This window comes from Ambystoma mexicanum, chromosome 5q, assembly GCF_040938575.1.
Source record: "Ambystoma mexicanum isolate Mex_15411 chromosome 5q, UKY_AmexF1_1, whole genome shotgun sequence".
In the NCBI taxonomy this organism is placed as follows: domain Eukaryota; kingdom Metazoa; phylum Chordata; class Amphibia; order Caudata; family Ambystomatidae; genus Ambystoma; species Ambystoma mexicanum.
In genome coordinates, this window is record NC_090933.1 from 538908907 (window position 1) to 538980995 (window position 72089).

Genomic DNA, 72089 nt, shown 5'->3' on the forward strand with positions numbered 1-72089 from the left:
GTTCATCCTTGATCTTATCTTTTAGTTAAGGCGTTGCCGGAAAGGTGGGATATGATGAAACCCACCTTAGCCCGAGGAGTCGAGAAATAATAGGGCTTAAAGGTAAAGTGGACCAGGCATGAATCCAGGAATCCGCAAAGTGTTTTTGCCGAACCATCATACTTGTCAACAATACCGGCCAACAGGGCACCCTCCTTTGTAGCAGAATCCCGGGATAAGACCAATTGTTTGAGCACAGCGTTTTCCACCTTAAGATTTTGAACCTCGGTTGATAATTCTTGCATGCTTCGCATTAAGTCCTGCACAGCGGCTTCCATCTTGTTTTTAGGTTCGATCGGGTGGCGTCTCAAACTGTCAAGGAGTTCCCGACTTCTCACCTTGATCCGGTTTTTGCCGGTGTCTTCGATCGCTGCCTTTTTGCGAACGCTCCTGGTCTTGAACAGCGCTGCTCGAGTCTCGTCTGGTTCCAGGTTGCATTTAGTTCTGGGAGCGCAGAGTCCAGGAATCCGGGAGTCTGGGAAAGGCTAGTAATGCTCGGAATCAGGAAGAGGGAAAGGGTCAGGAGCGGGTAATAGCACTGGGACAAAGGAAACAATACCGCGAGCTACGAACACACGTCTGAGGCTACTCTGCAATAGCATTGAGACACGCGGAGCCGCGGAAGGCGTGGTCTATAAATAGATCACGCCGCGTTCAGCGCATGGAGCGAGCAAGGGCTTCAGCTCTGGACGGCCATGTTGGAAGTAGTACGGAATGTAAGCCCGTTAAGACAAGGACCAGGAGGACCAAAAGGGGCGTGATCTGAAGTTCATGACATTGTCTTCTAATGACAAGAACACGTTTATCTCATGGTCCAGATTCAAGCCAGATGTTACAGTTTTGAACCTGCAGATCATTCTCCCTTCAGATTGTCTCAAGGTTCTGTCACTAGCACCCCCTCTTGGACTGCTCTTTATTATCTTTAATCCAATCAAGCAAAGATCATTCTTATTGTCCATCTGGTGATGGGCCAACCAGTGTACTGCAACTTGTGATTGCAAATCTTGGCTTCCAATGCCACTGAGGTTTCCCTAATTAAAACTCTTAATTTGGGGATAGTACTGCCAATATATTTGAAACCGCACCCACATTGGATAAAATAGATTACAAATTTGGACAAGCAATTTATGAACTCTTCGATTTCAAAGATTGCATTTGACAATTTGTGAGTTTTTGTTACATGGGCAAATTGACAGTGGACACATGTCCCACATTTGTTGAAACCAACCAGTTTGTTGTGAAGACAGGTTTGCTGTTGTGTACTCGCTGGTGTAAGGATAGTGTAGTGTGCAAAGTTGGGGCTCTTGTGAATACCAAACTGGGGTTCTCATGTAAGTTAATCGGGATCCAACCGCAAGGTTGTCCAATGTGTCTTGAATACCTTCTAGAGTAATTGTCCTTCCATGAGTATTTTGTAATCATTCTAACCTCCTTTGGATATGGTGTGTTCTCCTGAAATCTTGGTACAAGCAAATGCTGTCTCGTTTTCTGTTTGCACAAGAGCCTTGCTTTAATAACTACAGTTTTATCAAAACCTCCTTTGAGAAATCTGTGAGACATTCAGCTTCTACCACAAATGTTGCCATGTTACTGCAATTCCTTCTTCCTCTGGTGAATTCACCCAGGGGTATGTTCCTGATTACTGAACTTCGGTGACAACTGGATGCCAAAAGTACCAAGTTTGCCTTTTGTGGATTTCCTAAAGGTCTGGGAATGTATCTTGCTCTCTGTCACATAGAAACGGATGACCAGAAAATCAAACTCATTAGGGCGGCTGTTGTATGTGAAGATATACTTAGTTGGTTGTTGTTGAGGTAAGTATATCAAAAGTCCATCAAATCCTCATCTCTGCCTGACCAGATCATAAACACATCATCAATGAACCTGTGCCACTTGTTCACCATTGATCTGTAGTGTTGTGTCTGTGTTAATGAATTTGTCTTCAAAACAATCCATGAAGAGGTTAGCTAGGACAGGGTCATAATTAGTACCTATAGCAACCCATGTCAGCTGTCTATATAGTTCTCCATTGAATAGAAATATATTCCTGCTTAGAGTGAATTCCAACAGTTTGTTCAGTAAGGTCACATGCAATAAGTATGGAGCATATCCATGCTTGAATATGTGGTTGATAGTTGTCAGAGCTATGTCATGTGCGATTGACGTAAAAAGGGCTTTTACATCAAGTGACACAAACCGAACGTTGGCCTGCCACTCAAAGTTTTACAGAATGTGGAGTAAGTGCATAGAATCACATAGGTAATCAGGTAGTTTAAGCACTTCACAATTGATGATAGAGACAATATATCTAGACCTCTTTTCTGTGGTCCTGCCTCTCCCAATGACTATGGAATAGCCTTCTCGTAGTTACATGTAAGACTTGTGTATCTTTGGTAGGAAATACATTACTGGCATTTTTGGATGTTCTACTAGCAAGTAGAATTTTTCATCCTCTCAGAGGAGACCTAATCTGTATCATGTCCTTATTAAAGCAGTTGATTCACTGATCAACTCTATGTATGGATTGGCAGTCAGTTTTTCATTGCACCCTTGGGTGTTTAAATGTTCCATTGCCATGTTGATATAATCACTTCCATTACCACTATTTTGCCACCTTTGTCGGCTTGTTTGATCACAATGTTACCATCGCTCTTACGTTCTTTGAGTGCCTTCAACTCTTGTGTTGTTAGATTGCACTTGTGCAAGGGAGGTTTTCTGTGTGTTACTTTATGTAACTCTGAAGTCACTACACATTGGAATGTGTCAAAGACATTGTCTCCAACAATAAATGGTCTAAATTGTGTTTTATTTTAAATTATATACTGATCAAACTTTTTTGCAAAATTCCCAAATCTCTTAAAACGTCAACTGGTGGGTCCTGGTCTTGTAAGGAAAGCACAAGCTGGATTTCAGTAGGATCTTTGATGGTGAAATCATGGTCTGGCCCTGGTTCCTCTTCTTGTACTTTGAACAAAAGCCTTAGATGAAAAATAATTCTATGTTTTAATTTCCTGGTGAATTTGAAGAGGTCAATCTCTGTTTGGGTCCAGTCTATATTTATGAAGGGTGAAAAGGATAAACCTTTGTTTAGAACCATCACTTCAGTGTGAGTCAATTGTGTTGTTGAACGAGTAAGCAGTAAGTCTAATGTCACTGGGGTTTCTGTTGACTCTGGGTCCATGATCTGGTGACTCCTTTTCTTGTTTCACTTCCTTTTCTTCTCGTGTTTTCATGCTCTTGTGCCTCTTCTGCTTCCATATCAGTTGATGTACCACTTGTAAGGGGGTCTTGGAATCTCACTTGTTATTCCATCTGTCTGAAGGTGCCTTTTCTGTATCTTCTTATTTTTTCTAAAACAAATTTATTTGTGATTTCCATGCCATCTTCAGTTGATGAACTGATGGCTACATTGCTGCATTCGATCTCCGGTTCACTCTCTAGTTCAGAGCTGCCTGGGGAGGTGTTGGGAGTGCTGTCTCTAGATCTTGATGGTTCATCAAATTTCAGTTGGAAAGTGCACACTCGGTCCTCATTGTAGTCGCTTTTATCCCAAAAGAATTTGCAGGATTTCCTTCCTTTCACCTCATCCTGATATTGTTTCCCAATCTCATACATTGTGGCATAATTCTTTTCATTGACAGCTACCAGTGAATTCATTCATCCCTAGCTTAACAGCCTCTATCTGAGTGATCAGACTTGTATGCTACCTGGAAACATGAGAAGGTCAATCATTGGGCCTGAACTGTTGTTCAAATTGTCCTCCCATTTGCTAGCTAAAATCTGATAAGGCAGAACAAGGTGCATTAGTGACTCTCAACTTGCACCATAGGTATAACTAGACACAGGATCACATATGTTGGTTAGTGTTATAGTTTATTGCAAAGTATCAGCCAGCATGTGTTTCAACCCACTGGGGTCTTCATCGGGACTGATGCATGTTCATATTATATCAAAAGGTGACCATGCACAAGCACATAGATTCATGGGAAAACATAAATTGAAATATGTGGATTAATGCATCCAAATCCAAATACAAAACTAACCTATTTAATATATATCTCTGACAACCATGGCAGATAAGATATGTATAACAAGCAGCATATAAGGTTACTTAGTTGTTGTTTTTTGGTACAAACATGTAGATTATTATGCAAATTTGAAGAGCTAGAAAAAGTAAATAATGTGTGCTATTTCCAACAAACATACATCCATTAAATACAGTTGAGGCCTAAAAAGTAGGGTACATTTTGTGTCTATGTTTAACTGTGGTGCACAACATTTAGTAGGTAAGTAGTACTTTGACTGCATTCCATATGCAAATGATATAGTTGCTGTTCTTATTACCCAGCATTTACATTTCTTACTCGGGTAGAAGTTGGCTACTATACCCCCACACGAGATCCCACAAAGTGATGTTTCTTCATTTTCGCAAGTTCATTTGATAGAACAGGGGTGGTGGGTTTGGGAACCCCATGCCTATCAGCAGACTTCGTTGGTGCCTCATTGCTTCTCTCCCCCCAAAATGTAAACTTACATAACATAATACACTAGATGCACAGCACACTCTTTCTGTATACTTCAAAGCTGTCATACAATAACATATGAGTTTTTTGCAAATGTGATTCATGGTAATGTGATAGGCTTGCTGTAGGGTCTGATTTCTGACAGCAAAGACACGCATTCTCTTTACTTACAAAGTACAATGCATTAGTATTTATTTGCTTTAATTTCGAGTAATTTCATTTAATTTTTTCAGAATAGACTTTTGGAAACAGAAAGTGTTTTTGTGAGGGTGGTGTTTTTGGTTATAGTGCCTTGGTACCTCCTTTGGACATTCTCTCCATTTCCCAGAATGCACCACTCGGTATTATGGTGGCTCTCTCTCGCAATGCATTTTGTATGCTTTGCTACTGTCACTGTTTCTCAGAATGCAGCATTATGTCCTTTCTCTGTCATACAAGGTCTTATGGATGCGTTGGTACTCTTTCTTAAGTTTCCCAGAATGCAGTATCCGGACTCTTTCTCAAACAATCTCCTTTATAGACTTTCTTACTTAGACTACATGTTCCAGGATGCCGTGTCAGTCCCAAGTCATGCACTCATCAGTTAGTTCATCATGTGATCTGTGTACCTTAAAAAGCATAGTTTTAATTGTGTTCTTTAAAGTTGAACTTTGAACTAATTGCACCACTTGCTGCAAGAGCAAGGCAGTAATGTGTATTTTTACTTAATTAAAAGTAACTAAAATGAAAATGTGAAGGGGAGTTTTTTTAGACTCCAATTTAATTAGCATTACTAGCTTACTTGCATTCGGGTTAAGAACAATTCCCAAGGCATTTTGATGTTTCCAGCTTAAGAACGAGACTCCATTGTCTGCTACATACAACCTTCCTTGAGCATTCCTGCCTTTTTAATTACATTTTTACCACTTTTGAGCCCAGAATTCGCATTGGTGCACCACCATATCCCTTTGGATCTATGTCAGGAGCTTGCAGCTATGTTAATTTAAAGCCTACATTTTCAAACGTATCATCGATGACCACACTATACTTTGACCCTGAATCAGCCATCATGCGCAAACCATGGCCTTTAATTCCTTCAACACACCATGGCCTGTCACATCAAGTTCATCTACAGTAGCAATTAAGAAATCATTTTGCAAAAATTGACTGTATCTTCATCCACACACCTCACATCATTATTGAACTTGACTCCCCTGCACAGTTTTTGCTACATGACCACGTCTCTTACATTTGCTACATGTTACATTCCTAAGAGGACAATGATCGCTTGTAGAGACATGGCCATTGTCACCACATGTATAGCACACAATTCTGTTCCACTTAGGTTTGTTTGGATGTGGTTGCCTCTGAGGTACCCATTGCCTTCTGGCATTCTTGGGGAAATCCTCTTCTTCCTTGCCAACTTTAGAATTCCTCACATGTTGTGGACACCTCGCTCTTTGGACAGGGTAGCAGAGTAGGCAGCTTGCTGATTGTTCAGCTAGCTTCACTATGCTTATGGTTTGCTTATGTTCTCTGTTCATTAAAAGCCTCACCTGCAATCTTGCGTCCGTGGTGCAACATACTGTTTGATCTCTAATGAGGCTGTCTGTAAGGCTATAAAATTCACAATATGTTGTTAATCCTCTTAGAGCTGCCATATATGAGCTCCCTTTTTCATTAGGTTCTTGCAACAAATAAATACTGGTGACGCTCCATGACCACATTAAGGCAGGGGCCCAACTGCTTCACTAAGGCTTGTTGTGCCGCTTGATAAATATCCAGTGCGTCCCCATTGTTAGGCAGAATTATATGCAGTACCCTTTGGGAACACCACACACAATTAAGACTACAAGTGACAGTACAAAGTCACATTTGGTAAAAGCCACTACTACACAGTAAAGTGGTAGCGATGGCTGAGCAGCCAGACTTATCTCAAGAACAAGTGAGCAGTATCAATAGTTACACAAAGGACAGCAATTACTATGATTCAAACAAACCCTGACTCAAGGTTTCTGAGTAAAATAATATACATTTTTTTTACACAACAGTTGTATAACATTTCACTAAATTAAAGCAGTTGAAAAATCACACTTTTAATACACCACACTGCTCCCAATAGATTCTGGACAAGTTAAACTCAAAATGAAGTGTGAGCAAAATGGCACTCCAATAATTCAAAAGGGAGGGAAAGACAAAGTTAGACAAAAATTGAGCAGCACCAACAGGTAAGTAAGCAGGGCAATCTAGAAAGAGGAACTACAGTGATGGAATCAAATCAAAAAGGCTTAGGGCCAAAGTCAATAGGACAAAAGTCTTTTGCTCAAGATCACACAGTTAAGGGTAGTTCGCGGTTAAGTCTTTGACAAGAGTTCTGGATGAAGTTGGTCGGTAGAAAAGTTAGTTTAAAGAGTAGAGAAGGACGAGCCCTCGGATTGGCGATAGGTTTCACACACCTTCACCGCGGCTGGACGAAACGAACAACCGGATTTGCACAGTACCTTTAAATGGAGAAGAAGCTGTAGCTGAGGCAGACGTTCCTGGCAGGTCCTGCAGGCTCACAGTTCCTGAAGCGACTGTCAGACTGACATGAAGTAGGAAGACTGGAGGGTCCTGCACTGCTCAGAGAAGAAACCAGCAGCAGAGCAAAGCAACAAATAAAAGATGCACTCCTTATAACCAAAGCAGGGTCCGAGCTTCCTGGCTATCCGGTTCACTGTAGCTCTGTACAGCAAATTCAACCAGAGGAGGGAGTCCTGGCTTGCAGTTTGGGCAAACTGGTTGCTCCCACCAGCTCTGGGGAAGAAGATTCCTGGTAGATCTTCTCTGTCGTTGGAGTCTGAAGATTCGGACCTGCAGCAATTTTTCACCGGGTAGTTCAGTCATTGTAGGGGTCCTCGTCTGTCAGCTCCTCCTCGGTTCTTTTGTTCCAGTGCCGACCCTGCCATTCCAGCCCCAGAGATCTGCTTTTTATGCAGTTGTTCCCCATTCATACAGCCTGGCTGTCAATCACACAGCAGGGTGGCTGTCCTGGCGGGACAGTAACCTAGTCAATCAAACAGGAGTGTGACTTTGGTTACCAAGGGAACCCATGGCAGGGGTCCTAAAACCCCTCCCTCACATCCTGCCTACCCAGACTTTCAGGTGCCTAAGGAGGGCTTCTATGTAGAAGCCCGCGAAAGGACGGCAGACAAAGGAACCAAACCTGGTTTGGTGCACACAGTAAAACATGAGAAAGATATTTCCAAAAAGAAATGGTGAATAAACCCAGCCGGAACCGTTTAAAAAAGTATATAGTCTAGTGGGTTGAAGTTTGAGGCTACCAAGATAGCCTAAAACAATACCATGGTTATTTAAGATAACCACGGTAGGAATAATAGGGTATTTTTCACTTCCACCAGCCAAGTCTTGATGAAAAGGGAGCAAAACAGTGCTCCAAGAGAAACAGGCAAAAAGGGATGAGTACTAAACCTTTCCAGTACTCTATGTAAGATAGTTTGTACTGGGTCTGTGGATTTAAAGAGACTAATAAAGTCAATGGCAACTTTACATGTTCTGGGAGACAGTAGTCAGTCCCAGAAAATGGAGTCTGAGTTGGGAAGTCTAGAGAACAACCCTGTGTAACTGCACTGAAGGTGCTGTGTAACACACAGTAAAAAGATGATGCCTGTGGAGTAGGTGAGGCCCCACAGTCTATGAACACAAACAATGTTACACACACACACAGCAAAACACATGTAATAGTGGGGAAAAAAAGCTCACACTCTTACCACATTAAAAAAAAATCCTGCAAAGCTGCTGAGGGACTAGGTAAGGAAAATTAGCCATTCTGGAGAATTCTCCCCAACACCCATCACCATCTCCTCCAGAAACTGGGGGAGACATTTCAAAAATCCTTCTCCCATCCACAGGCTCTTCAGTAAAATAGCCTGTTTTCTTTCAGGATCAAAAGCTTTCCCTCCTATGGTTATTAATTACATATCAAATATAGTTTTGCACTGCCCCCACACAATTCTGGGTTACTCTATGGTGGGCTGGAAGGGTGGTGGAGCTTGAATGGTGGCCTGCACGGCAGTAGGGTCTGCACTTCAGGCCTTATTGGGGAGGCGCGGCTCGGCTCACTTAATATCAGCCCAGTCACTATGCATACATTCACTTCACTGGCTGTCTTGCCAGAGGATATAACTTGCTGAAAGTGCTGCAAAGCAGAGCATTCTTGCATCAATACAGCCTTCACTAATGATGATGTTGCCAATTCACCATCAGCAACAAAAAAAACTGGTAATCCAATACTAAAACCTAATTTTTCCACCAACTCTTCCCCTCCAGAAACTCAGATGACCACATCTCTGCACAGCAAACCTCACGCACTTCACCACACTGCAACAACATAAAAACTACACATAACCATGCACAACAGCACATGGGAATCGCTCAGACGCGGAAATCGCACCTAAGCCCAGTGAACGGTGCAAACCGAACTGAAGATGCCAACAGAACATCATATCTCACTTTCCTATTCCCACTGCACCCTATTAACAGCTCCCATAGCCTCCCTTTTTTACGCTGTCCTTTTTCAGATTCGCCAGAGAGCCAGGGGACCACTCCGGTGCTGATAGTTTGCGGTACAAGTAACCTTTAATATTAACATTAACACTTCTATACCTTTAAGATAAGTGAGGAGTACGGAAAATGGCTGAAGTGAATTTGAGGGGGGCTTTCACTTTATTCGGCCTAGGACAGCATAAAGCCTAAATACTTGACTGCTGGTCATATAGGAGGGAAAGTGAAAGAGATGTTAATTTTGGATGAACGTTTGCAATGTTTGACATGAATGAGATATGTACTTCGGTTGAATGCTTGAATCAGTGGAATTGTTTTCCATAAATGAGAGATTGTATTTGGATCTTTTTGTATTTTGTGTTAAGTTGTCTTATACCGCACACTGTTACCATTTGGGTGGTCTCCAGGCACTCATTTGTCTCTGAAAGAAAGCGGGTGTGGTGGGTTAGTGAGGAAAGAGTGGTAGGATCGATTCTGAAAACGGCGAAACTGGCCTATGTTTGTGTTCGCTTGCTAATGAGTTGATTGTGTGCACTGGCTTGTTGTATACATAAGGGTAAGGCCTAATGTCTGGGCTATTTGTTGTATGTGAATGTTTGCTATGTTGAGTGTGTATTTGTGTGATTCATGTGTAACTTGGTTGTGCACGATGGCTTGTTGTATCCGTAAGGTGAAGGTAAAGTGCTGGGTTGTTTGTTGCATGCCGGTATTTGTTATGTTGGGTGTGTGTATTTGTGTGTTTCATGTGTAGTTTGGCTGGTAGTTGTGGTTGCGTGCACTGGCTTGTTCATCCGTACGGGTAAGCTCCAGTGTCTGGGATTCTTTGTTGAATGTGGGTGGTAGTTATGTTGGGTGTGTGTTTGTGTGTTGTTTGCCTAGCCCATTGGGTGTATATAGTACTTGGGATTTTGAATCAATGGAGTCATGCAACTTTAGTGTGTGATGGATTTTGGACTGGTTTTGGATGAATGTAACTTGTATACATGAATACGAGATGCATGGCATGTGAGTGCTTAGAATCACAGAACACAAATTATAAGACAGAGGGCCTCATTACAAGTCAGGCGGAATGGCGGGCCCATTAACACCATTCCGCCTGATTACGAGGTCCCCTCGTGGGACCCGGTAAGGATGCCTGGTAAAACCAGGCGTCCTTACCGGGGCCCGCGAGGGGAAGAGGGAGCTAACAACGGGCCGGTCGTAATCGGCCTGTTATTAGCTCCCTCTCCCATTCCCATTGAGCCCTATCAGGGCTCAATGGGAATGGGGAAGATCCGGGCCCGGGTTCCTGGAGGGAGGAATTACCGGACCCTCTGAACTCGGAATGGCCCGGTAATTCCCCATTCAGGGAGCCCGGTTTGGCGGCAGCCATGGAGCTAATAGCTCCATGGCTACCGCCAAACTCGTAATGAGGCCCAGAGACTTTTTGCTGTATTGCTCATCAATAAATCATGACTTATGGAAATGTATGGTCTTCCCACTGTGCATCTCAGGGAAGTAAATGCCTTCGGTCCTGGACTACTGTATTGCCCTAACGTTTAAGCGGTTTAGCCAAGGAAGCGTGCATTCTGCCATATTAAACACGACCACACTACTTGCATGTCAACAGATGCACTTGACATTAGCTGTGCTCTTATCTAATGAAAAAATGTGCACCTGTCAGATTGTTCAAAACATATTTTAACTTTTAAAGTGCAGCATTAGTCCAAGGGTGTGGCAGTCGTCTAAATAAAATCACTGTGCAGATGTTCAGATGGTACTGTCATCATACCCCCTTAGATACTACATTCCAGCACGTAAGGCCATGGCAGCCCTTGGATTCAAAAAGCACATCACTGCAACTTCCTTTCCAACTTAGAATGCTTACAATAATTCCCCCTGAAAAAACATTAATCAAGCGTGCCTTCCATTTATTTTCTAGGGAGAGAATTGAACGCGCTCAACCTAATGTTAGGCCCACTTGCATCTAATTGTTTGGAGTCAACCACGCTCACACTTTCTGAAAAGGTAGAGAACTAGAGAAAATGGCCTCAAATTCAGAACTGGTGCTATGACGAAATGCAATGGAGGGAGGGATGTCTACCGCCGCTCCCTGCACAGCACTTAGTGGCAGCTATTGTAACAGGTTATTCGATTATGAAAATAAACCGGATTTGGCTGGGATGGCGAGGAGCAGAGGGGATGCGATTGTGGAATTATGCATGAGGCCCGTAAAATGGCTGCCTCTGATTGCATCCCTCAGAAGCGGGCCCATTCACCATCAGTCTCTATACACATTTCAGCTGCGCGACTGCGAGCAAAGGATGGGCGCGAGCGAGGAGATGAACTTTTCCCCATTAAACGATGAGCACGCATTTCTCCCCAGAGTCATATTTGTGCTGACTAATGGGGCCGCTTGCTACTTGAAAGCGCATGCGACTTCACTCGCATGGCGATGAAGGGCAATGTGCAAATGAAAGGCTCAAGATTTGTAAATTCTTCAAGCCTGAAATGCGCTCTTCAGCCGCTTCATGAATGTTGGATGAGCCTTTATTGAGTGTTGTTTATCCGTGGCGGTATGCTCGTGCTGGTGGTTTCACATACTGAAGGAAATTCTGCGGCACCCTCCCACCCCCCGAAGAGTCTCATCTCCACACAGTTACTTATTAACACCAAATGGCATCTCTGCAATGGGTCTTCAAAGGTACTTCTTTAGATCTTAAGTATTCTCATTCCCAACTCGTGCTCATTAGGTTAGAAGCAGCAAAATGATGCATCTAGGAGATTAGTTCAACTCTACGGGGGGGGACGCAGCGCTGCATTTCAATGCATAGCGTTTGATTTAGGTGTGATTGAGGCTCGATTACGTGGCTTGATCGCAGACGCTCTGCAGAATTAACTTTGGGATAGTGTTTGCATTAAACAGCTCGCAAGAGTCTATGGGACTGATTCATGGAACAAATGTGCCCCGAAAATCTTGCCGCAAAGCTGGTGCAAGCGTACGATTCATGTAAGGGCCTGCGCATGTTTTCCCCGGGATGTGTGCCAAATCTGTGCATGGCGCAAACAGGCGCAAACGTCATTGCAACATCCCGAACATCGTGCGCGACGGGCACAGGGAAAGCGCACAACATCGGCACACACACCAAAAAGGGGGCGTGACATGGGGCTTAACACGCGGAACGGGGAACAACGCGTGAAAAAGAAGGTGTAACTGGGGAAGTACTGCGGGGAAATACATGGAGCGCCCACACGCACACGAACAACAAGTATTCATGGAATTGAATACGGGAAACCCATGCACGCTAAAAGACGCGCACAGGCGTCAATACGTCCGCCACACAAAAGCAGGCGGAACGTCCCCGCACACAGTATAAAAGTGCGTGCCAACAACAAACACGTATATACAGCTACGATGAATGCCCCATTTGTCGCAGCACTGATCGTGGGACACCGCAGGAGGAGGAGAATAGCCAGGGCCCGCATTTTTCTTCCCCAGACTAGCCTTTTTGGGATGCCTGATGACCAGGTCTATGGCAGGTATAGGTTTCCACCTCGTATCATCCTAGACCTGGTCAGGGAGTGGGAAGATGACCTTACATTCCCCACCCTGTGCTCCCAAGCATTGAGCCCCTTGGAGAAGGTTCTCAATGTCCTGCATTTTTTGGCCACTGGGTCATTTCAGCGGACAACTGCCATAGTGGGTGGGGTCTCAAAGGCCACGCAGTCACGCTGCCTACACCAGGTGTTGGTAATCATGACTGCACGCCCCACAGTCTGCAGGCACATATACATGCCCAGAACACCGGCAGAAAGGCAGGCCATGGTCCAGGACTTTTACAGGGTGGCACACTTCCCCAAAGTGCTTGGTGCCATAGATTGCACCCATGTTGCCCTACGTCCACCTAGGGCCACTGAGCACATCTATCGAAACCGCAAGCACTGGCATTCCATCAACGTGCAGGTCGTATGCGATGCCAAGGGAATCATCACCTCTGTCTATGCAAACTACCCTGGCTCTACCCATAACAGTTTCATATACAGAATGTCTGCCCTGATCCGGGCCCTGGAAGCTGGGAAGCATGGCGACACATGGCTCCTAGGTGAGTACAAATGCCTGTGTACATGCATGCATGTCACACACAGACAAATACACAAACCCAAATAATCACAACCATTATCACCTCTCCAGGGGACAGTGCCTACCCTCTGAGCAACCACATGATGCCAATCAGGAACCCCACCACACCACCCCAGGTAAGACACAACGCTGCCCATATTGCAACCCGAGGCATAGTGGAGCACACATTCGGAGTGCTCAAGTCATGCTTCCACTCCCTTGACCGCTCTGGCGGCCAGCTACTATATGCACCCCCAGTAGTGTGCAGGATCATTGTGGCAGCATGTGTCCTGCACAATGTTGCAACACGGCAGGGTGTACCAGTGGACATGGTGTTGCCCCCACATCCCCAACCACAGGCACAGGTGCTGCCCATGGGAGGGGAAAGGGCACATGGCGAGGCAGCCCGGACCCAGCTTGTGGCCACATTTTTCACCTAAACTCCCACCTCTGCACAGTGCACACAGGCCTGGCACATACCAGGTGTCAATCGATGATGACAAAGAGACAGTCAACTGTCACAACCTTACCACCGTGAGAACGTTGTCATGGAAGTGCTACATTCTGTGCATCCCTAGCTACTTAAACATAACCAATCCTGTGTGACCAAAAGGGACACATGCAAGGTGTGTATGACACTCCCCTGCAAAACAGGCCATGACAATCCATGGTAAGTCACTCAAACCCTCCCAGCCCACATCACCCTTGTCTGCCACACCATGACATAGCATGCAATAGCAAAAGCCCAACACATGACCAATAAGATACAAAGTGACATGTGATAAATGGAAAGTGTCCCGAGACAATGACGCCTGACATGGAGTCAGATGAAATGACTGACCAACAACCTCCCACACATACCAAGTCATACACAAATGATTTCCACCAGTCGTAGCATGAACACAACACTGAATGCCTGTTCACATGCACATTGGGCAAGGCAAAATTGCTACTGCCGAACCTGTGTGCTGTGTGTGTGTCCTACAACACACTGCTCAGCACACAGCACAGTGAGCAGCTATTGTGTTGGTGATACACCTTGGGCATCACATGAAAAGGACAAACAAAATAAATAACCAATTGACGCATGTGCAGGATCCCCAAATGGTAATAGATCATGCGCTGCAGGGACACAGCGTGCCCGAGAAGGCAATCTGTGTGCACCTGTGGCCATGGAAGGGTGGGTGTACGTGTCGTGGAGCATAGTGCAACTGTGTGTGTCAGTGGGGACATGCACTCAATATATGCATGTGTAATCAAGTGACCCACAGTGTCCTGTACACATCACATGTGAACATTGCCCATGTGTACACCCCAGCATGTCAAACCACACCAATCCCCTGACACCTGAAAAGTAAAGACAACACAGGAACAGGCATTGACAAGCAGAATACATCATGTACATAGTACCCCACAATTACAATGTCAGAGTGCACAAACACTGTAGCCCAAGCCAATTGTCCAACAACAAAAGGCCCTCCCTCATTTACACATCACCATGATCTTGTGAATAACTGCGTCTGGTGTATGCAGCCTTCTTCCTTCAGGTCTATCTGGCTACAGGATCACCCTACCCCTTGGTCTCCATGTTCCACCTTGCTTGTAAATAGGGTCCAGCACCCTCAAGGCCACCTTGACTGGCAAAAATGCCAAATCGCAGAGAACTCCAAGGAGCCAAACCCCCAAACCAGGGTAAAAGCCTGTAGGCACCAAAAAAACCTAGAAGAGTCTCCAGTAGATGACTTGAAGTAGCAGAAAATGTCCAAGCAGAAAGATAGAACAACCAAGGTAGCACAATTCAACAATGGTCCAACAGGATGGGTATCATTTCCTGTACATAATATACAATGAGGATGCAACAACTGATGGGTAGTGTCACAGCTCCGGTGTCCAGGCGCAGGAGTGGCACAAACCATCCATGGCCTGGGCGCCTGTAAGGTCAAACCTACACAGGCTTCCGAGACCCCGGTGGGGAAGGAGGGTCAGGGATCTGTTGTTTGGACAGGCATTGGTATTCAGAATAACCTGAAAGAGGGGCAGGAGAGGGGAGTTGTGTTGGCAAGGGAAAGTAGGCAAAATACAAAATACAACTATTGACAATAACACATACTCAATCAGAGAAACCATGTTCTTCATGCACATTGTACCAAATGAGTCAAATGCAAGCCAAAGGGAGACTTATCTCTGGGGTGAGTGCTGGGCTCCTGCCTGCACACTCTCAGGTCCAGTAACAGGAGCAGTTCAATGCTGCAAAGAGAGCATGAGTTACTAATCTGTGTGTGTTTACAACACACACACACAACACCATTAATACCCCAAAGTAAGTGACTTCTCCACAAAGAACCACTCTTGTCTGCTGCTATGTACGTATACGTTAGCTTGCCCCGGTTATGGTTCATACACTGTCAATGCAGTAAGGTAGGCACAAGTGGGCGGGCGGGAAATGAAAGACCAATACGTCAAGAATCACAAATGATACAGTGGTCCCTGCGTGAGCTGCTAGACGCGTATAGCGAGGTGCAACTTCAGTACAGTCGTGTTCTGGCAGCCGCGGATTTCAATAGGTAGTGCATGTGGCAATTTGCACATGCAAATGATATGCACTGCAAACTAGTCTGTGCCTTGCTGGGTGTCCCTGTGCGTTGTATCATTTTCTGGCTATGAATGCTACTGCGCTAATAACTCAGCTTCAATGGAGGAGGGGGGACTTGAGAATATGTTTGACGGCCCCTGCGTGTGCCCCTGACAACTTGTAAAGATACTTGCCATTTGGCCCTCAATGCATCTTAGCTGTACTGTGCGCTTCTACAACAATGCCTGGCCAAGCTCCCCAGCACTGGTGCTACTTAGCATGCATGTGAACGTGGCCTGGTGCAAGGTTGGCTGCGGTGTGGCCCCTTGTGCTGCTCACCTTGCTTGGAGCTCCTGGAAACACATCTGCTTCTGTCGGACATCTGAGCACAAGCCCTGTGCTTCTGCTTGCGCACACATGCGCACATCGGCACCACTGAACGTGGCCAGGTTTCAGTAGTACTTGGCCCTGTGTCTGCTGGCAAAGGTATTCTGGAGGCTCATTTTCCTGCAGAAAGGGCATAAAAGATATTAACAAGGCTGGAAAGTTCCCTGTGTGTGTGTCTTCATGCTGGTTTTCACTGGGCCAGGTTAGAGACCTACATCCGAACTCCTCCCACCATCAGTGTGACTTTGACAGGCAAAGGATGCAGGCTACTGTCTACAGCATGAAGTGCATCAAGCACATATACAGTCAAGAAAAGAACATACATCACAATCCACATCAATTAGTGGAGATATCAATCATGTACTCACCCAAATGGATTACAGACATGGCGTGGATAAAACCCCCTCATTCCCCACTAGGGATGTTAACACAAGTAGTACAGCAGCAGACTTGCCACAGATATGACGAAAGTCTAAAGCCCTTGTATAAATGTTTGTTACACACGAACCATCCTTGCGAGCCCATGGATAAGGGAAGCAGGAGTGGCCTATGTGAGTCACGACCCCAAGCTGCAAACACATACACAAGACAAGTTTGAAGGGCCCAGCTGGAACAGACAGTGGATGCTTTCAAAAGCCACAAAGCACCATACCGTCACATGAATTAAACTAAATATCAAAAACCATATTAACTAACTAAACTAAAAATAAAAATCAAAAATGGCCACATACGACCCGGGTGGGAAGGCACCCAGGAGTGGGGAGGTACAGGGTGCACCTCAACACCCACATGCGATGATGTTGAGACAAAAAAAAAACCTCCATGGGCTCAACGCCTGCACAGCACGACCTCTGTGGGAGATATCTCATCGTCTGAGTCACCCTCTTGCTGAAAAGGTTGACGTGGCACAGTACCCTGACCACGCCTAGGCGCAGCTTGCCCCTCCGCAGGAGCAAGTCTGTGGGACGGGTGAGCCCAGTTCTGTGCAGCGATGACACATAGGTCAGCATGTAGAGCCTCGCATGATATGCATGCTTCTTCTTGCAAGGTAACACGTGTAACACAGAGTTCTTCCTGCGTGGCCTGGCTGGATAACCGGTACACCTCCCGGCAAGCAAATAGCTCAGCCGAGATGGTACTCTCTAGCTGCTCCAACCTCTCCTCTGACCGCATCCTCTGGGACATCATGAGCACAGCCAGAGTAGATTTGAGGGATTCAAAGTCAACCCTCATGGCCTGCATGTGTGCCTCTGCGCAAGCAACAATTGCTTGATGCAAAGACACCATTTCAGCCCGGCGTGCCCTGTCTGAGGCCGCCATGCCCAGCCTGAGCGAGTGGGCCATGGACTGTGCCGCCCGCCACTGGAGTTGCACCTGCCTAGAAGGGGGGAGTACTGATTGGGCCACACATTCCATGCTCACAGCGATGTTATCAATTGCTGCCCCCTGGTGTTCTGAATTGGCAACCATGCTTTGCTCCCACTCAGTATACCCTGGTGGCGCGCAGCAACCGCGTTGCTGGGCTTAATACCTGCGGCGCCCAAGGATCCGCCGTCCTTGTTGGATTGGAACCGCCCACAGCTACAGGACTACATTCCTCCGTCAATGTGATGCCCCAGGCACATCAGCAACTGGTGTGGAGGGTGACCCTGCATTCCGATCCACTACAGTCGGAGGTCACACCACCGTCTGGCTTCTCAGTGTAGGTGTCGCAGACAGAGGAGCGTCCACATCAGAATCACTCACCCCTGACGAATTGGACCCGATGCAGATCCAACTCGACATTGTCGTCAGAGTGATCATCTGGGCTAGACTCATTGCCAGCCATAGACAAGATGGTCTGTAACACATGTGGGTTCTCGTGGTCTACCACCCCACGACCCCCACTTGTGCCGGGTTGCTGGTGTGATAGCAAACCTGTGTCTCGCCTGACAACACCATCCTCTGGCTCCATTGCGTCATCATCTGAAAAGTGGAGAAAAAATAACATTAGTACACATGTCAGAAGCACATAACATACACATAGACATCACACAGACAGCCAACACATGAAGCAGACATGTTACACAAAATGACAACCTAGCATGCATGCCAGGTCACTTTGACATAGCATCAGTGAGTAGGCATGTAGAACGGTGTGACACGGCTCAGAAGTGGGTTGATGCAGTGCAGAACATGTGTATGTTGCCCACTATCTACATGAACAAGTACATCATGATGTGTATCAATAAACATGAAGACAGTGCAAGGGCAAGTTCAGGCATCACGTGCAATTTGTTGCATGGCTACAAGCCCCCCCCTAAGTGAAAATGCAGGGATGCATTGCATGGCAGCGAGAGGGTGACCAGAGACCTGTGTATTGGCAGACAGTGTTGACTAGCATTCATTGCATCATCTGAGTCACCTGACAACACAGCAGATGATAATGGGACAGTAAGCAGGACACATGATGAACCCTCAGTAGTACACCCATGTGTGCAGAACCCACTGCACCAGTTGAACAGAGTCAGTGGGCCTGAAACAGGGGGAGGCCTGTGCCCCACACAGACTGTGACACCCTAAACATATGGGTGATGCAGGACTGAGCCAGAGTGGGCGTGGAATTGATGATCAAATGCCATGAAATGTAGGTCATCCTGGACACGTACTACAATGATCATCCAGTCAAGGACACATAGGGGCATTCATGGAATGCACATGGAGCATGAATGGGCACTCATGTCCCTGTGGAGCATCTGCCATCTGCACAGTCCAAGTGAGACACCCTGCATGAAGGACAGAGGATGTACCCCACTGCATGTGTCTGGAAGGTTGGCTGGTGGAAGTTTGCATGTACACATGAGTCTTGAACAGGCCATTGCAGTACACCAACATGATGCACACCAGTGCAATGGTGTAATTGGGGTGCGGGGGTGGTGGAGGGACAAGGGAGCATGCCTACGTGGAGTACCCGCATTCAGGCAGTGGACACATGCACGTCAGTCATGCAATGACATAGTCCCAGTGCTGAGAGGAAAGACACCCCAGGCTACATGCAAAAGGGCCAGTGAGCTGAAACATGGACCGGAGGGGCAGCCGGGTGACTAGCATGTGAGTAGGGTGCAAGTGTGGTGATGAGGACAGTCCCTGTCTGCTCTACATGTCCACCATCCTGCACAGCAGGAACGCATCAGTGAAGCATTGCATGACTTGCACATGAGAACCATGTACACATGACATGTAGTGGCAGTCAAGCACAACACATCATACAAGCAAAACACACATGGCCTCGACAAACACACGACAACACTCACTGGACGGGACATCAAAGTCCAGCATCTCTCCCACTCCTTCGACCATTCCTGGTGGTATGAACCCTGCAACGACTGACTCGTGTGGAGTGAGGTCTTCTTCCTCAGGTGGTGGCCCACTGCCAGTCACCAGAGTCATGTCGTAATTAGAGGCACGCTTCGCCTTAGTGCTGCATTTGAGGTCATCCCAACGCTTTTTGCACTCTTGAGCTGTGCGCACCTCATGGCCGAATGCACTCACATGATCCGCAACTTGCTTCCAGTGGGTATTACGATGGGCAGCTGTAGTTTGACAATTCGGCCCCACTAGCATATCACGGTTGTGTTCCCGCACGTAGTCCACAAGGAAGTCCAGTTCCTGCACGCAGAAAGGCTTCTTCTTCGACGTGCTGGAGGCCGTAGCTGTGTCTGGGGTCCCAGCCTGTACTGCAGGTGCAACCTTCCTCCTCTTGGGTGGTGGACCGGACCGTGGCTGGCAAATGCTGCCCTGATCAGTATGGGCAGTGGCGCCGGTGGATTGAACCGAGGGAGTGGCAGGTGGAACAAGGACAGAAACCCTGACTTGCATCAGTGGCTGCTGGGTGCCCTGGAATGGGCCCTGCGCAGCAACATCTGCTGTGCCAGGGTCATTGATCGGAACTGTCCTGGATGGTAGACTCACAACCAGGGTGGTGTCTGCTGCATCTGCCCATGCACTTGCCAACACCCGGCTGGTCGGGGCAGCAGATAACATTACTGCCACAGGGACACGTGCCTCGGTCAGGGCAGCCCTGCATGCACCTACGGTGTGCCTCCTGACATCCTGGAAATCTTCCATGGAATCTTCAGTTGCCAACGCAGCCTGTGCTGGCAGAACCTGTGCCTGGGTGGTGGTGTCCACAGCTGCACCTGCAGCTACCACTACCCTTGGGCCTGTGGCAGTTGATGAAACAGACTATCGGGTCACATGGGCACCAGTACCAGATGCAAGAACTGCATCTCCCGGAGCCGCAGGGGGTGGTGGCATGACTGCACCAACACAGGGCACAACATTGTGCCGAACTGGCGCACCCCTGCCTCTTCCCCCTCTGCAGCCACCCTGGACACCCTGGAGTCCCCCTACTCCCTGGTCACCCCGGCCACGTCCCTGACCATGCCTACCACGTGGAGTATGCCCAGCTGAGGCGTCCCTCACCTTTCGTGGTCTCCCAGCCATGGCACAGATGTAGTAGTGCTGGCACAGATGTGGTAGTGCCAATGGGAGGTGTACATGACAATTGTCATGGGCAATTGGGGTGAAGGGGCTGGGATACAAGATGTTAACAGCACCCCTCCACCTGCAAGGCTGTATGTGACCACAGTGATAAGGTGAGGGGTCACACAATGCTCAGGCACCCCCAAAACTGCAGTAAAACCGTGCACGCAACCCCCAGTAGCCCACGTGTGTGGAATTAACCTCCCGCCGTACTCTGTGGCACCCAGGGACACGAAAAACACATACACGTGGGACACGCAGGCTACTATGACCTTGAAAACGGGTGCGCGATACACAGGGGCACCCGCAGTGAGAAAAATAGAGTGCGCGACTCACCATCAAACTAACGTGAAAATTAAAAACACGCGTAGCCAATACCCCTGCCAAAAGAAGAGATACAGCCTTCATCCGCTGTGAAGTTTTGATGGTGCGCAAAACAACACGAAGTAGCAACACAAACGTCAATCTTCATGAAAGGCATGTACAGTGAACTGCTGGCCCCACTCACCTTTAACCCATGCTGAGGGAAACTCCCACGCGCATCACTTCACATACGCGCTAAGGGCCTTTCCTCGAATAACACACAGTAACATGCATTCGTGATTTTTTTGCACATGCGGAGGCACCCGTGCAGAGGGAACGCTCGTGCGTATCACGTCACATACGCGCTTACACGCTAAGGGCCTTTCCTTGAATTACACGCTGACGTGGAGTTTTTTCACGTGCCAAGTCACTCCGTATCAAGCTGGCCACGCAACAACACCTGGAAGACCACGCTCCTGCCCTGAAGGCCTATTTCCTGTCCCTCAGAGCCCCAAGCATGCTCCCACCTGACATCTGCTGCTGTCTGCCCTCTGGCCACGTGCCCTGCTATTTGGTGCCTGCACGTCAGCCATCTGCAGGGGTCCAGTTGCTGTAACCACCCCTGCTGGAACAGAAGACTCCCGACTGGTATTCCATCACTCCACAGCCCAGCCCCAGGACCCAGTTGCCCACCCACACCTGCCTCGGGTGTTGCCATGTCTGACACAACACCATCTGGCACCAGTGGCAACCCCCCAGCAGCGAGGCAGTGGGCTACCAGCTTCAATGCAAATGAAGTTGGCATCCTGGTGGAGCAAGTCCTGGGGCATTATGATGCCCTCTTTGGAAGTTCACGCAACGACAATGAAGGATGGAAGAGGATCTGGAAGGACATCATGGCTGCCATCAACGTGGAGGGGGTGGCAGCCCGCGGCATGCAACACGTCCGGAAGTGCTGGGAGGACTTCAGGTCCAGGACCCTCAGCAAGGCCCGGCACCTCTTGAAGGGAAAGCATGCAGAAGGGTTCCAGGTCCGCCTTAGCAACATCGAAATGAGGGTCCTGGAACCCTGAGGGTCCTGGAACCCATAAACCCAGCGCTCCACCACCAAATCCTTCAGAGGCAGACCCCTCCGGAGTTGAGCGGTAAATGACCATGCCTACTGATTGGACGCTGTGCATGTCGAGGTGTGGCAGGAGTGTGCAGGTTGGACATATGTCTTGGAAGGCCCATCTATGGATGTGTATGTACAGGGACATGAGCCTGCCGCATGTTAGTCCAGTCATGCGTGAGGCACATCAATGGTGTATGTGTTCGAATGCATGGTGCCCAAATGCATGTGTCAGTACACACATGTTTTGAATTATGTGTATGTACTGTGGCATGGTTGTGGTGTGACACATGGATGCTGGTTCGACCTTCATGTATGTGCACAATGTACATGTGCGTGTGTGTGTATTTGACATGTGTGCCACTGTGATACACCATAGATGCATGTGACACCGACATGTAGGAGGCTGATTGGCAGATGTGACATGGATGCCGATGATTTAACTGCGGCAGGTGATGGAGATATACAGATGCATGTATGTTTGGTGGCGTGTGTGCATGTGTTCTGCACTCCCTGTGTTGCATGTGACGTCAGGCTAACCTTCGGATACTCATGCTGTTGTTTGTGTATGGATGGTGCTGCATGCTGCAACATTACTCTTAATGTGCACATGTGTGTGGGTTCAAATGATAGGTGTGTTGGGGATTGTGATGCCATGTGTGAAGTTTGACACTGCCACTCATGTGCAACTGTCATGTGTGTATCAGACCATTGTACAGTGCCCTGATGCCTGTGTTCTGTCTCTCCCTGTCTGCAGCATCAACTGATGAAGAGGGCAGAGACGGTGCTGTGGAGCAGGGATCCCACCGCCAGCCGGAGACGCAAGGGCCAGCTCCCCTCCCATGTAGTCATCTCATCGAGGAGTGAGGGGTCTGGTGCCGCATCCGCAGCCGCAGCTGCTGAGGGTAGGTCCAAGAGGTGGACTCCTCGGCAGCAGAAGGGGCAGCTGAGACCCCACAGGGGCCTATGGAGGAAGATGGCACCGAGTCATCCAGATTGGTGGAGGGTTTGGTTGAGGAGGAGGCTGTGGAAGGGCCACACACTGGGCCTGGAGGGGCGATTCCACTGGTGCTAGTGGTGCAGTCCAGGGGCAGGGACAGGAGGCAGCACAGGTGGCTGTGGAGGTGCCTGTGTGTAATCCCGTCCCTGATCCTGTGACTGCATCATCCCACACCAGCACGGATGCCTTCATCCAGACCCGTTTAAGGGAGGGGATTTGCTAACAAAAACTGGCCTTCATCTCCCTGCGGACGCGGCAATCCGGGACCGTGTTCAACCTGTCCTGGCTGGGGTGCCGTTGCGTCAACTTGGCATCCGGGATAACATGCAGGGTTCTCGTGAGGACGCTGCATGTTATTTCAGATGCCTCGTTGACCGCGTCGACTGGCTGGGAGGGATCACCGGTGCTGGGTTCCTCTGTGTGCTGGACCTTATGCCGACCCCCTCCTCAACTGAACCCCCTATGTACCTGTCGTCCTCTGTGCCATCTTCCTGGCCACTTATCACCTGGCCACCATGTGGAGCTGCCCCTGACCCAGCGGCCAGGCTCGTGGAGGACACATCCCTGCCACAGTCGGGAGTCGGAGGTCGAGCAGGGGTGGCCACCACAACAACTGGACCCCAGCAGGAGGAGGACGTGCAGGCATCGACAGGCAGGGCACGTGCACAGCAGCAGCAGGCTCAAGGTGGGAGCGATGATGGCCCAGGGCCATCAACATCAGAGGGGCAGGCATCGGCCAGAGAGCAGGAGGACCCTGGATTGGGAGTGTCTTCCGTGTGGCAGCGGTTGGGCCAGCAAATAAATGGGGAGCGGCGGCGAGCGGAAGAGGCATGGCTCACTATGGTCAGGGTGGAGAACTCCATGCGCAGGGCGTTGAGGCGGGCTGAGTGCCTCGAGGAAATTTGCAGGGAGTTGGCGGTGGACATGGCATTATCCCTGTGAGACCTCTGAGCCAGGGAAGAGGCCCACCTCCAGAACGTTGAAGAGGAGTTTGATGATGCCCTTGCCCAGGACATCATCAAGTGAGCCATTGGACTTGCCCACCGCCATTGTATATAGTTAATTAGTGTAAGTTTCCTTTCTATGTTTTTTTTTCTTTTGGGGTGCATGGACTATGCCCTACCTTTTTGTATATAGTTATTTATTAGGTAGGGTTTTTTGTAGGTTTCCTTTGAATTGTTGGGCTCATGGACCCTTAATGTGGATTTCATTTTCTTGGACACATGGTGGAATACCTTGATTTTTTTTAACTCTGAGTTTTTTTTATGGGCAGACCCATAGGAGCCATTTTACTTCGGATTTTATTGGTTGAACCATTTATTTTTATTTATGATCTTTGGAGTTCCAGACTTGGCTTCTTTCTTTTCATTATTGTGTGATTTTGTTTTATTCATTTTGTTAATTATTCAATACACCCTTTTTCTATAGTTTACTTGTGTGGTCTTCTATCATTTCTTTTGTGCATGTCACAATGTTGTTTTTCACAGTCATGTGTCACCATTGTGTGGGTCCGAGGGACAGGTGTTCATGAGCATGCTGGTTATGTATTTTCTATCATGACTTTGGGTATTCAATGTGGGGTGTTTGGTTGGGGTGGGATTTGGGTGGCCATAAGGCCCTTGGGTCTGGAGTGTGATGACGTGTCGGGTGGGGGGACATGATTCGGGGCCTGCTGGCAGGCGCCCGTCCCTGCTGGGTTGGTGGGAGTACAGGAGGACATGAGTCGGGGCCTGCTGGCAGGTGCCCGTCACTGCTGGTTTGATGGGGGTCCAGGGGGACATGAGTCGGGGCCTGCTGGCAGGTGCCCGTCACTGCTGGGTTGGTGGGGGTGCAGGGGACATGAGTCGGGGCTCACAAGTGTGCTCACAAGTGCATGGTGCCATGTGGGCTGCCTGCAGGGCATGGGAGGGGTTGTAGGGTAGTCCACTGTGGTGTGGGCTGCCCGCAGGGCATAGGGAGGGGGGAAACCGCACACCTGGGAGGGCCCATGAAGCCAAATCGCGTGTAGAACTTCACGCGCACCCCCCAAATACACGTTCCCCGCTCGCCCAAGTCTATCGTGTGTGAAACTCCCTGCGCACCCCCCAAATACACACAGGCACCCCATCCACCATGGGCATGCCACATAGGCATCCCACTCACCCTCCCCATGTCCCACAGGCAGCCCACTCACCCGCCCCATGCCCCACAGGCAGGCCATCCACCCTGGGCATGCCCCACAGGCAGCCCACTCACTCTCCCCATACCCCACAGGCAGGCCATCCACCCTGGGCATGCCCCACAGGCAGCCCACACACGCTCCGCATGCACCACATGCAGGCCATCCACCCTGGACATACCCCCCAGGCAGCCCACTTACCCTCCCCATGCCCCACAGGCAGCCCATCCATCCTGGGCATGCCCCACAGGCAGCCCATGCCACAGGGGGGTGCTTTTTCTATGCAATTTAGCTGGGTACGTGTATTCCGAGGGGTGCGCAGTGAGTTTTACACGCGATGGGCCTGGCGCAAGCGGGGTACGTGTATTCCGAGGGATGCGCAGGGAGTTTTACACGCGATGGGCATGGCGCAAGCGGGGTACGTGTATTCTGGGGCGTGCACAGGGAGTTTTAAATGCATTTTCGTGGTTGGGGGGGCTGTATGCTGGTCCACTGACCTTTGCGCCTGGTACTGGATTTGTGCGATTTCTTTGGCACACGGGGTGGGTTTGGGGGCGTAACTGGCGCTGCTGCAGGGTCACTGCACCACTCTGCACCACGGCTGGTTTTGGATGTATAAATCCATGAATACGCTCAGTGCCTAAATGGGTTTTGGCGCATGCAGCTGGCACTTACTGCCGCACGCGCACTCTGTGCACCAGCCGCGTGCACCACTTGTGGACCGAATTCTATGAATTACCCCCTATGGAACAAATGCAAAGTTTCACACCTGCTTGCGGGGCAACGGGAAGACAATGCAGTGATTTATGTTTCTATATAGCTCTACTGTCGCAGCCCTTCTGTAGGTAACGTGGAAGGAAGTGGTCCCCAATCCGGGGAGACTTTCCTCCTGAGAGCGCCACTGAAGGACCTGAATGTAACTAGGGGCCACAAGACCAGGTGAAAAGGCAGGAGCACACAAAGAACCAGCAGGCTCCACAGGAGAAGGAGTGCAAAAAATAACTTGCAGTTATGAACACCAGCAAACCCAGATGATGGCCAGAAACCACCGGTTTCTTCTATTACCAATCCAGGGACGTCATTTCACCAAAATGCCTGGGGTAGCAGAAGTAACATCACACGACCCTTGACCTCTCATGACATCACAGGAAATGATGTATTTTCACCCCACCCTGAAGTGATATCGCGGGTAGCGATGGAACACAACCTTTCACCCCTTGACAAAACAGGAAGTAGCATTACATAGCATTGTTTTTATGTACACTACGAAAAATATTGTTACGATATCACTATAATGTGATAGACATTTCATACTTGAATGGATCGCCATATGTATCGTTAAGATCAGTGTGTATAGGCCCATATTACCAAATTACTATGCATGCAAGCAGACGTCCATGGCAAAATGATAGTGATGTGTTATTATATAGCACTTAAGCTTAAGCGCTTTATATATAAAAAATATACATACTTTATCACCCAACCTGTGTTGGCACTCATTTATTGACCTCAGAAGGATAAAAGGATGTGGTAAGGTGTTTAAGAATAGACTAAATCAGTGACTGACCCCCTGAAGTGTGCCTGAAATAAACATTTAATGAGTCTAGCAATAATTGTATAGAATTCCAGAAAGATACATTTTTGGGTATTCTTGTTGTGGGATAGATTGACCCACTCAGCAGAATTCCCATCCATAACCAAGCTGCACTTTAGCAGAATCAGCAAAATGGCAGCACTGGCTCCTTTGAGCACCACTGCCTCGCATCAAAACTGCGTGTTGCAGCTACGAAAGGATGGCTGCACTGTTTTGCCAAACACCATTGGGCAAGTTGGAACAGGGAGCACCCCGAGAAAGGGTGCCAGTGTGTGTTCTTGTGTGTACTAAAGGAGTTAAGTGAGAAGCTGCACTGCTTTGCTGCTAGCCCAAAGTTTCCCAGTGAAAAAGGGAAATATTTTACATTTAAAATGATGCCGCTCTGATGCTCTTTTCATCTGTTCTATATTACTCTCCTTTTACCAGTGAGGTCCTGCCATGCCCATCCATATTCAGATTGTGCCCCAGCAGGAGAGAGCATTATTCCTGAATGGCAGGCTGTGTCAGACCAAGTCTAGAAAATCACAGAAGCTTTACTTTCAGCAGCATGGAACACCCTTGACTTTTGGGTTACAAAATGTCAAAAATCAATGCTTCACAATAAACCCTAGCTCCCTGTGCACATGTCAAATTAAGGGGACCATGGCCTTGAACAGATTGCTGTATAAGTAAAACTGACTAGGGCAAAACAATGTTGGGAAGTCAAAAGGAAGAGAAAACCTTTTGAAATGGACAGCCCAGCAGACCTCATGATGGGTTAAAATGCACTTTTGCAAATAAGGAAAAATGCCTGTTTTAAAAGTGTAATGTTGAAAGAAGGCCCTGTCTTGGCCTAGCAATGTAAAGGGAGTTTTGCTGGGAAACATGTATGGGATGTTTTATTTCAATAGGCTTGCTTCTGTTTCAGAAAAAAAATACAAATAAAATAAAGAATTAAATGCATTGGCTGGACTGTGGAAGCTCCAGAACAGGTTTTTCTGCTGGTAAACTGAGGCATTCCCCCAAAAGGAGCCATCATTCATTTCTGGGACACATGCATGTTAATTGCTACCTTTGAAAACTTTGAATGGACCAAGAGAAATAAATATCACACGCTCATCAGACATCTCTCTGGCCTTCAGCTTGAGACAATGGATCTGTGACACCATCGTGTGAAGTGAGGGTAGTGACAATAAACATTCAATCAAACTGGGAAACCCCCATGGCCACCCTGGGCTGAACTGACAGTTGGTGGTAGCCTGGAAAGACATGCCATATTTGGAGGACAAAGGCAGCCCCATCTGTCTCAAAATACTATTTGATGAATAAACTTTTAAGACTGTTAATACTGTAACCGGACAGTGCAGAAATGCAAAAGTTGTACAGTTTAAGTGTAATTTTTGTGGCTTTTAAACAAGACTTAGTAGCCTTCACTGGCATATTGGGACAGAAATGGCAGAGAATTGGATATTCCGAGGAAACTGTATATGGTGCCACTTTGAAATTCATTATGCACATGCCTTATGACTATATATACACACGTATAAAGCTATAGAATTTTAGGTAAAGTAAGTTCATTGAAAAACCACGAAAAACTATTAGACAGATGAAACAAAGACCTACAAATGTGAGAATTGGACTGCAATGTTCTGCATGAAATATGTAATCTGTCTATGTATTTTGTTAAAGTAAGTTTGTTTGTTTGTTTGTTTATTTATTTGTATGGCGCACCTTACCCAGGGGCAACAGGGCGCAGGCAAAATATAATTCAAAGCTTACAATGTTGCAGAAATATACACTTTGAAGTAGTAATAAAAATAATCAGAATTACAGGAATAAGAAATATACAAATCTTCATGCATACAAAGTCAATATCTATGCAGGGGTAAATATACAGATATGTACAGGGCTGTTAGAGGCAGGTAATCCTGAAAAAATATTCAGGATTACAGGAATAAGAGGTATACAAATCTTCAAACATAAAAAGTCAATATCTATACAGGAGGTAAGTGTACAGATGTGTGCAGGGCTGTTAGAGGCGAGGGCAGAATCACGAACAAAAGTATCACTATCTATACATAGGTGTAGAAAGTGCAGCTAAATACAAGGGTTATTGGAGTTAAGGTGACTGATGAGGTGTCTTCTAAAGTGCAAATATGGTTGGTCAGCTCTTAGGTTGTGTGGCAGAGAATTCCAGAGCGTGGCAGCTTTCACCGGGAAACTGTTCCCACCAATGGTGGAGAGTTTGAATCTGGGAATTATCAGACGGTTGGAATTGATAGTTCTTGTTTGTCGGATGGAGGACTTTCTCTTTACCTTGTCCATCAGATAACTGGGGGCGGCATTGTTGAGGGCTTTATGGGTTACGGAGGCCAACTTTAGTTTGATTTTGTTGTCTGTGGAGAGCCATTTCTGTTGGCGTCTGGTGGTTGAGATATGATCTCTCTTATTAATGCCGAGGGCAGCTCTCAAGGCATTGTTTTGTAAGATTTGAAGCCTGTGGATAATGGCTTTGTTAGCACCGCTATAGAGGGCATTGCAATAATCAAGCCTAGATAGTATGAGTGCTCTTGCCAGGATCAGGCAGCTGTCATTGGATAGGAATGGTCTGCCTGCCCTTATTAATTTGCACGTGTACGCAGTGGTAGATGCTAGTGAGTTGACCTGTTTAGTGAATGACATAGTGGCATCCAGATAAAAGCCAAGGGTTTTTACTTCCCTGGATACTCTGATGAGATTGCCATCTATGTTGAATTCGGCATATTCAAGGCCTAGTTTCTTGATATTAGCAGGGGTACCTAAGATGATGAGCTCTGTCTTGTCATCATTCAGGCATAGACCATGAGATGCCATCCATGCCTGAATGATGAGATATACCCTATTCACCAACTCTCTGTCCTTTCTGTGATCCCCTGAAAGTGGGAGGAGAATCTGAGTGTCATCAGCATAGTTAGTGTAGGTGACACCCAGATGGTCCAGATCGTCGAACAGGGGTTTGGTGAAGATGTTATATAGTGTGGGGGAGAAGCATGAGCCCTGCGGGACTCCGCAAGTGATAGGAGAGGGGTCTGCTGCTGCTGAAGGGGAGAATACTCTCATAGTTCTCTCACTCAGAAAGGATTCAATCCATTTGATAGCTTCTGGGGAGAAATGAGCAGCTGAGTCAAGGTGTCTGCAGAGGACCTTGTGGTCGACGAGGTCGAAAGCCGCGGAGAGGTCGAGTAAGAGGAGGAGTGCTGTCTTGCCCTTGTCCCTCAGATCATCAATTTGGGTTTTCAGATCGATGAGGGCTGTTTCCGTGCCGTGTAATGGGCGGAAACCTGATTGTCTGGCGCCTAGTAGCTTGTGTAGTTCTAGGTATTTTTGAATCTGGACATAGGCAACTTTGTCCAAGATTTTCAGTAGGAAGGGTACCGTGGTGATGGGTCGGTAGTTGGTGGGGATGAGGGGATCAAGCGTCTGTTTTTTGAGGAGGGGGAGCACCCAAGATTGTTTTAGGTTGGAAGGGATACTGCCTGAGGAGAAAGAAGAGTTTATAAGTTTAGAGATAAAGGGCGACAGGTCTCTGGCTGCGTCCTTTATTATGTGTGCAGGGCAGATATCGCCTTTACAGTTTGATGGTTTAAGAGAGAGGATGATTTTCTCGACCTCAAGGGTTGTGGTTTTAGAGAAGGTGAATGAGTTAGTGTGTGTACTTGGTGAGGCTTTGGGCGGAGATGTGGGAGGGTTAGTGAGGTTTAGGGAGTCTTTTTTTAGTTGAATTTTATTTTGTAGGGTGTTTATTTTATTTGCTAGTACTTGTTGGATGTCTGTGCACCAGGTCTGGTTCTTAGTGCAGGTGTCGGGTGTGGCAATGGGTGACTCAAGTTCCTTCAGTATGGAAAAGAGCCCCTTCATACTTGAGTTGGAGTTGGCAATGCGGATGTTATAGGAATTCCGTTTAGCTAAGCAGATTTCAGCTTTGTAATGACGAGAAATCGTGTCGAGGGTGGCTTTCTTTTCACTGGAGGGGCATAATTTCCAATCAGCTTCACATTTTCGCTTTTTTAGGTGGAGGGCTTTGAGTTCGGGTGTGTACCATTTGTTTAAATGGGTTTTTGGCTTGCTGGTGCGAAGTTTGAGTGGGGCAATTTTGTCCAAGGTAGTTAACATGATTTTATTATATATTCGTGAACTAGTGTGTTGGGATCTAGATTGTCTGGCAATGCGTTTAGGGTTGGAAGGATAGCTGGGATGATTTTTCCTATTGAGATATTTTTCTTGTTTCTTGTGAGGCAGGGTGGTGCCAGTGACACGGTTGTGGTAGGTGATCTAGAGTCAGTAGGTTAAATGAGACCAGCGAATGGTCGGTCCAGGGTAGTGGTGTGGTGGCGGAGATGACCGCTGAGCAATTAGCATCAGCAACCCAGTCTAGGGTTCTACCCCTCAGGTGGGTAGGTAGGTTGACTTTTTGTGAGAGTCCGAGTGATGAGATCGTATTGGCTATGGTGGAGGCATGTATGTCTGCTGGGTCGATTAACCCTAAGTTAAGGTCCCCTAGTAGCAGTAGTTGTGAAGTGGTTTTCGCATTGTTAGAAATTAGGTTGTGTAGATCTTCCTCGAAGGTTCCGAGTGGACCTGGTGGTCTGTAGATCAGGTGGATAGTGAGGGATTGGGTATTATTTATGGGGAGTTTGGCAGTGAGGGATTCACACGATTGCAGAGTTTGGGTCGGGGCTAGTCTGAGAGCTAAGCTTACTTTAGATATGATGGCGATGCCACCGCCCCGGTTACCTACCCGGTCCTGCCTAGATATAGTGTAGCCGTCTGGGATGGCCAGCATTAGAGATGGGCCTGCTGCATTGTGGAGCCACGTTTCAGTTAGAGCAATAAAGTCTAATTTATCTTTGATAATTAGGTCTGCTATATCAAGGGCATGTGCGACCAATGATCTGGTATTGAGGAGAGCTCCTTTGTAGGAGTGTACATCCGTTTTTACCGAGATGTTTGTATGAATGATAGGTTTGGACTTGGTTGTGGGGATAGTGGTGCCTTTGGTGGAACTTTTGGCTTCGCATTTGGAATCAGACAGGAATCTTCGGGGCGGCTCATAAAGTTTAGAGAGTCTAGCGCAAAGTTTGTTGTTTCTTTCGGTGGTAGTGCAGGGGTGGGAGGCAAAGGTTGTAGGTCCTGACTTGCAATGATATCTTGGGTAGGAAGGGTCAGGATAGTACCTAGTTGTGCAGGAGTCGTTGGTGAGACTAGTGCCTGGCTGGGGAGTGGGGGCTCCTGAGTCAGTATCCTGGATGGGAGTGTCTGGGGATGCGGGCGTGGCCATTGCACAGAAGATGAGTAATATAGTTAGCATTTTCTGTAGTACTGCGCTGGCGTTGTGTGAGCAGAGTGGGAGTAGCAATGTAGGTGTTATCTGAGAGATGGGGTAGGCAGGGCGAGAAGCAATACAAGCATGTATAGTTCAATTCGGGCAGGGCAGTAAAAGTGCAGTATGCAGATAGGGCAGTGGCACCTAGATTCAGTTTGTGATCAGGGGGTGAACTTTGGATTGCGGTAGGAGCTCTGTGGGCTCTGGGAGGACATAGGTGGCTTTGTAAACAGAAAATGTGCAGGAATAGTGGTAGGCAGCAAATATGCGGTGGGGTAGCACCTAGATTCAAAATAGCACAATTTGGCAATAATGCAATGGGGTAACACCTAGCTTCAAATAGCACAATTTGGCAAAAATGCAGTGGGGTAACACCTAGATTCCAAATAGCACAATTAGGCAAAAATGCAATGGGATAACACCTAGCTTCCAAATAGCACAATTAGGCAAAAATGCAATGGGGTAACACCTAACAGTCCTGTGGTGCACACGGGTTATGCACTTTGGTTACTATTTCCTGGGGTGTCACAGACACACATAGTGCTGGAGACAAGGGGTAGCTGGGAGTAGTGCAGTAGTGTTGGCCAAAAGGTACCTGGAATAAGATGGGCATAGGGTATGGCAGACGGCAGAATCAGGCATAAACAGGCACAGAAACAGGTGGCAGGTGGCAGCGTTGGCTTACCTGGAGCGGTAAGGGCAGAGTTCCTGGCCCCTGGCTCCTATGGCTCCAAACAGGCACCCAACAGGCCTTAGTATGGCCTTCGTGTAGGCCGCCGGCGTATCTGCCTGCCGGCAGATGCACGGATGCAGAAGGAGGCGGCCTCAGCCTCGTTTCGGCGCCGCGATGCGCCCGGCATTGGGAGGTCAGGCAGTCCTCGGGACCGGGTCAGGCAGGTCTCTCGGGACCTCCTCGTCGACGCTGGCTGCTGGAGGCGGCTTCAGGGAGGGGGAGAGGGCTCCTGCCCTCTTCCCTAGGCAGATAGTGGAGAATGGGGGGCACAGGCACCCAACAGGCCTTAGTATGGCCTTCGTGTAGGCCGCCGGCGTATCCGCCTGCCGGCGGATGCACGGATGCAGAAGGGGGCGGCCTCAGCCTCGTTTCGGCGCCGCGATGCGCCCGGCATTGGGAGGTCAGGCAGGAAAGTGCCACAACTGTACAAATGTGTAATTTATGTTAAGACTGATTTTAGCAAAAGTAACTGTGGGATGATCCTATGCATTGTAAAGCACACACCATAAATCTGACATCATGCCCCTGAAACCAAACCGGCTGATAGCAAGGCTTTAACTATCACCCCTGGCCAATCCAGTTGTTAGAGGCATGCCCAGCCTAAACCTGCCCCATACTCTAATCCTATTATGTAACCATCCCTTATAAATAAGAGCGGCTGACAGAACTCTAGATAGACTCTCTCCAGAATTTCCAGCGCCTTTGTATCCTGACATTCCAGATCCAACTTTGCAAGATTCCAGACTCTACTACAAGGCCAAAGCATAGCTGATCCTATTCCAGCAAGGCCACTGATCCAGAAATTCCACTAAAATCCCAGTAACAAAGGGTAAAAGCTGTGGTGCGCTTTTGGGAAGCATCCTGTGACTAGACCAGCGTTTTGCACACTCCTTGCATGCCAGCTGTACCTTTGCCATCATCCAGTGACCAGATGTTTGGTGTTAGGAGGGTCTGCCGCTATCCTGTGACCAGAGCTTTTGAGTACAGAATCCGGCACGATGCTCAAATCCTCAAACTCAAGTGCAGATTGTGAGTGTTTCCCCATCCTATAGCAACACATAGTCTACCCATCCTGATGCCTTTTTCTTTGTTCTATTCTGTAAGAAATCCTATCCTTGCCTTGGTAACTTATTTAAGACTGCTAGAATTCTCTGTGCATCTTGTCCTGATTTTCTAGCATTAGCGCCATTTTTCTCTTAATTTTTGTCTTGCATAGATCATAAGTCCTTAGCAATATTTTGATTAAATTAATTAATTTTCCCTGAAGAAAAGGGGTACACTGTGTGAAGGGTTACAACTCCAGCGTAACTTTTATATTCACAGTTGGCATTCCTCTTTTCTAGCCACTAAATCTAGCGTAAGTAAAACTTGTCCTTTTTGTTTCAAACCTATTTTCTCTTTTTAACTGCTCTATTTTCCTAAAATCAAACCTCATTCCACCTTGAAAATGTCATTCAATTCTCCAGCTATAGTCACTATTTCACTTCTATACTGTCCCTGTGATGTGCAACTAATACCCAGCCTAAAAACCGCATTCCGATTCTGTGTTTTTCACCCGTTTTTGACATTTAAAGCTGAAATAGAAAAATGCAACTTTTCCATGTGTGATTTGACTGCACTGTGTTCTCAATTTCAACCTGCTCTGTGAACTGAATGCCTTTTGTGATACCCTACCTTATAGTTGGTAGTGACATAACATCCCTGAGACTGTGATAAAACATATGTACATCAATATTTAACCACACATATAATTAATCAGTTGTTAAAATCTGAGTGTCATTTTAGGCCATTGCAAAGGGTTTTTGCCTCTTATTTTGTGAGGGAAGATCGGATTTTGATTCTGTTTGCTGCCTCATATCCATGACTACCTGCTGCTGTAATTGTGTATTGAGGGAACATTGCAGGGGGAAACCTTAACGGGGTGCTATCTATCCTAATTGAAAAAGTTTTTCTATTCATTTGTGTTTTGTATATGTTCTTGTAGAAGGTTACCCAATCGTATTTCAGTGGTTTTCATTTTACTTATCACCCCATTGATGATTGCTGCCCCATATAAAAATGGTGTGATTTTCTTTGAAAAATAATAAAAATAAATAAACATTTTATTTCCACCAACCAGTTTGGTTCATGTTCCATTGAGACCCTGGGTATTTGTAAAAGGGGGTGTGGGACGGGTTGGGTATCGGCTCAATTCGAAATGTGTAGAAAATACAGAGAAAGTATTCTAATTGTGCGCTACATCCTAGGCTAAGCGCAAGAGTCCTGATCCGGTGTGTGATGCCTGGTTAGAATCCATCACATTGTTTTTCTTTTATAGGTTCACTACTGAAAGTGTTAGACTTGTGCAATGTTCTTTTTTTTTTTTTAAGTGGCCTGAACAATATAGACTGCCACTCCAGAAGCAAAGAGCCACACGGAGCTTGCATTAAAGAAAAACATGTTTTTCTTACTTTTTTCTTTTAGGGGTAGCAAGGGAGACCTCAGGGGTTGCACTTGTAACACGTGGTGACCACTAAATGACATTCCTGTACCAATCCTCCCTGATTCAGGATGGCAAATCACTGTTGCAGCTATGAGTATTCCTACCAGGTGTTCTAAGTCCATTGGACAGAGGTGCCCGCCCGACGTGAATGACAGCGAATGACAGGGAGAAGGAAAGTGAATCCAGAAGGCATCCAAAGGAGTATTTCAAGGGCCCAAGCAACAGAGTATCCAGTAATGAGAACCCATGTCAGGAAATCCATATGCAATCCAATAGGTGAAGTAAAGCATGGTCAAAATCCTGGTTGTTCAAATTGCCAAAGCTACACAACAAGCAGGGAAAATCAAGGGCAGTTCCGAACAAATGAAAACAGGTCCGTAAGGAAATTAGGTAGCATCAAGACAGTTGGCAAAAGCAAGACAATCCTATAAGAATGAAGCTGAGGTCAAGACACTAGAAAGGAAGATCGAAAAGGTACCAGAGTGCGACTAACCTCAGGAGAAACAATTGGGGAGCCTTATTGCCACCACACCCTGTACTGAGATGCGACGTGATATGTCCATGTCACGTGTTATGCTGCACTTGTTGCTGGGAAGTGTAGTGTTCCTTGTGCAGGAAGAGCATAAGGGCGGACCTCATATGCCGCAGGATCACTACACGCGGGCAATGCAGGAGGAAGAGCCATTGAGAGCTGCTGGCAGAATGCAACGCTGCCGAAGACCGCTGGGTGTAGGGCGAACCTGACAAGTATGGACATGTGAAAGGTTTCTTGCCACTTCAGGTTCTAAAAGTAGGAAGAAGGGAATAGGGTTTGGTAAATCGGGGTTGAGAGGACAGTGAATTGGTTACTATTAGGTCAGCTGCACAAGGTACTGGGCTTGATTTTCAAAAAATGTGCAGAAATAGAGCCAAACATTGCCACCTCTTGTAATAATTTACCTCCTAAAACTATTGTGCGATTCACAAAATAAATGCAGCTAAAACAATGGTGCATACACGCCCACAACACTCCCTGTTAGGCAAGACTATATACAGTACCCTTTGGGTGAACTACAAAAACCCTAACCTCCTGGCAATAGGACCCAACCTTTGGTACAAGTCTGTACTACACAGGTTGGTAGTGTGGTCGAGTAGCCGGGCTTATCTCAAAAGGGGTCAATGTGAGATGTAGGGGAGTTACACAGAGATTCACAGTAACAAGTATTCAAATAAACTCTTACATACAAGGTTTCTTAATTAAACTATTATTAATTTATTTAACAGTTAGTTTGAATAAGCCTTCTTCAGAAGGGAGCAATATAAAGCAACACGTAAATATAATTCAAAATACACTCTTAGTTTTCTAAATCAGCAAATAACCATTTGGGCTGGCCCACAGACACTACCCATAAAAACGGGAAAGAAGTAAAAAACTAATGACACAAGTTTGTTATTTACCAATTTGGGATCAATGATCTTGATCCCTCATGCATACATACATATCCCAGAATTTTCTCAGAGCAGTTGTTTGTTGATTGTTAATTTAGTATGCCTATTTTCCAAACACTCTATGTTAATCTACAGGACAATCAAGGGCATCCGGGTGTGTATTCTATGCACTTCCCTTTGTTGAGAGATAGTTGTAAGATTGAGAGATAGGAAAAAGAAAATGTTTCGGCCTTATAACTCATACAATGCACTCTCTCTGTGCTGTTGGTTTTCGTTGATACTGGCCGTCTTCAGGACAAGATAACAAATTTGTTCAAACAAGGTAATAAATACTTTCCCAGGTACTCCTATTACAATCTGCATTTGCCTCAGATCGCTTCGGGACGTTTGAGGAGGAATCTTAGTGGAATAATTCTAACCACTTCTGGCTCCTTGATGGATGCTCACTTCACAGGGTGTATTCATTCACCGTGCCTTGAGTGTCTATCAGAGGGAAGACGTTCATGTACTGTCTCCACAGCAGTCCCCTCGATTAGTAGGCTTTATGTAGATCTGCAAAGGAATGAAACGTTTGAATGGTCTCGCTGACACTACTAGTGCAGAAGATAACCAGCACTCGCGAATACGGCACTTTGCGAGCCGTTGTATTCTTACACTAAAAGCTGCAATAAGTTATGTACAGATTTAAATAAAGCCTACTAATTAAGGGGCCTGCTGTGGAGACCGTGGTGGCTTCAATAGTTAGGGTGCTGGGAACTTTAATATATCACTGTTGTATTTACAATATTATTGAGAGGAGTTTGAAAGAAAAGAGGTTTCAGAATAAGCCAAGTGTTCACACAATTATTCTCAATCAGGTAAGCACTTAAAAAAAAATGCAAAGTCAGTTAACTCTGTCCTAGAAGGGAGGTAAAAACACATAAGCAGAGGAGAGAAGCATCATTCAGGGAGCCAAGCCAGCAAATGTTAAGTTAGCAAAAGTCAAGGTGAGCTGAAGCACTTTTTGCAGGTAAGTAAAAGTCTTGCACAATGTTTTAGTCTTTGTAGAATGAGAAGAAATCAAAGTAGGGCCACACACTGATTAGGCTTGTGAGGTAAAAAAGCTGTTAGCAACTCTACAGAAGTAACCAAGACAAGTCTCCAATGGGGACAAGTGAACTTACACAACAAGAGGTAACTTATCTTAGACTGTACAGTACCTTTGGGTTGAAGAAAAGTGCAGCAGACGGGTTCTGTTCATGTGCACCTCTGCAGATCCTGGTGTTCTTGGGCCTCAGTCGTGGGGACAAGAGGGAGGATTACTGGGGACTCATGCACTGTAATGGGACGGTCACTGACCGCAACTGGAAATCTTCAAACAAGTCGCACTTCGGTGTTTCAGGTCCGCAAATAGCAACACTGCAGTTCCTGGCTGTCGAGATGGGCTTTCCTTGCATCTGGGGTCCAGCACTCGGTTGAGGTGGCTCAGGCTCGGTTGGTCCTGCTTCCTGGGAGTCCGGAGGATCTTCCTGGATCTCTTGGCCAGCTTAAAAGCAATGCACACAATCTGGTGTTCCTCTCCCTGGCTATTTGGTTCCAGCAGCGACTGCAGTGGAAATTCAACCCGTTTCGAGAGGATGTTCGGGTGGCTTAATTTGGAGTTGATTGGTCCCACCAACTCAAGGGGAGAAGACGTCCTTGCAGGGCTTCTCTAGTCAAGATGAATTCGAAGCTTCAGCACAGCAGCAGGGCTTCACCGGGAAAACCAACGGTCCAGGAGGTTCAGCAGGCATCTCTTCCAAGTTCTTCTTCAGATTCCTTCGTCCAGTGGTCAATTCTGCCTTCCAAGCCAAAAAGCCTAGCCTTTTGAGCAGGTTCTCCCATTCATTCCAGCCTATCTGTCAGTCACTCAGCAGGGTGGCTGTCCTTGATGGACAGCCAACTGGCCAATCACCTAAGAGTGCATTCCTGTCTCCTAGGAGACTAAGCACAGGGAGTTTCGGGCACCTCCCTCGCTTCCTGCCCCTGCCAAACACCCTGGAGCCAGAGGCAGGCTTCACTCATGAATCCTGCCAAAGGCAAAATGAAGAAAGGGACCAAACCTGATTTGGTGTGCAGAATAAATCTCAAGAAGGACCTTTCCACAAATAAATAGCAAAAAAAGAAGAGAGGGTCATTTTGACAAAAAATTGCAGACTTGGGTGCTTTACTGCAGCTGCGATTGCAGCCTGCAGTAAAAACACACCACGGTAGTTAAAAGTATACCACTGCCACCAGCCATTCATTGAAGAAAGGTTTACATAAAATTGTTACATGAGAAACTAGACAAAGGGGATACTAAGTAACCCCTCCAGCAGCCTATTGTAAGATAGTGTGTGCTGGGTCTAGAAATGTACAAATGTAAGTAAAGTCAATTTCACTTCACTGCTCTTGGAAAAAGTAGTTTATCCAAAAAAAGGTATTTAAACCTTTGGGAAATCTGAAAGACTTCCCTGTGCCACTGCACTGATGGTGCTGTGTGACACAGTGTAAAAGATGATCCATATGGAGTTTGTCAGACTCCACAACCGAAAGAAACACAGTATTTAAAATCACATAAAAATACATGAGAGAGTGGGAAAAAGGGTCTCACTCTCTCCAGGTTACAAATGTAACAGCTCTGGAGTCCACCAAAAGTGCTGGGGTTATCTAAGGTAGAGAGGAAATAGCATATTTCTGAGGATTCTCAACACTCCCCCAGGCCATCTCACATTGGGCTGCAGCAGGAGGCGCTAAACGGGTGATTGCACTGAGTGAATGGTGCAATCATTCAGAATGCCTCAACAAATAACTCCCCCTCCCCCATCCCTGCACTCTCCAGAAGAAAGTAGCCTGTTTGTCCCTACCCTATCATGCAAGGGCTCACAATATAAAAATAAAGTATGAAGTACACCAGAAAGAGAAACTTCCAAGTACGAGTTACCCCATCCTACGGCACCATCATGTGGAAGCCAATTACATCACACTCAGGTCGAATAACAATACTGATGGTAGCAGTGTCTGTGCAGCATCTGGCTCCGAGGCAATATTGCTGACACTGAAAAATACCCAAGGAGAAAACTTAAGTGCACCTGGGCCCACTCTTGGTTAATTGAAAATTGCAAGCATTTCTCAGTCTTCAGTGTTGAGGTGAAGGGGCAGTGACCGAGGACACTGTGGATATTTTCTAGCTAAGGGATGACTGCTGCAGGTGGAGAGATCTGGAGTTAAGAGGCACGGAGGATGTTCACCATGTAAAATGTGCCCTTCAGTAAATACAGGCAGTCAGTTGTAATGTTGCTGAATCATTTTCATGTGGGTCCAAAACAGTTACTACATGATGGTAGATTCCATGGTGTCAGATTCCTCCATGAACCACAGTATGTGTGTGATGTGGAGATGCTTCATGCAGTGTGTCATGGCCCCAAGAGGAAGTTGCCTCGATAGTAAAGGTTGAGGCCTTCGGTGTACCATGCTGTGGAAGGTCAAGTCTTAAGGGTGTGGTGGCACACAGATGCATGGTTGTTGATGTTGCCAGCAACACTGGTGTACATTGTTTTGATAAGCATCTTGCTATCATGGTACTTTCACTGACATCAGCCCATGTGAGGAAAATGTTGCTGAGGTCTACCCTGACTGCTAACACTGGGAAGCTACTGAATAATCTGATTGCCTATTTGCTGCAATACCCACTGATTTGCTTGACTGGGTGGCGTGACACATGTGAAAGTCAGTTGTCACATTCGCCCACAAGTATAGTGTGATTGAACAAACATGAGAGAGGGTGCATAGAGTGCTCAGGATGAAGAAGCGGAAATAAACATTTATGTGCGTTGCCTCGATTGTGTACTGTGTTTTTCAGGATGTTGACAAGGCACTGGAAAACTCTCTTTAGCAAATTGTTTTCACCAGAGTATCCAAGACACTGCAAAAGGAGGTTTGGTGTTATTGATAGACATTGTGGTGAGCGAGTCAGTAACGTCTCTAATCATACATTGATTGTTCTTGGGTGGGAGTGGCATGATGTTCAAGCTGAGGGTCGTTTTTGAAAGCGGGAAGTTACAGGAGAGTCTAGTAAAGAGCCGTTGGTTTTTGAGGTCTATTTGGGTGAATGTGAAAGATCCTTAGACACTCTCTTCACAGTAAGCTGTAGGAATTGTAGAAAAGGATCTCTGGCCTGGTAAGTGGGTGACATACATGTCCCAGTCATGAATTAGCACACTTTGCGAGAACTTTGCATTTGGCAAGAGTCCCCATGGGATGCTGGACGTGTGGTCCCTCCATGACACACACACACAAAGGATTGCCATGTTTCCTGTTACTGTATTTGGCAAGGGTCACCACATGCTGATGGACTTGTGGACCATCCATGACACTTAAACTAGAGATAACCATGTTTCCTGACACACTGCAAGTGTGTTTTGCTTCGTCATTATGTCAAAAGCACGGATACAGCATAGGAGAATTAAATGTCTTGTTGTTATGGGAACATCGTACAGAGATGATCAATCATGCATTGTTTTTACTTGTGGGTCAATCTGCACTCCTGTCGCATTCACCTCCCACTGCCCCAATGGCCACCAGCCATCACATGCAGGCATTGTGCAGCACCAGATGGATGTAATCTGAACAGATGATGTGACATGTCCTTTAACACTTCACATGTGAGAGCATCACACCTCATGTGAACATCACCAAAGAACAGGGTATGGAAACAGATGTTTAAAAGAATTACATGTACACACAGCTTGGGAGGCTGCCAGAGCTTGCTTTCACAAGTTGAGCAGATGGATATAAGCAACATGTGGCTGACTATGACTATGTGTCATGTATGCATCATGCCCTTCATATCATCTAAACCATGCCATTGCAACAATGGAGCAGCTGGTTTCCTTTGTGTTTCTACCAGCAGCTTGGATCTGGGCTTAAAGGTCAATGCCATGGGGACGGGGCACTGGGTTACCTTCTCTGGGATTCAGACCTGTGCCCTGCCTCAATTGCTGCCCTTGCTGTCTTGTTGCTCCAGATATTCCTATCATCCCAGTGTTTCTTGACATTGTCCAAAATATGGACTGCAATTCCCACGATGTTGAGGGCAGTCAGATTGTCGTGCCAGGTCCTTTGATGGTCCTTTCACGGGCATTAGCCCCAAGCTGCCTTTCAGCACTAAAGAGGGGCTTGTAATGGCACAGGACCTTGTCCCCCAGGATGCCAACTAGGCAAGGTCTGATAATGGAGCAGCCTTTGCAGAGGTGAAGCTGGTAAGGGTGGGTATCGTTCCTGAGATTTCCTGAACTGAGTAAGCGGCTATGATACAAAATTCTAGGGGTCCAGATGAGTCAGATGAGATGGGTGGGGGAGCAAATGGTGGAATGGTGTTCATTGCTGCAGCAGAAAGCGACAGGCTGTTGTGATCAAACCTTCACTCCATGACAGTGGAAGTGGTCAGCCACCAATGAGGGATTACCCAGCAGCAGGAGCTGTCAGGCAGAGAAAGCAGATAAGGCAAGAAGAGGCAACAAATCAGGCAAGGCAGGAGGACAAGGAAGGCACTGGTGGCATCAGGAGCACTACAAGACAGCAGTCGGCGGAAAGACCCCTGTGCATAAGATCCGCAAGGCGCCCTATATGTACTATGCATGACCACTATTCTAGCATTCAGATATGGATAGGGTGTTCATATACAGATTGCAATTCTGTCATTCAACTGGAGGGAGTTGAAGGGTAACCTCACAACTAGACTCAAAAGAACAACCCACTAGGGAAAAAAGCTTGGTGCACCATTTGTTGTATACAGAAAGGAAAATGGTGACAGGGTATTATAAGTCCACTGCCATGGAGCTTTCTGTCTTCATCAAAGCAAACCAAACATCACTTTATAAATGTCGAATTCTTGATATACCGTGCTCATCCCCCACCCCGATTGGCTACCGCCTATTTAAATGCTAATAATCACATATAGATCCAACTACCATTGGCCGTGTCATCTTCTCCTCCATCTTCTCCACACATGGACAACAGCCTTGTCAACTTGGTTTACTGTAAAATGATTGGTTGGACTTTAAAATGCATAAGACCTAAACACATGATGAGCAGCTGGCCATCAACATGAGCTCAGTAGATAACTTTGAGATCAGCCTGGTCCTTGGCAAACAAGGCATCTCTTTTCTCATCCCAGACACACAGGAGCCCTCATCTTGACTCCCTCCCACAATCTTACATGCATTGGCATCACTGTTTGCTCTCCCTGGTGCAAATCACAGACCTTGTTGTTCTCTGCTCCCCCCTCTATCAGCTACTCCCCCCAAGGGTGGGCAGGGAATGGGTGGCTGAAATCACAACATGTGCCACTAATCCATCCAATTCATGGTCTTTAAGAGTCTTGTTCCGGGGCATCTGGAAGTTCAAAAGTATGTCCTTTGTACCGGGCTGCAGCCCTGCTCCCATTTGGCTGCTCGCATTCCTGCCTAATTGTATGTGTGTGTTCCCTGCCATTCCTGGGAATTGGAATGTAATAACCAAGCACATCTCTCCCTGGAGCCGGGAGGCAGAGCCGGCCTTGTTTAAAGTCTGTGAGTCACAGCCGTTGTGCCTCTCTGCAGTTCCCAGCTGCTCGCCGCAGCTCCTGTGACAAACCGTTAAGTAGATCACTAGAATCCAGCACTGCGCTATTAGTCAAATCAAAGGAGTATCACCCATCTATGCATCCAGACCATCCCCGGGAGAATAGCTCAGTGGCAACATGCTTGTCTTGGAAGCAAGACGACATGGAGCAATACAGGTTCGAATCCCAGGTCCGCGCTTAGAAACCTCTGGGTATTATGCGCGTTATAAATAACCTATCATATGATATCATATCATCATAACCACACCAAATCAACGTAATGCCAAAGCGAAGGAGGACATCAACCACCTCCCCTTGCGCACCTATGCACATCATCAGGCCTCCAAAGTCACAGCTGAGGTCTACAGTGTCAACACAATACAGGAAACCCTGCTATTACCCAAAGGAAATCGTGCATCTGGTCGTACCCCTAATGCCACTTTAATGTTTAGCATCTCGTCAATTGCTATGGTACTGCCAGTACCCTTACGAAAACAGCCATGCAATACTGCTTACGGCAACCTTTGGTGCCCCTTCACTACATTAACTAGATCCGCCACTCCCATTGGCCTTCATACCTCAACCACATCCAGAGCTCCGCTGCTCCCCCACAACCCCTTCACTTAGTGCAACCTTAGCCACAGACCTGACCAACCTGAACAACCGGCCATCGGATCCCCCAGTATGGAACTGTCAGAAACCTGGAAGAGGCAGGAGCCCCATTGTCTAGTAAGATACTTACTATGTGCTCAATATTGTGGTATGCTTGCACAGAAATGTATCCTGTGCTCCAAATTTCCTAGATGGCAGCTTATGTTTACAACCCACCTGTACAAAGATGCTGCTTGCCTTCCAAAAACTGTTGATCATGTAACCAAAAGTGATGCCTGTCAGTCAAAGAGTGTTATCTATGTGCCAAAAATTGAAACGGGTCTGCATAGTTTTGAAACCCACCTATGAAACACCATGTCATCACGCTTGCACATAGCCCCCACCCCAGCCATCACAACCAATTGGCCTGCAACCCCTGACTTAATCCCTCCTTTACCCAACCAGCAAACACTGCCTCCATGGGAACCAATCATAAATCCTCACTCATCCAATCCCCTGATGTGACTGATAACCATATGATCACCCTTGTCTCCAAGGCCTACATTCCGCCCACGCTTCGGAATCACACCACCAACGGGATAGCACCCAACTCCTCTGACCCCGCACTCATTTTAGCTCTAGTCAATGCTCGCTCACTCCCCGCCCATGCTCTACACATCCACAACCTCCTGTTAACTAACAGCCTCAACATCCTGGCTACATGCAGCATCTGGGCCAGCGCTTTCACTTGCCACTCCACCTGGCTACACTTTTTTCAGGAGCGACAGAATAACGACAGAGGCAGGGGAGTTGCATTCCTAGCCAAAGACCACCTACACATCAGATAAATCAACACACACCTCTCAATGGTAACTGTGATATCCTATCTTTAAAACTATCCACCTCCCCCACCAACACAATCACTGCCCACCTTGTGTACCTGCTGCCTGGCCCTATACTCACATTTGAAGAAAACATACTGGATACGCTCCATGATAATATCAAACCCTTCTCACAAATGCTTCTCATGGACGATTTGAACCTAGGCCTGAATTATCACACTGATTTGCTGGGCCACATCTCTAGACAATTCCTTATCTGCCCTAGGGTTCACTCTACATATCCATAACCCCACTCATAACAAAGGAGGCCTTTTAGACTGCTTAGTGGGCATCAATTGCCACATCAGTATCAAAGACAACACCTCCTGCCCATAGCCAGACCACCACACAATCACCTTCATGATTCCCCTAGGTAAACAAGCCAAACCATGATCCAAATGGCTTCCTCCACCCCTGGTACGTTACACTCACAAACTAACAACAGAGAGCCTTATCCCTTTCATCATGGCCCTTAATCCAGATCGACTAGATTCCTCCAACCCAGAGAATCTACTAGATCTCTACACTAAAACAATAACCTTCACCATTGACACCGTTGCCCCACTAGTACCCAAAAAAGCCAAACCAGTATCCACACTAACACCTGGTTCACCCAGGATCTCGCCAACCTCACAGCAGATAAAAGACTTGCAGAACACCAATGGAAAAGTAACTCTTCAGATCCCCTCAAACAGAAATGTGCCTCTCTCCAAACATTAAAGAAAAGCCACCACCTGCAATATCCGAATTGCCAACACTACCTTAAAAACCAGAGAATTATTCTCCACCGTTAGAGAATTGGAAGACCTGGTACTTAGTAGCCCTGACCTCCACCATAGTCAAAGACTCTGCCCCGGGTGACAGCATACAAAATGCCATGCTGCAAAAAATAGATATGCTTCAGAAAATAAGTCTTGCCAAAAAACTAGCTTACAGCTCTCTTACTCAGGTCCTAAGGCTAACTTCACTGGCAACTCCCCTAGGATCCCTGCTTTCAGAATCAACAAAGTCACCATCTTAGAAATGCTTTACATCCTGAAATTACTTAAACCCTCTAGATGCAAAGGAGACACCTGCCCAGCACCCTTAGCTAAAGAGTGAGCACTGGCGCCATTTATTACATCGTTTATCAACTCATTCTTCTCAACTGGGTTTGTACCCACCATCCTTAAAAAAGTCTGGGTCTTAACCCTACTAAAAAAATTACTCTCGACCCAGCCTCTCCTAATAACTACAAGACCCATCATGACGGTCCCCTTTTTGCTAAAAATACTGGGCAGAGCAGCCTATGTCCAAATTCAATGCCACCTTGAAGTTAACCTAATCTTGGGAACCAGACAATCAGAATTTCGCCGTGGGCATGCAACAAAGTCCACCTTCCTTGACTTAAAAACCCAGATGGATGAGATTAGGGATGACGGGAAACCTGCCTTACTGCTCCTAGACCTTTCGACTGCCTTCAACCGAGTAGACCACAAGATAATATGCAACCACCTCAACCATGCAGCCTCATTCTCACCAGAAGCTGCTATCTGGATTGCCTCCTTCCACGAAGGCAGAATAATGAACGTATTCTCCGACGTTGCATCAGTGGTACCCTGTTATCACCCATGGAGTACCCCAAGGATCCTGCATCTCACCAGCGCTCTACAACATATTTACTAATCCTCTGTTCAACCTTCTGGACTCTCTCGGAATAACCTACACAAACTATGCAGACAACACGCAGATTCTCCTCCCGCTCACTGGCTCTGTACTGTAGTTGGAGCTACCCTAAGCTTTACTTTCTCCACTATCCAAGCCTGGATTGCCACCTATGGCCTATGTCTTAATGATGAGCAAACCAAACTTCTCATCATTTGCAACTCAGCCATGTTAAAAGAAAAAAAAAAAAACGAAATGCTAAGTACTCTTCCTTTGACATTGACGGTACTCTGATCCCTGTCTCCACAGAGGTTAAAACACTTGGAATCTACCTCGACACCACTCTATCCCTCACTCGCAAAGTGAGTGCTATATCCTCCTCAGCAGTTTACTCCACCAAACTCCTGAATGCTGCAAGACCCTTACTCACACAGGCAGCTACCTTACCATTGCCCGAGCATTGGTGTGCTCCAGGCTGGATTATTGTAGCACTTTTTTTGCTCGAACTTCAGCCCTAAATATAAAAAAAAAACTCCAGATCATCCAAAACAATGCCCTGCAAGCCACCCTAATATACATAAATTGGATCACATATCCGCTGCACGGACAGCCGTACACTGGCTCCCCCATCTGTAAAGAATTGCCTTCAAGTTACTGACAATCACCCACAGATGCATCTCAAAATCTGCCCCACCTTACTTGTCCCAGCGATTTACCATGACACACTCAGCCAAACCCACCACAACCCAATACACAAACAGATTGGCTAAACCCAAATTCAAATGTGTTAAAGCAGGGGGGTCTTGCTTCCCTGTCATTGCAGCTAAACAATGGAACTCCCTCCCTCCTGGTCTAAGAGCAGAGGAATCATACTAGGTTTTCCGCAAAGCCCTCAAACCCGCCCCTTCAATTAAGCTAAATGGCCAACCAAAAACCTATCCAGCTGACTGACTGACTTTATAACTGTCTGCAAATTACTAATTGAATAGTCCTTGTAACTACGTGAGTTTGCATATCTCTGCCTCAGGGCTACATAAAACTGGTTTCTTCAGCGCCTGAATGCCTGATAGCTTGTTTTGCGCTGTACAATTGAAATAAATAAAATAAATAGATAAAATAAGCAAGAGAAGGGGCCTCATTGTTCTGTGTTTCCAACACAACCTGTGAGGATTCAGGCCTACTCTCAAGTACAGTGTTAGTTCATGTTATCGATGTCGTCTGCATGCAATTTATTCTACATAATGCTGTTGCAAAGCAAATGGTTAGTTTCCCTTGATTATATATTCAGTGAAAAAGCTTTGTTGAAGGGACTTTATGGTTGAGTTGCACTAATAAAAACCTACACAATTCAATGAAAAAATGTTGTTAAAAGGACGTTATGGTTACAAGTAAACAAACAACCCCCAGAAATTCACCAGTTATGGTAAGGTAAGCAACTATAACTCGTGCCACCAGTGTGCAATGCTAACACTTACACCCAGAACATATGAGACGTTCTGGCCAGCAAATAACCCCAAATGTGTTTTCCACACTTTTTCCTCGCTGCACTATCCGCGGACACCGGTGGTTGTCAGCGAATCCAACCAGACGTTTCCAAAGAAATGACACAGCTCATGTTTCTCACCTTCCAATCAACTGGCGCATACAATGACCCTGATTGGGCCAGATGTGTTCGCGGACTCCGAATCGGGAAGTGAGTCCACGGACTCATATAACACTAATTTTGGGTCTGGGCCGTAGGCGTGAGCAACCTTTTTTTCCATTGCGTCTATGAGGATTTCCACACATTTTTGGACCCCTCTTATAACTTTGACCCCCTGGACGGAACTGCACCAAACTTTGCAGAATCATTCCAAGGGGGTCATATACATTTTTTACAAAGTTTGCTGAGGATTGGTCTGGGGGTGGGGGGAGTTATAAGCTGCCCAAAAAGTGCTCTTTCTATGAGTTGAACCTTCTACAATAAACGTGTCTCCTGCCAGTCACTGTTATCCATAACATATTGCCCTCCCCCCCACAAAACCCCCTACACTACCCTCTACATGTTCCACACTTGTTGGTATGTTTTCCACAATCTAAATCATTTGGGAAGGGCTGGAATCTGAAGCTGCATCCCAATATGGAGCATACATGAATTGCCTTTCCGCCGCACAATCGCAGGTGTTCCGTCACACAATAGCAGTAGATGCATTCGCCAATTAGGTCTGCGTGACTCCATCACATGCGCTAACAGGTCTGAGCGAAGCACAGTGAGTGAGAGGAAATGTCAACAGAAAAAGAGGGGCCATGGAAATAGAAGGGGCCACCAAAAGAGACTTGGCTAACAAAGGGACTGGGCGAAACAAAAGGGAATGGTCCAACAAAAGAGTAGGGCCCACCAAGGAAAAAAAGTTCACAGATGAGGAGATCGTCATTCTCACAGACTATGTGGATGAGCATCATGTGAACATTTATACTTGGGCAAGCAGTACCCTCTCAGTCATGGAACATGAGCATCTACATTAAGAGGTGAGGAAAATCATACTTCCAAGGAAGTATCTAAGTGTATGTCAGATTTGACAAGGAAGACAAAGGACAAGTGTGGAGGAATGTGAGTTCAGCTCAGCCAAGAGGTGGAGGATCTCGCTGGTAGAGGAGGTCAGCCAAACCAAAAGAGGTGGTCAGTGGCCTCATAATGAGAGAACAGGTTGTGGGCATTGGAGGCATGCACATGTGTTTGGCCACATTTGGTAAATGACGTGTGCATGATGGCTTTGCTGTTGGCTATACATTCAATGTAAGCATGTGTACCAGGTGCGTTATTCTGGTTCCTTCTCATTCTCCCCTCAGTCCACATGTCATGCGAACACACCCTGTCCATGTTAAGGGGTGTTGCATACCTGATAAAGGCATTATCCCAGGGACAATGCTGCATAGCTGCCCCTTCAATCATGAATCTGTTTTTGACGCAAGAGAAAAAGACTACATAGAAAACTGCCCTTTGAATGTAACACACAGTTTATAGCAGCCAACCTAAGTATAAGTTCACAGGATGGCTTTGGCTCCAGTAGAGTTGCCTCCTTCTCAAATACACTTTACTGCTGTCCATGTATTAGTCATGTGTTGAGTGGCTATTGCAGTCGCAGGCCGAGTAGGGGGTACAATAGATTGTCCACATGCCATCTGGAGTCCTGTGATCAACCATGAACCTGAGGTTGCAGTGATGGAATGACAATTGTCATGCCCTGGCCCAATTTTAACTGGCAAACATACAATGCCTAGTAGTATCCATTCTGTCCAAAGTTGACTCACAACAGACATGCTGCATGTACGTCCAAGCAAGTGTTAATTGGTTATAAGGCATGACAGTTGACCCTCAGGAGTGGTATGTTGGTAGGCCTCATATGCAGATGTGGGACCAACTTCAAGCCAGATACTGCCAGATGCTATTGGTACCATTGACATACCATGCATGCACGTATGGTGAAAGCCACATCCACTAACTGGCTTGATTTAGTCCCCCTAGAGCAGTTTTGTCCAACGCCAGGCCTCAAGGGCTGGAATCCTGACATGTTTTCAGGACATCCCCCACTAATATTCATGAGTACAAAATGGCATACATTTAGTTTGATTGTATGCAAATTTATCTCATGAATATTAATGAGGTGTATCTTGAAAATCAAACATGTTTCCGGCCCACAAGGTCTGGAATTAGACAACCCTGGCCTAGAGTGTGCACATCAGGATCTAGGTGTACTGTTTGATGTGTATGTGTGTATCACAGTTGTTTCATTTGCAAGACTATCACATGATGGCCAGTGCATGTGTCCACAGCCCCTATGACTTAATCTGCCATTTTTCGTTGTCTGCCCAATCACATTGGGTGAAGGTCCACCATTGCTTGCTGTTCACTCATCCTTGGGATGACATTTGTTCATCCTGCTGTTGGCACACACATTGGACAGGGATCAGGGTAGGCACACTCCAGAATGGCTAGAATAGCTGTTCATCTAACGTGGGTGTGTGGATTACATGTGCCCTGTCACATGAGCACGCCAGGTGTATTTGATTGCCTGGACCTTACAGGTCAATCAGCACACACTGTTTCCCATGGAACTGACTTCCAAAGTGCCAATAAGGAAGTGTCAGGTAAAAGACTGCAGATTGTGAATATACACTCTTCTAACCCCTGTTTCTGGGTGATTGGCACATTGTGGCATTTTTAAGGAGCACACATATTGGGCTGTGAAATGGGGAGCTGTGTCTCTACAGAGGCATCGGCAGGTAATGAGATTCAGATTGGGAGAACACAGAGTGAGAAGGGTGACATTAGGGATTATGCATGAGGTGACATTTTTATTGTCAGTGAGTGCAATAGATGTCTCGCGGCAGGAACTTGCTCCACACACCACATGTCCACTGTATATTGCTGGCCTGGCTCCATATGAAGGGTCTTGCATTTTACACACAGTCGGAGGAGGTTCTGAGTGTTCATAGTCATTGCATGTGTTTAGTGTGATGAGAATTCAATGTTCGTAGCAGGCATTTATAAGGCAGACATACAGATGTTATGGCATGGCATTGATGTGGAGGGAGCATTTCAAGCAGTATGTTTAGTTGCATTTCCCATATGTGATGTTCCCTTTGTGGCGGACATATGGTATTGGCTTAGAGTATTAGTCTTCAAACTGTGGGGCTGGCCCTTTGGGGGCCCGAAGGATGTCTGGTGGGAGGGGTGCCAGGCACTACCGAAAGGGACTACAGGGACTGCTTTTAATAGCAAATAGAAGCAAGTATGTCATCTGGGTGGGTCCGGAACAATATCATTACTCGGGGGTGTGCTCAGCAACACCATCTTCACTCAGGGGAAATCAGCATAGAAATGTGTGTATACCACTGGTATGGAGGAAATAGTATGTTAGGATGCATGTGATTCTGGGTTATTTTGGTACATTTTGAAAACATTGAAGCCTATGTGCGTAAATGGAGAGGTGTTTGAAAGCTGTTTCTTTTACAGGTGGGGATTCCCTATAGGAAGATCAGGCTGCACCATCGACCAACACAGGCCAACTCGGAGTATCTTGGCAGCTTCCACAATGCGTTCAGGCTGTAGTGAGAAGGCCTGTTGACTCTTCCTCCTCAGAGAATGTGGCTACTGATGTGGATGACATATTTGGTTATCTCGTGCATGGGCTGGAGCTCACCAGCCTGGAGGAAGGGGAGTGCCTCCTATTCCTGTCAGGCTGGATAAGAGGAAAAGACCCAGGCTAGCTTACTCGTATTTGGTGTGATCATGGCACAGCAGCCTACATTTGCTAGTGATGTCAGGGACATGTGGGCAAGTTACAATGTGGCTTGCTCTGCTGTGCCCAAAGCTGCCAGAGGCTGCATCCGGGCCATCACTTTTGCCAACAACATTTGTGTATTCTGCAGTGCTGTGTGTGCCCTGTAAAAAGATACTAGATGTCATCCATAGACTGTTGGCTCATTATGAAAGGGCAGGCCATTTCCATCTCGCCTGCCTAGTCCACATGCACAAGGAGGCTGATTGGCTCCGCGCTAATCTGAGTGGGAGATGGAGTTGCTGCATGCAAGCAGCAGAGACAGGTCCTGCACATGTTGCTTGTGAATATGGTCCAGATGGGCCATGCAAGGTAAGCAGCCATTCAGATATTCGCCAGGAGATGTGTGTGGGAGGACATGTACTAGGAAATGTCAGCATTGAGGAAAAACGTGCACTAGGACATGGCTGCCATTGGTGGGTTGTTGCAAGCCTCTCTGTCATGTATTGTTGTGGCAATAGAAGATCAGACTGTTGCGCTGAGTGGTCTCTCAGTCCAGAATGCCTGACAGGAGAGTGGGCCCCAGTGACTGTGGACAAGTTGCCGCTCCTGGATTAGCTTTCATGTGGTATTCATAGTGTTAATTTGGGCCTGCCCTGTACTTTTGTTGACATTGAAGGTGATGTATGGGATTCCTGCTCATCTGATGTCTTGTGCTGGTGGTATGGTTCTTCTTAAGGACGTATATATGTACTGTGTTCTGCTTTTGTTGTGGAAAGACTATTTGGTAATACAGTTATGATTCTCCTAGTAAATGTGATGTTCCATGCCACAGGCTTGACTGTTATCAGACACCAGCAGGGTTAGGTGAGCACATGCTGTCAAAGAGAGTGGACTACAAGGCCATACATAGGGGTGTAGTTGTTGCCCTTTTGCAATATCTGTGTAGGATATGCTATCTCGCAATCATGAATAAAGTTGGTCGTTGTTGTTATTGTCTGGGATTTGGATTATGTGATGATAGCCCTGCATGTAGTCTATATGTTGTGAAAAGGTAGTGATGTTGCCAAGTATATTTTATGGGTGTCCTGTGCGTGTTTTTGTATGTTTGTTGCACATAGAGGGATGAGCTTGAGGTGTGTTGTTTCTGATATTGTGCACACACTCATTTCTGCTACTACACAGGAATTCTCAGGGTGTTATGTTGTGCAGACCGGACGTGCCCTCTTTCATCATTGAAACCCATGGGGCATGGGGGATTGAAGTGTGTCCACAACACAGGATGCGGTTCATGAAGATATTTTTGCAGGACACGGTTGTGGGGCTCCTCTCCCTGCACCATTTACCACATGAGGGGTATGGGAGTGACCCGTGGATTCGCCCGAAAACCCTTCACAGGTATTCCAGGGCTTGTTGCTCTGTTGTGCTGGACTCAAAATCCCAGTATGATTGTGCATACCACTTGTAGTGTGTATAGCAATACACCACCTGAGTGGTCAAGTCAGCAGAACTGTGATTTGAGCACTCCAAATGTGCACTCAAATATGCATCTATCAGCAATGTTTTCAGCATTGTAGCAGGTCTCCCATGGGTTTGATGGATTCTTGAACGGGGTCAGGAGGATTGGTGAGAGCATGTAGGCATTGTCCACTGTAAATGGGGAATGGTAAATATTGGTTAGCTGGTTCCTGTCATAGGTGGATGTTTGTCTGTGCTACTTTGTGTGCATGGTTGGATGTGTGTGATTGGTCATATTAATCAAGGATCCACATGTTGCCAAATGTTCCTGATGCCAGAGCATGATGGATAGGTGAATGGTGGAAGATGTAGCTATCATGAGTGGATCCTTGAAAAATTGCCATTCACGCGCATTATGAGGCAATTTACATCATAGTTGACCTGCACATTGATAGAATGCCAATTTTTGTTTTTGCTGTACATATTCTCCGTTTTGGAATATGAATCCCATTAGCCCTCACCATTGACTATGCTGGCTAGGTATGTTGGATATTGTAGTCCAAAACATCTGAAGGGCCAAAGGTAGCAGATCACTACTCTAGGTTGTTGCTGCCCAAGATGCATGCCGTCAGTGGCTCTGAGGACCAGTGCAACCTATGCCAGGGCATACAACTCCTCTGCCACTCTTTTTCTTACCTGCAGACCATGGGGAATTTCAATATGGTTATGCGGCCATGAAATTATCTACTGCAACACCTGATGCAGGCACTGGGATTGTGTGGGCTTGCATATGCCCTGTATTGTGACTGTGATCCACTGGAATGAAGTAGTGGCCAAAAAGTGAAGGGCTGCTGCTAACACCTTCACTTGCGGCGGCACTGCATGCAAATATAGGGTGCAGGATATGATATAATATGGCATTTATAACGTGCCAAAAACACAAGTGTTTCAAGGCGCGACGAGGCAAGGGAGGAGGAACAGGGGGAAGACAGTCAACGATCCTACTAGGCCAGGTGTCATTCAGATCGCGCAAGTGCATGGAACGGGGAAGGAGGAGAAGTACAGGGGAAAGGGGAAGAGGATAGTGCAGTACATGGGATAGGACAATAAATAAATAATAAGTAAACGTACGGCCAGCAGGTCGCAAGTGAGAGGGTAAGTGCAGACGTCCAGTGTCAAGTGCTGGAAGTGGGACCGTAGGGATACAGAAAACAGTCACCAAGTGTGGGGGTTGCCAGGAGGGCAGTGCAGGAGTGCGACTGGCGTGGGAGTGGACCTGGGCCCGAGATCAGAGGGTGGCCAGGTAACCAGTGCAGTTTCAGTGTAAGCCAGGAAATCCGCAAGGGAGAGGATGAGAAAAAGCAAACGCAAAGAGAAAGGTTTTGAGGTCCTTACAGAAACGAAGATGGTTCTCTTCAAGTGTCAGGGAGGTAGGGAGGCTGTTCCAAAGGGAGGCCCCAGCCGAAGAAAGAGATATCCCACCAACTCGTTGCTTGGAGAAGCGACTGACCCTGAGGGAATTGGAGGCAGATGAGTGAAGAGCTCGAGAAGGAAGGCATTTAGGAAGAGAGTGTTGAAGTTGAAGGCATTGAGGCTCCAGGCCCCAGAAGGCCTTGTGGACGATGCAGAGGGTTTTTAACTTAATCCTTGCAGCCACTGGGAGCCAGTGCAGAGATTTCAGTCCTGGAGAGATACGATCCCTGGACTTGAGGCCAAGGACAAGTCTCGCAGTCCTGTTCTGGATAAGTTGCAGAGGGCGGAGAATAGAGGCAGGCAGATTTAGAAAGAGGCTGTTGCAATAGTCCAGCGTGGAGAGAACCAGAGCTCTGGAGACAGTGAGATTCTGGGGGAAGGATAGGAAAGGAAGAATACCTCTGAGGAGGTGCAGCTGGTATTTTGACTTCTTAGAGACGTCAGAGATGTGAGGAGAGAAGGAGAGTGTAGAGTCTTGCTGGTGGGAGCAGGAAGGGGGCCAAGAGAGTCGGCCAGAGAGCTACAGGAAAGGAGGGACTGTCAAGTCAGCCTCTCACTCCATAACTATGTCCAGGATGACAGGTGGGGAAAATCTCAATGAGGCTGAAAAGGAGCAGTCGAACAAGTCCAGCTTAGAAGAACGAACAAGAGGAATTGAGCAAGAAGTTGCTAGCAAGAGGTTATCCTTCTCAGCTAGTGAAACAGTCATGCCATGTGGCTACAAATCATAATTTCGATCATGTTCCACTGAATGAACGACAGCATAAGATGGTCCATATCAATACATACACCAAGCTATCCAGCAAAATCAAAAACACTGTTTTTTGGAATTGGGGTATGCTTGAGCAAGGACAAAAACCACTGGAATTACCTGTTTTTGCCCTTTTAACATAGCAAAAATCTAAGAGATCAAGTTATGAGGATCAATGTAAGTCTTAGATTGGAGCCTTCTCCATTGTTTCCCGATCTATGGTGCATGAACAAAACTATTGGATATTGTCTGTGTGGAAAATGTAAATGCTGTCCACAAGTGTTCTGTAGTGTTGAAATTGATATTGGGCTGGCGCACCCGTGGTCACAAAATACCTTTACCAATTGCAATACAGATATGGTGGTATATGGTATTTGGTGTCCTTGTAAGAAGCTTTACATAGACGAGACTGTGAGAAAAGTTCATATCAGATTACCGAGCATAAATGTTGCATTAGAAACAATGTGATGAATGCACCTCTTGTTAAATATTTTGCTGAGTTGGACCATCCTTCGGACTATCTTGTCTTGGCAGTTCTTGACAAACTGCAAAAAGTCAAGTAAAGAACATGATTTTTTGTTTTTGGTGTGTTTTTTCATGATACAGCAAATCGCCTTTGAGAAGCAAACACGTATGAACTGTGCCACGCTTCGCCACCTACTAATAAGGTATTTGTTAATCTTACTGGCAAGCTAAGGGTTTTGAGGTAGTGGGTTTCGTACAGTGTTTAAAGTCATTAATCGTGTCACCTTTTCTTGCTCCTTGGAGATATGTCAAAAATGTTTATGAAGTTGCATGACCATTCATTATTGTGAATAAACACAAAGATATTGACGCAAGACACAGTAACATTGAATGATCTCTTCAAGAACTCTTTTTACATTATATTCGCACCTGGGGAAGGGCGCTCAGCCAATCAGGTGGCTAGAACAGCACGTGAGAATACACAATCCCTGCACTCTGTCTCAGCCACCCGAGGTCCTTCCCCGAGTGGTGCTTGTTTCCCCCCCTTTTTCTATTGTGGAGAGGCAACAAGGAGCCTCTCCATGTTGCTTCCAAACCCCCCCCCACTTACCTGCGGGACTGTAGCATTGCACTCCGGTCCTGGAGCTCCTCCCGTCTTGCGGCCTCCATAAACATGGACAAGGGACTTAGTCCATTTTACATATGGCGGAGGTCATCTTTTCTTTTTTCTTTTCTTTCTATTTTTCATCGGGAGATCAGCTGCGCTAGCATCGCAGATCTCCCGATGAAAAAATGCGAAAGCCATTAGCACCCCTGATGAACCCTGGGGTGCGACTGGCTTTCATGCCCTGCCAGGAGACAGACATGGCCTTTCCCGGCCCACAGCCCAAGCTGAGGCCCTCGCTTCGCTTGGGCCTGCCTTACCTCGGGCTGGCAGGATGCTAAAGGCCATGCCAGCCCTTCGGGCAGGGCATGAAAGCCATATTATTGACCCTATTCGATACCATGTAATCTGAGACAGCGGTGTAGCCAAGAGAAGCAATGAGCCATCACACGGATGTGATGTAAAATTGTGACAAGTGTAAAATGCGTGAGTTAGAAGATGTAAGCTAAGCCTTAGAGGTTGCAGTAGACAGCACGTGCAGTTAAGGTGTGTGCAGGTGACTGCACTGACTTATTTAGATAGGTTTTAATATGTGTAGAGCAGTGGTGATTAGGGTACAACGTAGGTGTTTTCACATTCAATTTCCTTTACTTCTTTCAGTTCTTGTACCTACTTATACCCCTTAGTTGCAACACCACCTTAAGGAATCAAAGCATGTCCTTTTTTTTCTCACATAAGTGGATCTGATCATGTTAGATTTTGACAATGTTTCTTTAATTTGTAGTTGTGTTGGGTTGTTTTGTGTATCTTCTTAAGGATCACGTTCACATTTTGTATTGATGTTTTTTGTCTTGATGGCACGTTGGACGTTCAGGAATGCTGTTTTTAATGATGGATTATACTTTTGATAATAAATAAAAGGCTATATTTTTGGAATATGCGAGTGTGATTGTTAAAGAATGTTGACAATGTACAGTTGAGCACTAGTGAGTGAGACTTTAAATCTAGTGTTGTGGAAATCTGTATGTGACAAGGACATCATTATCTGGCATTCCAAAAATGGTGGTGCAGTTGTGGAAGATACTGAGCCTCCACCTCTTCCTTGCATTTTGTGGCAGCACAAGTGCAAGCAATGTATGGTCAGCCATTACTCCTTGGCTTTTACTACGCTTGCCGGACATGTATACTTTGCCCTACTCCAGATAGGTGATTACATTTCAGGGTGCTTGGGTGTTGCAGGAGAGCGCTATATTTTGTGAGAATTAGGTTTTTTTGCACTTTGGTGTGTGTGTGTTTGGGAGTTTGACCGGTGCCTCCATCCCCACAGTCAAGTCATTGCACTTTTTCCCAATGTAATGAGTCTTTTGTCTATTCCACTCCTTTCTCCATCCTAGCATTAGCCCTTCCTTTGTGCCGATGTTGCGTTCACACTGTGGTGTGCAATGTGATTTGAGACGGTGCAAGTGGAGCTGTGTCAGCATTACGTGCATATTGTGAATCACATTTCAACTTTGCCCACATCGCAAAGTGCACATTTTTTGCATAAGCTCACTTTGCGCAATCGCAAAACGTTTTGTAAAGTGGGCCCTCTGCGTGTTAACCTAGGCTTGCGTGCAGTGTGTTCATGTGTTTTGTTAGCTTGATGAGGTGGGGTTTTGTGGGGTGTTGGTGTTGAGCATATGAAGAACAATTCAGAGAGGTCAGTAGCTCATCACAGGAAGGGACTTACTTTAATAGTCTTGGTTTAAGAATAATAATGGTGGTAATAATTACAATAATAATAATAATATTAGTAGTAATAGTATTGATATTAATAATAATAACAACAATAATATCAGATTTGTATACACCACTTGCTTGATACTGGAGTCTTCCTATTTCCAAGTACTCAAATAATTAATGTTATTATTATCCAAGTCAAGAATGCATTGAGCTTGAAAAGATGGGGTTATTCAGCCCTGAAAACATTTAATCCTATGGCTACAGTTTTTATAAAGGTGTCCGAAGCACTGATTGTCTTGAAGAAATGGTGCCTCTATTATGGGTGGAAGAACCATGAGGCATAATTGTTGGCCAACCATACCTTTTTAAATACCAGTGTTACCATGCCCTCATTGTCTAAAAGATAACAGTAGACCAATAGAATGGGTTTTGTTTACTCCGCATGATCTGTGTTTAATTAATTGTTCACTCCGCAAATATCGCACCATATATAACATCACGGTCTGCCTTCCTTTGCTGAAATAGGTCCATTCCATCGTCTACCACCTGCATTAGGGTTCACACCACTGAAGAGCAGTGGCTGTCGCATTGCCGACGCTCGCGTTTGCTCGATCTCCACAACCAAAGAAAGAAGTGGCTACATGAGTATCCTGCACAGAGATCTCTAAAGTCTTAGACGAGCAGTGCTGTGCCAAAGACTGCTACCACAACACCTTGCCTCCGACCACTCTGTAGAGACCTGCTTAAAAGAAAAGGGATGAATGCCCACATTCTAAAAAGTAGGGCGGACGCTTTTCCGCTAGGTGCGCCAAGCTGAACACTGCAAGATGTATGTCCTAGCCATTTTCTATTAAAACGGCTTTCCTCCTTATTTGTCATGATGTTTATATCATGCCTTCCAGCATTAAGTCTTCTCATACATGTGCCAGAACCCCCACACATGCAGAATCAAGTAAACTCTGTGAGACAATGCTATTAAAAGTCTTTTTTTCTGAAATAGTGTGCCATATTTTTCTCCACATGCAAAAAGCGGGCGAACGCTATTCAAATCAAAGGTGCAGTTGTTGAAGTAGGGCCCACTATTGCAACATTGTCCACCCTATTGCTGATCATTGCCAGGCAGACATGGCAGAACACATTTCACAGTTAACACATGCATGAGGAGAAGGATGCAGAATGCTAGAATGCATTGCAAGCATGCAGTGAATCACTGATCTGTCTGCATACTCAGAGGTAGGCCTGGGTGAACTTTACCACAAAAACCTCAAATCACCCACATTGTTGGTGATTCAACAAGTTTGCATTTTTTAAGTCATTCGCCTAAGTTAGACGGCATGGACTGTAAAGAGAGCTGTGGGGTTGGAGTTCTACATCAGTCATAGGCAGCTTTCGAAGGATGCTGGATCTAGGATTAGGAAATTTACAGACGAGTTAATGATGTCAGGGGAAGATAGAGTGAATAGAATGAAGGGTCGCGATAGGTAGTGGGTAGCTGGGGGCTCAGTCGAAGAATGAGATTTATTTTAGATTTGAAGTGGACGAACAACACAAGGGCCAACTGGTGAGCGCAGGTTCCCATAGATCAAGAAAGGAACATTTGTCAATTTGTCGACTGGAATCATGGGCTAGCATTAAGTAAAAAGAGATCTCAGAAGGAACAAGTACGAACAAGTTATTCAATAATCAAAAAGTGTATACATGCTACCACTCCACAAAAAGGGTACCCACCACTCAACATAGTTAGGAGGAGAGTCTCCAAATGCAATACTCAACCTAATCAAGGCACCATTTTAAAATGTTTTATTTTGTATTATTGGTACTAATCAAGTATATGTTTTCCGTATTACAGCACAATATAAGATGTAAAATGTTGTACCATGTTCACTTACAATGCACATAGTGCCCATTTAAAACATTATATCCATGAATTTGACAATGTTTGATCAAGCAGGTTAGGTTTTTCATAACAACTGTGTCTGTAGGATTGATCAAGAATGTTTCTAACTTGTCAAATAATGGAGTAGACCTCTTGGAAGTGCATTAGGCCCATCATTGGGAACGTTTTGTCTTAACGACAATTATCTTCAGTTGATTGGACAGTAAATCTAAATTCAGAACATTATGGGAACTGTTACTTTCACAAAAAATATAACCAAATCATGCTTTCTCTGAAATATCTCTTTTCCGTAGAACAGTTCAATTGGTTCCCACCATCAGTCTGCCAGACACATGCTGTTGTTGCAGAATAGGCTTTACGGAAAATGCCCCCAAGACAAGAGGGAATTGTCACAAGTGCTGTGATTAGTTAAAAAGAAACCAAAATGCAGGTCCCCTCCACCTTACGTATTGCCTCTGCACATTGGGGCCAGGTGATGACTGCCTCTTCAGTGAGGTTCAGCATTGTTTGTATTTCTAGTTTAGGTCCAGGCCCATGCTAATCTGGCCTGGCAGACCACTGGAAATATAAAAGAAGGTTTTTTTTGTGTGTATTTACTGCTCAAAGGGTGTGGCTCAGGCTAAAAGGAAACGGTTATTGTTCTGTTTAGTTCGGCCATGGTCACAGTGTAATTAGAAAATAACAGTTCAGACGTTCTATGTGGGTAGGCACAATCACGCTGAAATAGAAAACAACTATTGTTTTTTTTTCCTCCCATTTCTAATGTGACCTGGCTACCCGTTTTGAAAATAGAAACACTTATTTTTCTTTTGATTTGTTACGTGCCACTCACAGGCTGAAGCTATTGCACTACATTACAGAGCTGTTCAGTTTTACTGTTTACCCACTCATTGACCACACATGGCCATGCCAATCCCTGTGGCCATTCACATTCACTACTTGAACAAAAACCACCCTCCTGGGATCTATTTGAGCTAGCTCTTTCACAAAGTAGCACGACATTTTGTACTGTACATGGTCGGCCAGTGTTATTTCTGTGTAGTCATCGGTGAATGTGTGTCTAATTGCATATGCAAATGGTATCCTCATGCAATTCAAATGTTTTAACTAAGTGTGCCTTCTGCAACTTGATAAGTAAGCAATATGTGTGTCTTTGCATCTGACCCTTGTGCGAAAGTTCTCTTAAACACAAGCATTGGTAAAACAAACCATTTTGGCGTGTGTAGTAGATAAGAATTAGATAGGAATTTTCCAGGCACTGACATTGACTATCGTATGACCACGCAGAATCCCAATGCGAAGGCTTTGCCCCTACTTGTTTGATTTCCAGTGTGCGCCGTCGCAATAATGCTCAAAACAAAAAACAGCCTTCTAGTTGTTGGAGTTTCCCACTAAGAGGTTTGAGCATGACTGCTACAGAATAATATTGGGAAATAAATGTTGTTTTATACTCATTGAAGTCCCATAATTTGCCCTTTCATCTCTCAATTCCACTACAACAGAGACCGCGACGCAAGGGCGGCGATAGCCAAGAAAATTGTGTATTCTTTCGTGAATGCTAAACATGTACATTTAAAGGAATATTTAGAACATAAATCAGTGAACAGATGAAGCATAATTCTCAGTAGGTCATTGTGAGTGTGATGCTCATCCCTAATGGAGTGCAGTAATTGCCCTTACTAAATGTTGCATACAATTAAGTCCCCCTGGATTATGACTTCATTGCCTCTAAGCAATATTTTCATGTCTGGAATGACTATCTTAAGTCATGCCAGAAATGCAGATTTTCAGAAATACCACATGCCCCATGACATGTTTATAAACATTTTAAAAAGGCATTTCTATCCATGTTTCAGGGATGGACTGTATATGGGAAAGCAGCAGTTCACCTGCGCCCCCCCCCCATTGTGAAAACTTCATGTGGTGATCCCCACCGCTTTTCTTGCTGTTAGAGTATGGGTGAACTTTGTGCTTGTTTTTAATTCCCTATATGTGGTAGTTAACCTCGTTCTCATATGTACTCTTTAGAGCACTGTCATTCCTTGGGAACACAATATTCATCCTATGTTATCTTGCATTTGTATAGCACCTGCTGTTATAGTTCATGGTGTTGGAGCGCTACTGAGGAGTATAATAAAGCATTCAGTAGTGTTAGGAAGGAGCAACGTCGGGTAGATAGTTGGCATAAGGGTGAAGGATAAAGTGCTCAGGAAGGCATAAGAAGGAAAAGGTGAAAGAGCTACGTTTACAATTGGAACACATTTATCGTGGAATTCAACTGTATTCTATGAGGTGCAGAACCAAAAGGCGAGCTAGCTGGAGAAGAGGTGTTTGCTGTGCCAGGGCGGTATGTCTGGAATCTACTCACTGCAGGGTGGTCTGGGGCATATTGAAGCCATGTCCAAGAAAACACAGAAAGCAAAGCCCTTCCATTTACTGCGCTAGGGCACTCAGCAGAATTTGAGAGTTGTTGCATATCAGATATCCGAATTTGTCAATTTTGCTACAGCTTCTTGAAAAGCGAACAAAATAGCTTTGATTTATTTGGGGGTTTTCTTCGGTAGGGTCATGGTTACCAAAGGTTTATTATTATTTTTTTAGCAAAACCATAGGCAGGTTTGTGCTTCTGGGTAGAGTGCTTATGGATACAAAATATGTCATTGCCTCCGCATTTGTCAGACTTATGAATCTGCCACTGTGTCATGATGTGCCTGTCTATGTTGTACTCCCTACCAGGAAAAGACAAGCAGCAAAGCCCTTCTGTTTTCTTCCCTATCCCCCCCAACAACTTGGTTTTGTTATTCAGTACAGTGTGTTACAGTTTAAAGATAACTTGGAAACAAAAAATATAAATTTTGCACACTATCATAAATAAATTCATTCACGTACTCCAAAAATGTATCTAAACAGGCCTTCATCTGACCACTACCAATTTAAGTAAAATCCACATATCGACAAAAGTATTAAAACATCAAAATACAGCAGCGTGTTCTGTATAACAATGAAACAATGCATAGTGATAGAGAAAATAAAAAAAACAATACAACATTTAGAACAACTTTAGATCATACATTCTTACAAGGCCTAGTTTAGGAACATCAGATACCAAAAATGTTGGTGCCTGTTAAATCGAAGCAAAGGTACTAAAGCTCACATGATTGAAAACCCCATCTTGTAAAACCATACCAGATTCAAGGAGAAAAACCCTATTAATCCCTTTCTTCAAAAGAGATATGAGGGGTGATACGGCCATCTACGGGTAACAAGGCTTATTTTATTTAAAAGCCATGACAATAACAACATGCCCTTTGTTACAACTTCAAGGGTTGGCCATGACGAGCAACAGTAACATGGCCCTAACCGAATATAGAGAGACCGATGAAAACTATTTTCATGAGGTAGGTTGGCAGCCGTGCTATGCATTAGGTTGCTACTAACTCAGGTGGGAGTTCATGACCAGAGCTAAATAATGGGATTCGGCAAGAACTCAGGAGCAGGTTTATCACTTGGGGAGTATGCATGAATTAGGTAGGCTGTACAAGAAATATTTAACTCTTCACAATAATTGACGCTGTACTCGTCTCCCACCTATAACAAATAACTCAGCTCATGAGCCTATTTTGGCTGTGACAGGTTCTTGTTATGACATCCCTCACACCAAACGGTTTTCACACCTATTTAAAAAAAAAAACACCAAGCGGAGACAGAAAACATCCTGATGCAATGTCCTGCGCTAGGCCACCTATAGCATTACAACTGTTATGGTGTGTTAATACCCAGGAGCGTATCCTAGAGGATCAACTCTGGGCCCGCTGCCTAGAATGCACAAATGTAATGCTCATGCTAGCTCTAGAAAGACATTGGGTAACTATAAACAAGAACCTAACCACAAGGGATAGCATGAAGAACGACAAATGTTAAAGGGCATATGATGTTACATGTAATTCCGAATGCTTGAATGGAGGCATCCAAATTTGTGTACATCATGTACTAGGTCTTGTAAAATAATACGATCTAAGTTTGTTCTAAATGTTTTTATTGCTTTTTATTTTCTCTATCACCATTCATTGGTTTATTGATATACCCGACAACATTTGAGAGGGGTTGTATGTCAGAAATCTGAGTTTACCAATTTTGCAACTGTTCCCTGACAAGCAAGCAAAAGAGCTGTGCTTTACTTGGGGAGTTTCCTTCGGTAAGGTCATGGTGATTTTCTTTTAACAAAACCTGAGGCAGGTCTGTGCTTCTGGGCAGTGTGCTTAAAGACACACAGCTTGTCATTGGCTCTGGACTGGCCAGACTTGTGAGACTGCCACAGTGTCATGTTATGTTATATTATCTTGAATTTCTATAACGCCTACTGGCATAGCTCATTGTGTTGAAGCACTTTTGCCTGCCAGATATCCAAAGGAGACATATGATAGAACATTCAGTAATGGTAGGGAGGAGCAAAGTGGGGTAGATAGTTGAGGTGAGGGCGATGGATAGATACAGTGGTCAGGAAGGCATGAGAACGAAAAGGTGGAGGAGTTACGTGTACAATTGGAGTAATTTAGTGTGGCATTCAACTGTATTCTATGGGGCTCAGGGCCAACAGTAGAGATAGATGGAAAAGAGGTGTTCAATGCGTCAGGGTGTATTTGTGCAATTTAACTCACTGCATGGTGAGCTGGGGTATTTTGAAGCCAGGCTAAAAAAACACAGGTGGCAAAACTCTTCTACTTACTTCGAAAAAGAGCCCAAAAACATTTGGCAGGAGTTGTATGACAGAAATCCGAAGTTTCCAATTTTGCAACAGCTCCATGAAAATCAATTAAAAAAACCTAAAAACTTTTGGTTTCCTCATTTATTTATGTCAGGATTTATAAAACTCTAGGCTTGTGCACAATTATCTTAAGAACAGCAAGCCTGTCTCTGCCTTAGACTTCTGACCCTTCCACATTGTCATGGTGAGCCACTGTTTTTAGAAATCATGCCCTTGACAGGAAAGCTGGAAGAAAATATTAAGTAGATTTACCTGAGGGTGGGATTTCAACCACGACTTCCTTGGGAGCAGAATCCCCAGTCCAGCCTTCCTCATTTAATTCAATTAATTTTATTACATTTATAGAGTTCTTTTCGCTAAAGGCGCTGAACAAAATGTTTCAAAAAGAAGCAGTACAATTACATGAACATTTAAAAATGAGTAGGAGGAGAGGGAGGAAAAGGCAGCAGAATTAGGAGGAAAGGCAAGATAAAAGATGAGCTTTCAGATTTGATTGAAAGATACAAAGAGATGTAGCAGAAGGTAGAGAGGGACGAAGAGTTCCAATATTTAGGAGCTAGAAGAACAAAGGAACCAAAATAAGAAGAGAGATAGGGGTATTTAAGGTCAGTAAGAATCAATTGATTCTGTGATGTAAGAGAGTGAGACAGAACATAGAATGAGACTACTGAAGAAAGACAAGCTAAAACGTGGGTACATTTCAAGACAATTGAAAGAAAATATATAGAGAACGTGATTCAAGGGGAAGCAGTGAAATGGAGAGTAGAGAAGATGTAACAGAAGAATGAGAAGATAAGGAAAAAAGAAGACAAATCAAGGAGTTATAGATAGAGCAAAGCGGTAGAAGATGGGAGACAAGAAGACAAGCAGAAGAGATGAACAGAAGTTAATGCGGGAAAAGACAAGAGAGAAGAGAAGAAGTTTCATAGTGTGAAAAGAAAGAAAGGGGCCAGCACAACAAATATTGAAGAGTGCATAACAGCAAGAATGAGCAAAAGAGGAGATCTGAAGTGAAAAGAGAAGGATTGGAAATGACACCCAAGTTGCTCGCATATGAGGAAAAAGGTAGAGAAGACAGAGGAAAAGAGGGGGACAGAGGAGAAAGAGTAGCAGGAATAGTTGAGGCAGGGAAGAACAGTACCCCAGTTTTGGAAGAGTTGGGGTAAAGAAAGTGGGATGACATCCAGTTTTGGACAGGTGAAAGACAGTTTGATACAGTGGAGTGTAGAACAGAATTCAAGGAAGAAAAGGAGAAAAGGATCTGCGTGTCATCTGCGCACAGATAAAATGAGAGAATACATGAAGAAATAAGGGCGGAGAGGGGGGCAGTGAAAATAGAAAAGAGTAACGGACCAAGTACAGAGCCTTGAGGGACAGCACAGAGTAGAGGAAGTGAAGATAAGGTGTGTCCAGCCCAGGTTACATAGTCGGACCATTGGGAAAGATAGGAGCAGAACCATTAGAGCACATACCCAGAAATCCCCACTGTAGAAAGAGGGGGTATAATAAAACACTGATCAACAGTATTAAGGGCGTGATTCATGGAACGTTTACCTATGGAATTGTGCCAATTATAAAACACTTAAATGAACCAAGCCCTTAATGCTGTATACAAGTAAAGAAGAATGAGAATAGAAGAAAGCTTAGAGTGACAAGCAGACCGATGAGAGTTAGAGACATATAGAAGAGCAGTCTCTGTAGAGTGAGATGGATGAAAGCCAGACTGAAGAGGTTGAGGAAGAGAGTAAAGATTTAAGTGGCGAGTTACCTGAGCTTAAGCAGTCTGCTCAAGGAGTTTTTAAGAGAAATGGCAGGAGTGAGATAGGCTGAAAATTGGCAGGAAAAGATGCATCAAGGATGGGCTGTTTCAGTATAGGAAGAATAAGTGCATGCTTAAAAGTGGTTGATGGATGTTCCTGAGTCCTGCTAGGGCCTGTTGATGCTTGAGTCAGGAATCTCTTAGGCTGAGACTGGGCACTTATGGGAGCTTATTTACATAATCCTGTCTTGGACTAGCCTGCTCACCATGAGTTGCAGATACTATGTCCTGTTAATCGAGGGCCTCACAGAAAAGTTTGGTCAAATCAGGGGTGTATGATCTAGTTACCAGATTAGAATTCCTAGTGTACCCTTCTGGTTTTTGTGAGAATTCACAGGCGTGTTTGTCCGTCTGCCTTTCTAAATCATATCTATTGTAGGTGTCAATAAAAATGTTTTGTTGTTGAGTGATGCATTCAGTAATGTGCTTGCTAATTAAACATACAACCCTGATGAGGGGCAAAAGCCGAAAAACGTGTTTTTTCTATACCAGTATTTAAGTAAGTCACATTATGAATATGGATGCAAACTCTTAACAGTGAACTTCAAGCACCTGAATAATGAAAATTTGATTAATACAATGAGATTAAACATATACAAGCTTGCACAGAGTGCCTGGAGGCCACGAGAGTGCATTAAGACCAGGAGGCTGGCAGTGGTACCTGATGAAAATACAAAACATAACATTTATAGTCACCTTGAGAATGAGTTTATTGACTGTGCTGCAACATACATTGACTTGAGCACTCAGCTTAATGCTCTGTTCAGGTCTTACATGTTTTATTTTTCAAATCATGGGTCAGGTGCTCAAGTCTAATTTTTTAAAAGGGGGGTGCCAAAGATTAACACTCCAAGAAAGGATTAGTTTGGCAAACATAGACTCAAGAATGAAAATGTGGCGTTCCAGTGAAGGTGAGTTACCTGGTCACCCTAGAACAAGGTTATGAAACAAGCTGCTCTCCGGGTGTTTTGGACCATGTCTTCCTTTACCCCTCACCATTCCCAGTGCTTGTTAGGGCTGGTGGGAGTAAGGTTGCATACCCCTGTCCTAGAGAAAGCTGGATGTGCAATATGCAGCCGGATTCAGCTAAACATGCTTAGTCTTGACAGACATTACATTGATAGTGTACTCCTTGCTTTATTTAGGTGTATCTTGGAAAAACATCTGTCTGCCTATGAGAACGATGCATACGTGCATTTATTTCGAAACCACGCAGCAGGTATGAAAGGATCCCAATGGTCATTCATGTAGACAGCTCTACAATTCCTACGATGAGGGCTTCACTTTAAGTTAGTACCTGGAGCAAAACACTCATCATTCCTTCCTGAATTTTTACATCCCAGCACTTGCGGCCTGTACCCTGATCTGGGAGTAAAAACCACAGCTGTCAAGTGGTCCCAAGTCATCAGATGTGCACTTTGTTCTTCCCATTATGCATAGAGTCTGAACGTTTGCAAGCATACAGAGTGATGTTTGTTAGACTCGTATTAATGGATGAAAGCATTACACATGAAATGGGGCTACTTGATAGCTTTTGAAACAGTCGTTTGTAAAGCAAATACATTGTAGCTATTTTATGCAAAATGAGTCTCGATTGCTCCAATAAAATAAATGCCAAATCTAAGTGACAGCAACACACTTCACAGCATTACAAGTGATAATAAAAATGTAATTACTTAACATAAAACAGACACACACTTTGAACAAATGAAGTAGAGAAAAACAAACACTGTCCTGTCAAGCCTCAGAAATCTTGTGCTCTTTCCATTAACTTCACAGAAAGGAGAACTAATTGAAACGAAGGCACGCACAGAATGTTCACCTTTCAGCAAAAACCATTTCGATAAATATACATGAGCATGTTATAATATTACATAAATGAGGTGGATTTCTATTAATACACATTTACAATAACCGTTGAGAGTACTTTTTACTTTACTGGGTGTTGCTGAAGTGACATTGATCTGCCACATCATGGAAATGTTTTTAAAAGTGTGCAATTCGAAGGGCTGTTGTTGACAAACAATATGGTTAATGTTTCTTTACTATGACATAATACATTCAAACCTTCCTGATGATGGCAATGCTGCACCCAAACGAATACACACAAAATGAGAAATTCGAAAATGTGTCAAAAACCAAACAAAAGTACAACGTCACGATATTGTACTTGCACCCATCTGATATACATTTTAAGAAGACTGAAGGACAATGACGTACACATTGTGGGGTATGTGATGACTACAACATCAGCTTTATCATGGGAAATTGTGTTGCAATATTTTTGTTGTTGGTGCATGCCGCACACAGCTTTATTTCATGCCACACTATTCAGGGAGCAGCAATGCATATATGTTTATTTATCACGTGTTTACTTGCTATGGCAGTAGATGTGTTAGATCTCCTCCCTTTATGCCTCTTTCTTCTAAATTTGTGTGATCCATGACTTTTGATGAGTTTCGACTTAAGCGATTGAGGAGAGCTGTGAGAGGTAGTTGGGTTTCCAAAGAACAACGTCCCTCATGTTCACAAATGTGCCTTGAAGCAGATGAGACGATGTCTGGGAGTATCTCAGATGCCCATCTGCTGCCCAATGCTTCATTCCCAAAGCCTAAAACTAGAGCAACTCTGGAGCCTAATTAGAGCGTTTCAGATCCTCACAGTTAATGGTTTTCTGTGTTGACAACACACCCTTGGCTGCGTCTCAGGTAAAACACTTTAGGCTGAACATTTTCTATATGCTGTGTTACAAATGGGGTGTCAAACCCATTAAAGATGTCTATAAGATGCCTTGGACTGTGTTTTTGACTACCAGGTTTAATTCCTCAAGATTGCATTTTTCACATCATGCATTAGTCTTGTGTGTTGCGGTCGTGGGTAGGCCTTGGGAGCTAGGAAAGAGGGCATGTATTGCTACGTGCCAACCCTTATTGCACTCCAGGGGGAGTTCAATCCCAAAATCATTAATGTTGCAGGCATGCAGGGTCTAATGCCGGTCCCACTGCTTGCTGTTCAAAGTTTTGCGTATTGTTATAAGGTTTTATATTAGGATTTTGAAGTGCAAATGTTCAATGGAATTTGAGATAGGTGTATAACATCTAGTTAATTGTTAGTATGACAACCAGTTGTGCGTCATGCACTTAATTCAGTTCACAAGATGTAACAATCAATTCATTCATACAATGATTTACAACATTTGAAAAATCAGAAGACCCTAAACGGGTTATTTTAATCAACCAAGGTGTACAATTTTTCGAAACATTCTTGATAAACATAACCAAGGTCCAAACATAGTTGGTTTGACTCACAGGTTTTGTTTTAGTACACTCTCAATTGTAAGACTTTTGTTTCACCCATAAATTTGCAAAGTCCCTTTTTCTTGTATGCGTTAATAACAAAATAACATAATATAATAAAGTTATTTGGTTCAAAGTCACCAATCCAAAGTTGCATCAGGGTATTTCAGTGTATTGCCAATGCGTTTCGGACTTTACAACAGTCCATCTTCAGGGCCAATGATACTATTTGTTTCCAAAAATTCTATATGTTCGTGATCTCAATTCCTAAAGCAAAAAACATAGAAAGTATTCCACTGTTAGTATTATTGAGCTGGCTCAATCTTGACAATCTCATCTCTAAACAAATTACCACTTTCAGAGTTGCAATTCTAATAGTTACAAGCATTAAACTCAAAGTACCTCTTTTTTCGTGCCGCTAGCACTTTTATCGCTGGTCTTTGGACACACCCTGTAGATAGGATTGATAGTACATAACTCGCTGTGTGTGTAGTCAGTTTCACCTCGAGAAGACTCTCACGAAAAGAACTTCTGGAGAAAAAACAGAATGAAATGTGGATTCAGTGCATGTTTTTTGTGCCATCATCTATAAAATTGGTTCCTATGAGGAACCACTTGATATTAATGGAGTGAGCTGAATCATCCCTCGCAACCTCCTTAAGATGGCAGGTAATACCTTATTTGCTATACCTAAGGGAAATTCTAACCTTAGCTGTGTTCAGAGTTACTCATTGGCTCTATGGCAGAGAGGGGGCTAGTTTGCTGGTTGAGTATCGATCTATCACTCACCTCTGTGCGCGAGGCGCATGTGTGCCAAGGATCATCAGGTATCCGGATATCGAGGGGCTTCCTCCGGTCCATGAACTTGCGAATACAGACTGTATTAAATGCTGTTTAAGTACCTATGCGCGTGCGTTAGACCGGGTCAGACCGCTTCCCAATCGCGCCTGCGCTTAGGGAGTGCTAATAACAGATCCCATTGCGCATGCGTCGGTGGACAGCGCGATGCCCGTGGTCTGATCGCATTTCCTTCTGCGCATGCCAGGGTGTGCAGCACACCACCCCGAGGCTCGCACACTGCCCACCCGCGCATGCGTGCATACTTCTTCCTCGTTCCTGCCGGGGAAACGAGAATGTATTGGATTTTACGTCTAACAGTGCCGATGGTTTCTAAGAGACCCTGATGGTATGTAAATTGCTGGGCTATTAGGGGCTCCCACTGTTCATACTCATATAAATCTATGGTCATGTACCGCTCTGTTAACTCTGTGCCTCACCTCCATATAACACTGACTGGAGGCCGATGTACTAAACTACAATGCCTGTAAATCCTAACTTTTAGAATTCAGGGCCCAGGTGTCTCGTTTATTCAGGTTATTTATAGATATAAGAGATTCTGGGTTCTAGTAGGGAATCGTGTCCTTGGGCCCCTGCACAGGTGAATGGGGTGTAGCGCAGACAATAAGTCTGCTTGGGTCCCCGTCTGTCCTATGCTGTAGCCAATAGGTGGCACGACCTTCCATCCCTTCAATTCTGGCTCCTGAAGAGGGTACCATGTTCACTGAATACATAATACTTTACATGGCCATGGAGTTTACTTGCTCTGATATGGTATCGTGCTCTACTCTGGTAAGAGCCTTTCCTGTCTCACTCTTTACGATAAGGCTGTGTCTTACTTTTTGTGTTTTCCACATTTGTCCCTGCCGACCTGTCGGCTCACATTCTACAGTGACTCCTTATGAATCTTAGTTTCATAGTCTAACCTGCACATAGAGTTTTGGAAACATGTATCAAGGATTTCTTTGGTGTATATTTTTATGTCGCCATAAGGCTTTATGTCAAGAACCCTTCACGCCCTTAAGGTCAGGCATCAAGAGATAAGCTTGGGAGCTGACTGACGCACCTTAAATAATACGCGGACACAGAGCCTTCATATGCACGTCTTCCTTTATTCACATCAAATGAACGTTGAGCTTGCCCCTCCTCCCCCAGTCCATCACTTTCTTTCCTGCGTCATTTTCTTTG